Source organism: Dama dama, chromosome 18 (assembly GCF_033118175.1).
Source record: "Dama dama isolate Ldn47 chromosome 18, ASM3311817v1, whole genome shotgun sequence".
Taxonomy (NCBI): domain Eukaryota; kingdom Metazoa; phylum Chordata; class Mammalia; order Artiodactyla; family Cervidae; genus Dama; species Dama dama.
Window position 1 is genome coordinate 106,784,618 of NC_083698.1, and position 58,122 is coordinate 106,842,739.

At 47.6% G+C, this 58,122-nt stretch overlaps 1 protein-coding gene and 5 non-coding genes across 9 annotated transcripts; 5 read left to right on the forward strand and 1 right to left on the reverse strand.

The window, feature by feature from the left end:
- Positions 1 to 9,278: 9,278 nt before the first annotated feature.
- ZNF746 (zinc finger protein 746) lies at positions 9,279 to 30,676 on the reverse strand. Of its 4 annotated transcripts, none has more exons than XM_061166029.1 (7): positions 30,612 to 30,676; positions 27,308 to 27,607; positions 27,103 to 27,184; positions 25,461 to 25,574; positions 14,220 to 14,411; positions 13,305 to 13,430; positions 9,279 to 11,949 (listed from the first exon to the last, which is right to left on the reverse strand). In XM_061166029.1, exons 1-7 carry the CDS (start codon positions 30,633 to 30,635, stop codon positions 10,898 to 10,900), a joined length of 1,890 nt encoding a protein of 629 aa, XP_061022012.1. In that variant the 5' UTR covers positions 30,636 to 30,676; the 3' UTR covers positions 9,279 to 10,897. The 4 variants fall into 4 exon arrangements, with proteins under 4 accessions (XP_061022012.1, XP_061022011.1, XP_061022010.1 ...); XM_061166028.1 differs by having other exon boundaries at positions 9,279 to 11,952; XM_061166027.1 differs by having other exon boundaries at positions 27,103 to 27,223.
- Positions 30,677 to 39,859: 9,183 nt separating this feature from the next.
- TRNAC-GCA (transfer RNA cysteine (anticodon GCA)) lies at positions 39,860 to 39,931 on the forward strand. The gene has a single exon. It is a non-coding gene; the product is annotated as a tRNA-Cys (tRNA).
- Positions 39,932 to 42,073: 2,142 nt separating this feature from the next.
- TRNAC-GCA (transfer RNA cysteine (anticodon GCA)) lies at positions 42,074 to 42,145 on the forward strand. The gene has a single exon. It is a non-coding gene; the product is annotated as a tRNA-Cys (tRNA).
- Positions 42,146 to 43,476: 1,331 nt separating this feature from the next.
- Positions 43,477 to 43,548, forward strand: TRNAC-GCA (transfer RNA cysteine (anticodon GCA)). Its single transcript has one exon. It is a non-coding gene; the product is annotated as a tRNA-Cys (tRNA).
- Positions 43,549 to 51,615: 8,067 nt separating this feature from the next.
- Positions 51,616 to 51,687, forward strand: TRNAC-GCA (transfer RNA cysteine (anticodon GCA)). Its single transcript has one exon. It is a non-coding gene; the product is annotated as a tRNA-Cys (tRNA).
- A 4,112-nt stretch (positions 51,688 to 55,799) lies between these two features.
- TRNAC-ACA (transfer RNA cysteine (anticodon ACA)) lies at positions 55,800 to 55,871 on the forward strand. The gene has a single exon. It is a non-coding gene; the product is annotated as a tRNA-Cys (tRNA).
- Positions 55,872 to 58,122: the final 2,251 nt, after the last annotated feature.

Genomic DNA, 58,122 nt, shown 5'->3' on the forward strand with positions numbered 1-58,122 from the left:
AAAGCATCAATTCTTTGGTGCTCAGCTTTCTTTATAGTCCAGCTCTCACATCCATACATGACTACTGGAAAAATCATAGCTTTGACTAGACAGACCTTTGTTGGCAAAGTAATGTCTCTGCTTTTTAATAACTGTCGAGGTTGGTCATAGCTTTTCTTCCAAGAAGTAAGCGTCTTTTAATTTCATGGCTGCAGTCACCATCTACAGTGATTTTAGGAGCCCAAAAAAATAAAGTCTGCCACTATTTCAAAATATAGTGACCTTTTTATTCTAGTACTGGTTTTTGCCTTAAAGCTTGTTTTATCCAGTTGTATTGCTATGCCAGCTTTCTTTTGATCAGTGTTTGAGGATGTGCCTTTTTTCCTTCTCAGTTCTTTACTCTGCACAATACTGTGTCCTTAAGTTTTAGGTATTTAGTCACATGCTGTTTACAGAATGTCAAGTGTGTTTTTACCTTTTTCTGGGAATCGAGGCTAAGGCCCAGAGCTGAGGACAAAAGGCATTAAACCACCCCACATTTTGATTTCGTGCAGCCCAAAGGCATGGGGACAGTCACCTACCTACAGAGCTTGTGAGGAGGCACCACTTTCGAACTGACACTGTCCCTCCTGCCTCCCCGCCCCCCCCGCCCCCCGAGCATAAACAGGACAACAAGAGAAGGGGTTTATGGGCCATCCCTCCCCTTCCACCATGTAAGAGAGATCTGGGTCCACTTTTGTGGAGCCCAGGAGTGTGGCTCAGGGCTCACTTCCATTACAGGGAAGAAGAGGAGGGTACATGATACATGTTTCCTGAAGTCTGTGGGAATGGTGGAACGTGGAAGCAGACAGTTTTTAATGTAGCAGCTTCTGAAGGTTTTAAACATCACCAGGAAAACATGAGGCTACTCCCACCCCATTCAAGTTTCCCTCAATCCCTGATGGTGCACTGTAAGACCCAAGCAGCTTCCTCGCCTTCTTGTAGAGCACAGAGGTTAGACAGGGTGGGACAGGGACCCTGCCACTGTCCACATCCGCACGGGGCCACAGGCCAACCTGTGGCCTGGGAATTCTTCCCGCACCCACCCCTGGGAAGAATTAGGGGCAAATGTTTCTAGTTACCCCTCTGGGAGTGAGTCTCAGTGCAAGAGAAGGATGGGGTGAAGCTGAGCCCTGCCCCAAGATAACCTCACCTATCGCCTCCCAAGAAACCACCACAGCAGCAGAGGTCTGTGGCCTCCAGGTGGAACCCAGAGGAGGGAAGGCTCCGGTCAGCACACACAACCACATCCTCCTTCAGCTCCCTTCCGAATGCTCCATGCCTTGGCCCAAAGTGAGGCTTTGCAAAGGTCTAAGCTAGAGTGTGGGCTTCCCAGGTGGCGCTCGTGGTAAAGGTCAATGCAGGAGATGTAAGAGATTTGGGTTCAATCCCTGAGTCGGAAGGATCCTCTGGAGGAGAGGATGGCAACCCAGTATTCCCCACTCCAGTATTCTTGCCTGGGGAATCCCTCGGATGAGGAGTCTGGCGGGCTACAGTCCATGAGGTCACACAGAATCACAGATAGCTGAAACGACTTGTCATGCACACACGCAACCTAGAGTGTGGGTAAAGGAAGCTGGGAATACGGGACAGAGAAAGGAGGAAGGGTTTGATGAGCAGACCATGTGCTCTCCTCACTTCAAGTCACTAGTGCCCCAGACAGATCTGGCCTGAACTGGAGTAGTAGGGGCCCAACTCTGACTGAGTTCAAACATGGTTCAGACTGGAGGCTGGAATGAGACTTTCTGACAACAGAAAGTTTCGGAAACATTTTGGAATCTCAAAAAGATGTCATTATTGTACTGAATAACCAGTAAGAAAAGAAGGGTCAACATAACACAATTAAGGGGCAGTCATTGGAAAAAAGGAAACTATTTTATGTTTATGCCCCCAATGAATTAATATTTCTCATAAAACTTCATAGAGCTGGATTTTTGCATAGTTTTATAATCTGATAATATGTCTCGATATGTATTTGGCTGCACCAGGTCTTAGATTTGGCACATGGGACCTTTGATCTTCATTGCAGCACGCGGGATCTTTAGTTGCAGCATGTGAACTGTTAGTTGTGGCATTGAACTCTTTAGTTGTGGCTTGTGGGATATAGTTCCCTGACCAGTAATGGAACCCAGGTCCCCTGCATTAGGGATATAGTTCCCTGACCAGTAATGGAACCCAGGTCCCCTGCATTAGGAGTGTGGAATTCTAGTCACTGTACCACTAGGGAAGTCCCTGACAATTTGTCTTTAAATGAAGAGCTTATTTTCTTTATAGTGAATATAGATATATTTGGATTTTTTTCTGTCATCTTATTTTGTGATCTTTATTTTACTGTAACTTTGCTTCTTTCCCCCTTTCTCTACCTTCTGTTAGACTAATCGGATTTTCTTTAGTCACCTCTTCTCTCTCTGCTATGAGCCATTCTACCTCTTTCTTTTAGCAGCTATTATGAACATAATAAATATGTATGTTTGACTTACAAAGTCTAAATGTAGTCTCTCTCTCTGCCCTTCTCGTGAGATCACCAGGGCTATGGAAGGCTTTCACTGAAGTTATGCTCCATCCTTCTTACATGTTGTGTGGTATTATAGTTCCATTTGTTTTGTATCTCCTAAACTTGTCTTTATTGTTGTCTTATGAAGTCAATGCATGTTGAGATTTACCCATGATTACTAAATTTCTTTTGCTCATCAGTTTCCTTATGTTCTTCTTACTGCATTCAAGTTTCCACTTCTCAAAGTATAGTCCTCAGTAGTTTTTCAGTGAGGTTTTATAAATGGTATATTTCCAATTTTTATCTTCTGAAAATGTCTTTATTTGGCTTTGTTTTTATGTGATAAATTGATCAGGGTGTGAAATCTAGGTTGACAGTTATTTTTCCTCACCACTCTGTAGGTGTTTGTCCACTGTCTTCTGACCTCCACTTTTGTCATAGAAGAGTCTATTGTCAATCTAAAGGTTCTTTCTTTGATGTCAATCTGCCTTTTTCTCTGGTTGCTTTTAGGATTTCTGCTTTGCTTTTGGCACTCTAATTTCACCACAGTGTTTATACATGTGGATTTACATTTGTGTCTCTTAGATTTGAGGATTTATGTCTTTCATTAATCCTTGAAGAATGTTAGTTATTCTTTCAAAAATATTTATTTTCTTCTAATTTCCTAATTATCTCTTTCTAGATAAGAAAATCTGACTTGATAGATGTATGGTAGGTGTTCCTAGTCTATGTTCTCAGCATACGATGTGTTTCCGTCCATCATTATATCTGTCTTTCATTCTGGGTATTTTCTTCATCTATCTTTCATTTAAGTAATTCTTCCCATCTGTGTCTAGATGTGCTGCTTAACCTTAACAAGTCCATTGATTTTTCAATTTTCAGTGGCTCTATTTTCTTCTCTTGTTTTCTTTTTAAAAATGTTTGTTTTTTAATAGTATCTTGATTTTTCTTAAGGTTTGTTGATTTCTATTAACCTTGCTTTTTCTATGCTGCTTCCTTTTTGCCCCCCCACCTTTTTAATAACAATGTATGAAGTTTACTTACTTTTAGTTGCACAGATTTCGGGATCTTATTTTCCCAGTTAGGGTTTGAACCTGCATCCTCTGCAGTGAAAGTGCAGAGTCCTAACCACTGGCTGGCCAGGGAATTCCCTGTCCTTAGTTTTTATAAAGTATAAAAATATTCACATTCTAGTCTATTTTGAATTGTTTTACCTAAATGCAAGTTCTTGGATACTTAACGTTGCTGTTTTGTTTCCTTTGGATTTTGCAATTTCTGATTGTGAGCTTATATTGAGCTGGGTTTGTGGTCTGGATTGTGGGATAGTTCCTCCTGTTTTTGTTTCCTTCAGCCAGAAACCTCAAGTACTTTCATTGGCCTAGGTCCAATTTTAATGTCAATTTATCAGCCCTGAGGGTAATATAAACTTGAATCCCAGTCTCCGTAAGGTACTAGCTGTGGTTTTGGATTCTCAAGGAAGATATTACCCCATCCGTTACCATCACTCAGAGCTTCAGTTCAGTTCAGTTCAGTCGCTCAGTCGTGTCCCACTCTTTGTGACCCCATGGACTGCAGCACGCCAGGCCTCCCTGTCCATCACCAACTCCCTGAGTTTACTCAAACTCATGTCCATTGAGTTGGTGATGCCATCCAACCATCAGCTAAGTTCAGAGCTTAGCTTGAGATAGAAAGCCTTTTGTCATCTGTGGCAGCCATGGAGTCATGCCACTGAGATCTCTGTTCAAGAGCTTACCATTCAGCTACAAGAAGTGCAGTTAACTGACCAGTTACTAATGTTGTTCAGTCACTCAGTCATGGCTCATGGCCTGCAGCATGGCAGGCTTCCCTGCCCTTCACCATCTTCCAGAGTTTGCTCAAACTTATGTCCATTGAATCGATGATGCCATCCAACCATCTTGTCCTCTGTTGTCCCCTTCTCCTGCCTTCAATCTTCCCCAGCATCAAGGTGTTTTCCGATGAGTTGGCTCCTGGCAACAGGTAGTCAAAGTATTGGAGTTTCAGCTTCAGCATCAGTCCTTCCAATGAATATTCAGGACTGATTTCCTTTAGGATTGACTGGTTTTATCTTTTTGCCATCCAGGGGACTCTCAAGAATCTTCTCCAACATCACAGTTCGAAAGCATCATTTCTGCCCAACACAGGACTCCTCTAATGGGCAATATTTGCTCTAGAATCCTTTGTTCAGTTGGCTGAAACTTTGTCAAGGCTGCATCATGGTCTATTCCTGCTGGCCAAACCTGCTTCTTCTCCTCTTTCCTTTCACAGATGCTGGTTCTGTGTCCTGGTCTGAGATGTTGCCTGCAAAACCCCGTTTCCTCCTCCTTTTACCTTTATAGGCATCATTCTCCAATAATCCTCTTGTACTTCAAACTATGTCTCAGCACCCACTTCTCAAAGCCCCAAGTAATATGTTGTCTTTTTGTGTTAGGATGCATTTTTTCTGAACCATACATTTTCTGAAGATGAGGCCTTGCAGGGACTTTATCTGGAGGTGTTAGTTCCAACTTCTCACCTTGACGGGCCCAAGGCCTATATACTCTTCTCTCCACCCCAACTCTAGGTACGTACGGCCGCTACTCTCAGGCTTCCAACGTGGCTGCTCTCTTTTATCTTCATTTCTGGCACAATATGATTTCCCTTTATTCCTTTTTATATTAGCTCTCTATTTGAAATTACATTTATTATATCCCATCTGGAATTTCTAGGTATTTGTATCAGGAGTGTGCTCAGTATTTTATATTTATTACTTTTTGACCAAAAACTTTAAGACATACATTATTTAAGTGTATATACTTAATGTCTAAATTATGCTTTTAAGATTTTTAAATAATCACGTATAAATTGTACAATACTCAGGGTGAAGAGAAACTTGATACACAAATCAGGAACTTTGTTTTTACAACTGTCAGGGAATAAAGTTATCCCTATGACTTATAAGTCTATTGCTTCTTTTTTATTTTAATTGAAGTATAGTTGATTTACAGTATTGTGTTAGTTTCAGGTGACAGCAAAGTGATTCAGATATTTTTCCATTATGGGTTATGACAAGATATTGAATATAGTTCCCTTTGCTATATAGTAAATCTTTTGCTCATCTGTATTATGTATAGTAGCCTGCATCTGTTAACCCCATACTCCTACTTTCTGTCTTTTCACCTCTTCCCCTTTGGTAACAGTTTGTTTTGTATGTCTGTGACTCCTGTTTTGTAAATAAATTCATTGGTATCATTTTTTTAGATTCCACATATAAGTGATATCATACAGTATATGTCTTTCCCTGATTAGTATGATAATCTCTAGGTCCATCCATGTTGCTGCAAATGGCAGTGTTTCCTTATTTTTTATTGTTGTTGTTTAATCGCTAAGTCATGTTTCTTTGTGACCCCGTGAACTGCAGCATTCCAGGCTTCCCTGTCTTTCATTGTCTCCCAGAGTTTGCTCAAACTCATGTCCATTGAGTCGGTGGTGCCATCCAGCTATCTCATCCTCTGTTGCCCCCTTCTCCTCCTGCTGAGTAATATTTCATTGTATATCTTTATACATTTTTAAACCAATCATCTGTTTATGGGCATCTGGGTTGTCTCCATGTCTTGGCTATTATAAATAGTGCTGCTGTGAACATTGGAGTGCATGTATCTTTTCAAATTAGACTTTTTGCATTTTCTGGATATATGCTCAGGAATGGGATTGCTGAATCATATGGTAAGCCTATTTTTAGTTTTTTTAAGGAACTTCCGTACTCTTTTCCATAGTGACTGACCAGTTTGTATTCCCACCAACAGCATAGGAGGGTTCTTTTTTCTCCAGACTGTTTCCAAAATTTATTATTTGTAGACTTTTTGATGAGGGCCATTTTGACCGGTATGAGGTAGTACCTCATTACAGTTCTGATTTGCATTCTCTAATGATTAGTGATGTTGAGCATCTTTTCGTGTGATTGTTGGCCATCTGTATGTCTTCTTTGGAGAAATGTCTACTTATGTCTTCTGCCCATTTTCTGATTCTTTTTTTTTTCTTTATTGAACTGTATGAGCTGCTTGCATAGTTTGGAAATTACCCCCTTGTTGGTTGCATCATTTTATTGCTTCATTTTTACACATATGCCTTTATACTGTTTCCAGGAACACATGATATGGAGAGCGTCCAATGAGATGACAGATGGTGTCTGAGCAAGTGTCTATGGAAAACAGGGGAGGCATTAATCCCACCTGCAGAGACTGGGGAAGGCTGGGTGACACCATGATCTGAGGGGTAAGAAGGGATACACCAGGTGGATGAGGGCAGTGGGGCAAAGGGAGGCAGGATGTGGTCTGCAGTGGGAACAGCACTTGCAGAGATGAGGAACAGCATGATGCTCTGGGAAGGGCAGGTGGGTTTGGTTCACCTACAAGGTCAGATGCAATGGGAGCTGCAGGAGATGGGGCAGGGAAGGAGCCAGCTGAGTTGCCGCACTGAAGTTTAGATTCTCAGTGCAGGTGATGGAGTCCCTGGAGCACTTTAAACTGGGAATGAGAGGGATCACATCTCCCAGTTAGAAAGGTCACTCTGGGTCTATGTGAGGGAAGCAGCCGTGCAGGATGGGGTCAGTATCACAGACTTGCCCAGAAGGACTTCTGGCAAGCCTTTGCTGATGTGGAAGAAGGACTGATAAACAGAGAAAAAGAGACAAGGTGACAGGAACATTAGAAGGGGACATCTTCCCCAGGAGGGAGACATAAAAGAGTAATGGCTACACGCAGCCAGCAGAGTCTCCATGGGTCTTGGTGCTGTTGAAGTGGTTAAGGTGCAGCTGACCCACCTTGTCCTCAGTCTGCCTGTAAACATGACAATGATGTAGCACTACTGCTTAACAATGGAGAGTTGGAAGCGATGGGGACCATTTTTGGAAGCCTAGGAATGAGAACAAAGTTGTAGAAGGATGAAGGTAAAGAAAGATGTCAACAGGAGGCAGGCAGCAGATGGGTACCTTTTGATGGGGAACAGAGGGTGGCCAGGATGAAAGAATGACTGGGGATGATGAATCTCAAATGTTCTCACTTTGGCACGTTATTTCAGTGCCAGAAGACACCTGAGCATCCCAGGAGGATTTGGCCTGGCCTTGGAGAGGTGCTGAGGGCTGTCCTGAGATCTGGGAAGCTGTCCACACCGTAATTCCCAGAACCTGTGGCTGTGTGACCTTACAGTATGCAAAAGGGACTTTGCAGATGTAATTAAATTAGGATCTTTGGATGGAGAGCTCATTTCTGATTATCTGGGCAGGCCCAAGGAAATTGCAAGAGGCTTTATGAGAGGGAGGCAAGAGGATTCAAGTCAAAAAGAAATGTGATGACAGAAGCAGAAGTTGGAGTGATTATCTCTGAAGATGAAGAGGCCACAAGCCAAGGAATGCAGGTAGCCTCTAGCAGCTGGACAAGGTGAGGAAATGGATTCTCCTCTAGTCTCCAGAAGGAATGCAGCCCTTGACTTTAGCTCCATGGGACTCATTTTGAAATTCTGACCGCCAGTAATGGTTTAAGCCATTTAAGTTAGCTCAAGCCACGAAGTCTGCGGTAATTTGTTAAAGCAGCAGTGGGAAACTAATACAAAGGACCACTGTGCTTGGGCCTCAGTGGGATTCCTAGAGTAGCAGCAGAGAAGGGTTCCCAGGAATCCTTTGGGAGTCATGCTGGGGGCCCCATTCCACAGTGCCTGTCTGGTCTCCCTAACTGACTGAGCGCCCCCTTCTGGAAGTCTTGAGACTGAACTAACTCCATCTCCCCTCCCCTCTCTCTACCTAAACCCTTTCCTCCCATGCCCTCTGTCTAGAGACCGCACCCAAGCCAGAACGTAGGAGTTGTCCATTCATGAGCCATGGGGTTCTAGCCTAACAGGCATGCAGCATGTAGGTCAGGGGATATGAGGACCCCGTGGGGATGGGTGAGGGTGTGGTGGTGGAAGAGAAGGCACCACGAGCTGGGCAGACACCAGAAGTGTCCCGGTTGACTTCCAAGCACTAGAGACAAGGCCAGTGGGGGCCAGGGTGGGCCATAAGCACAGGAGACAGGTCAGAGCTGCTGAGGAGGAAAGAGATGTCATGGCCTGTTCCCACCATCTCACCATGGGTCTAGATGACTTCCACTCCTCTTCCTTCTCTGCCTCCCATGCCCTCAGTGACAAACGAGTGGATTTTTTTTATTTTATATTTTCGTTTTCTTAAAAAAACCAATGATCAAAACAAGAGAGTGTAACCAAAACATGAGATAGGATTGCTAACAACTGTCAACTCTGGTTGGTGGGAATACGGGTGTCAGCCAGCCTGGTTCAAGTCCATCAGGTAGACTTCACTCCAAGATCAGGGTTACAGCCACTACAGGCACCCAGGATCCTTTCCTGGCCTCTGCCCAGCCAAGAAAAGACGCAAAGAGAAAACATCCGGCTTGAGTTTTTCTTTTTGATATTCTGCAATTTTTTTTCTTCCCATCTTCATGTACATGGTATCATATTATATTAAACTCAATGACAAAAACCATGACTATATCCTGAAGCAAAGGGACTGGATGTGGCTTTACTTTCTCTCGGATGTCAGTTTTATCTCCATAAAGCCAAACTTCTCTGGATTCTCCCATCCCAGCTCTCAGGAACAGTTGCCTCCCTGGGCCCACTGACCCTGAGCAGAAGGACGGTACAGAAGAAGTTGACCGCGGGAGATGCATGCAGAGGCACCAGCGTCAAAGACCAGGTTTAAGAATGGAACCCACCAAACCGCCTCGGTGCTGGTTAGGTTTTATTTTTAACAGGATGTCTCCTCTTCATTTTTTTTTTTTTCAAAATATCAGTTATATCAATATTAGAAGTGTAAACAGGTACAAAATATACAGTACATAGAAACAATTTTCTTAACTAGTCTATTGCCTAATAAAAGTACACACAAGGGAGCTGAAAGAACAGGAGCCGTGGTCTCCCCGTCCTCACTGGGAAAGGAGATCCTGGTGGGGTCAAGGAACCAGCGTCTGCCTCAACAAAACCGGAATGGATACTCGTGTGGCAGGGACAGGGTTGGGGTGGGATCAAGAAACCTGAGCCCATTTCTAACTCCACCTTCTTTTAAGATGCCAGCCAGCCAGGGGGCAAGCAAGCCCTGCCTCGGTCCCTGGGGTGGGAGGGGAAGGAAGAGCAACCACCGGTCACAGAGGCTGCAGCTCAGCTGAAGTGTGAGGCCTGACCACTTCTGGCTCGGGCAGTTAGGGGGCAAATCTTTTAAGAGGGCAGCGCGAAAAGCTGTCCTCCCCCAGACTGCTGGTCCAGGATGAACCGCGCGCCGAGGCTGACCCGAGGCTCGTGCCAGCTGTCTGCACTCACTGTGCACACGGAGGCAGGGCGCGAGAGGCTGAGCTGAGTCCCCCCTCGGAGTTAACTTTCTGCCTCCTCTCTTACGGGAAAGGATGCTCCTCTGGGTGCTTCACTAGGTCACAGGAACGATCAAATGAGATTCGGAGCAGAAGCGTTTGGACCGGGAGAAGACACCACACGAGGAGAAAAGGAAGCATCCGGCTGGAGCGGAGGACGGCAGCCCCCATGGGGGGCTCGACAGGCCAGGCTCTGTGGCCGGCTCTGCTCCCGCCACCCTCCACCCCGTACCCCCCGCCTCACCTCTGCAGCCCTACCGCTGTCTTCAAACAGCCCTCCATCACGAGGCCCCGAGTCACGTGCGCCCCAGGGCCATGGGGCGGCAGGTGCCCACGGCAGGGCCGGCACTTGGGCGGAGGGCCTTTACAGGTGCTGGGAGACGCCGGGCCACTCCGGCTCAGTCGTCCTTGCGCCCGAGCTGCGACTGGACGTCCACGGCGCCCTGCTGGCCCCAGGCAGAGCCGGGTCTCCACTCCCCTGGGGCTGTGTGCGCGCTGAGACCGGCCCGTCCCCCAGGGGTCACTGGGGCCAGGGAGGTCCGAGTGCCTCCTCGCCCACATCCCCGGCCAGCCAAGCTCCCGGCGGCTCTGTCAAGACTCCGTAAGGACACAGCCCACAACACACACGCAATCCAGAAACCAAAGGTACACTGTTAAAAGTTTAAACTGGTGCTACTACTATTTTCCAGCTTTGTCTTCCAAGAATTTAAAAAAAAAAAAGTTTCGTAATTAAATTACTTAAGATTCTATGCTGCTCAGTTTCACAATCAGAGAATTCTACTTTGTTTAGAGGTGGAAGCTGGGCCGTCTGGGAGTTTCTCCTGCTCCAGTGAGCAGTTCGGCAAATCGGAATCTGGTGTCCCCTCCAGGCGCTGTCTGTCCGGCTTCGAGGCTTTGCGCACGCCGCCCGGCCATCTGGAGAGGCGACTCTTTACACGGGGGCCTGCTGGGGCCTGAGGGCTGGGCGGCCGCGCGGGGCTCAGAGGTCCCCACCGTCGGTAGGCCCCAGGACACTCAGGCCACAAGTCCAGTCGGTCACGAGGTCCGTGGGGGCCAAGGGTCCTTTGGCGGCGGGGCTCTTGAAGGGGTCGGGGGGCGCGGGGGGCAGCGGCGGCAGTGGCTGGCCGCGGGCCGGCTTGGCGCCGGCGGTGTGGTTGCGCTGGTGCTTGCGGAGGTGGTCCTTGCGGATGAAGCTCTTGCCGCACACGGCGCAGGCGAAGGGCCGCACGCCCGTGTGCGTGCGGTAGTGGTCGATGAGCTTGGAGCGCTCGGTGAACCGCTTCTCGCACTCGGTGCAAGGGAAGGGCCGCTCGCCCGTGTGCAGCATACGGTGCCGGATGAGGTGCGCGGGCCGCGTGAAGCAGCGGCCGCACTCGCCGCAGCGGAGGCCGCTGCCGTCCCGTGCGCCGCCTGCCGCCCCGGGCACCCCGTCGGGCTGGCCCCCGCAGCTGCGCTGGTGCGCGCTCAGGCTGACCTGCAACTGGAAGCTCTTCCCGCACGCGGCGCACGTGAACGGCCGCCCCCCTGGGGGCGCCGCCGGGTGCTTCTTCAGGCCTGGCTTGTGGCCGAAGCCTTTGGTCCGGCCAGGGTATTTACAGGGGTCGTTGAAGGGTCTCGGGGCCTGGCCGGGGTCCAGCACGGCCTCTCCGTTGTCGGAGGAGGAGAAGGGCAGCCCCTCGGGCCCGCTCCTCGGGTTGAGGCCCGCGGGAGGCTTACACCTGAAATTCCAGCCCCACCGGACCCCCCCGAAGAGCCAGTCTCCTGGAGGGGTCTCGTCCTGGGTCACTGCGGGGCTGGGATCACCCAGGTCGCGCTCGGGCCGGGTAGGCTCTCTCAGCCCCAGCACAGGGTCCTGGCTGGGGAACGAGCTGCCCTGGCTCTCCCAGGCTCCCTCCTGGACAGGACTGGGGAAGAACCTTGTGGCCTGGCCTGGTCCAAACAGTGTCCCGTGGGCTTCTAGGTCAGTAGGGTGCACTGGTGTGGCCACCACCTCTTCTTCCTGGACTTCTGTTTTTATCACAATTTTTACATCTGCTGAAAAAGACAGAAAGACCAGGTATCATTCTGTCCCCCTTCCTGCTTCGAAAGGGAAGATCTGATACTTTCATCTGGATATTCAGCCCCACTACGGCCACTCTGAGCCCTAATCTTCAAGCCTCAGGATCCAGTTCAGCAGAGGTGCCCCAGGTGGTCAGGCAACTGCCTCAAACTGTGGGTGAGGACATCGTGTTCCAGAACTTTCTCTACAGGTAAAGCAACCATCATATCTGCTTACCTTGTTCTAGAGCCTCCACCACAGGTAAGGAACCATTGCATCTCCTCATTACATCCCATTATCACTTTGGCCAGTAAGGCTAATCATGAAGCTATTCCAAGGAACTGAGACCACTGGTGGGAATGCACAGAGCTGGGCTCAGGCACATCTGAGACTGGACCCTGGCTCCCCAAAGAGCAGCTGCAACTCCTCTGTGAATACCCTTTTCCACAGGGTTGCATGAAGATTAAACCAGGCGGCACATGTGAAAGCACTGAGCATGTTGTTTTCCATGCAGCAAGCATTCAGTAAATGTAGCCAGCTAGCTAATGATAAAAATATTCATGAAACAGTAATGTTTGGTTTTACTTAAATGTACTTGAGTTTCACACTTTCAAGTTTTATATCCGAGATCTAGGCTTTCAGCACAATTTTGGGGTGTTAAAATATGATAGAAATTATTGAAGTAACAGCTAACTAGTTTTCAAAACAGAACAGAAAATTAATACATAAATATGGCAGTTCTTTTGAAAAGACTCATTTGAAAAGACCCTGATGCTAGGAAAGATTGAGGGCAGGAGGAGAAGGGGACGACAGAGGATGAGTGGGTTGGATGGTATCACCTACTGGATGGACATAAGTTTGAGTAAGCTCCGGGAGTTGGTGATGGACAGGGAAGCCTGGTGTGCTGCAGTCCATGGGGTTGCAGAGTCAGACACGACTGCGAGACTGAACTGAACTGATGGCAGTTCTTTCCAATTTGAGCTGGTGGACCTCTGTCTTTGGTAGTGCTAATACCTAAGAATTGGTTCCGGTTGGGTTTGGCTTTTCCAGGCCAGAGAGGGGCCAGGATTGCTGAGTGTGGGCAAGAGGTATATATTCTCTCAAGGGATCAGCCTGTCAGGACTGACTGGTTAATAATACAAGAAAGGAACTGTGGGAAACATGGACATTCTCAAGAAAGGCTGTTCAAGTCTAAGAACTTGGAAGGAGAGAAGGGCCAGACTGCACAGAGTTCTCGGATCACTGGCCTCTAAATGCCTCCTGGCTGGCGGGTCGGGCGCCTCAGAGGCAGAGGCGAGCACTTCCGGCTCTCCACGAGCACTTCCGGTCCTCCCGCCATACCCCGTACCTTCTGTGGAGGCGGCCGTGCTGAGTTTCAGCGTCCCATCTGAGCAGGCGGAGGAGGGGTGGTGGGGAGGGAGGTCGGCCTGCCAGGAGGTGGGCGGGATAGTGGTTGAGAAGTTGGCGTGGACGCCTGCAGTGAAGAGAGAGCAGGCGGGCAGGCGGGTGGGTCAGGGAAAGAGCGGAGAGGCAGGTGCCCGGGGACCCCAGCCGCGGCAGCTTTCCCGCCCGAGCATCATGGCCCCGCCTCTCCTGAACCAGCTTTTGCCCCCTTCTCTGAGGCACCAGGAAACGCAGATGTCACTGACTCCTGTCATACAGCACCCCCACCCTTTTTTTTTCTTTAATTTTTTTTGGAGTATAGTTACTTTACCATGTTGTGTTAGTTCTGCTGTGTTAGCAGTGAGTCAGTTATACGTGTACACATACTCTGTCTTTTTCGGATTTCCTTCCCATTTAGGTCACCACAGATCACTGAGTAGAATTCCCTGTGCTGCACAGTACGTTCTCATTAGTTGTCTATTATACATAGTGTATACACGTCATTCCCAGTCTCCCAGTTCATACCACCTCCCCGTCCCTACCCCCTTGGTAACCCTATTTGTTCTCTACCTCCATATAGCCCCTCTTAGGAGGCAGCTGGTGATTTAAATGCTCAGTGCTGGGGCAAGAAGAACAGGGGTGTGGCTGGTGAGAGTGAAGCAGAAAAATACCAGGACAAGAGCATCTCGGAGCCAAGAGGGACTCGCGAGATGTCATCTGCAGCAACCCCTGCCATGAGGTGGGGAACCTAAACTAGTCAGGCTAGATGTTCCAGAGCCCGCAGTCCTGCCGTGGTGCTTCCAGGAACTCCTCCTCCCAGACCTTGCCCTCAGTCTCTACATCTGGTTCCCGTTGTCTGCTCACAGCCTCAGCCACTCACCAGAGGCAGCGTCGGTAGAGACGTCTCCTGCTCCGGAGTCGAGCTGGCTGAGGCCCCATGGCTCCTCCCCGATATCTGGCTGTCCGGCTGCCCATGCCTCCACACCCAGAGCCTGCTGCTCCTGGAGCTGGAGCTCACCTTCTTGCTTGATCTGCATTAAGAGGTCAGGGGCAGGAACTGGGGGCCCTGAGCCTGAGAAAACAGAGGATGCGTGAGCGACAGCATCAGCAGCCCTGGGGTGGACACACTTCCAGCCCAGGAAAGGCACACAGGGCCTTGCAAAGGTCAAAGAGCCTGGTGGGAAGGGAAGGCAGGAGCTCAGAGGAGCTGCGGGGCCTTCTAGGCAAAGCACGAGGTCACATGGTAGGGAGCGCATGGGTCAGGCAGGGAGACAGAACACATGCTCAGGGCTGGATCTCTGGTCCATGAGCAAGGCTGAACTGCACCAGGGAGGTCCTGTTCTCATTTTAAACACACATAAAATCTACCCCCTGTCCCCACAACCTTACCCATACACATGTATGGGCGAGCACAAGAGAAAGAGTCCAGATATACAAGAGTCAAAGGAAGAACACAAAGTCAAACAAAGAGTTTGAGTGAGAAGCCAACTAGAGTTGCTGAAACAGGATGCAGGCCTTAGGGGCTGGGCTTTGATGTCCAAGTGAGGAGACAGCAGGGCTGAGCGGCCTGCATCATCTGGCAGCCATGAGGCTCTGTCCTGTTGGGGAGATGGGGACTAAGACCATCTATGAGGAAAGGCAGGCTATGAGGAAGCTGCCTCTTGTCCAGGGCCATGGGTAGGAAAGCCATCCAGAAGAAATTTTAAAAAATTAGAAACTTCATACTACCCATACGGTGCAGAAGCCCTAAGTTGAGAAATTCACAGAAAAGTTGGCTAAAAACCATGGCAACCCAAGAGAAATCCAAACCAAGGCAAATGCAAACCTGCCCATCAGGGCATCCCCAACAAGGCAGGCCTTCCGGGGCCCCTACTAAAAGACTAAACCTACAAACCAGAAGTGGAGCCAACTGGCACGAGAGCCACAGAGAGAGTGAGCAGAACTCACTCCCACAAACTACAGGAAGAAAAGAATAGATAGAAGGATACAATAGCATATGTATGTTTAAAACAGTCAAAGAAATGAAGGAAGACTCTCTAAGGCAAGGACAGGAAATTATTTTTAAAAAGGCAGATTTGAAAGAGAACCATACAGACATTCCAGAAATGACAAAAGCAGTCACGGGTATGAAAAACTCAATGACTGGCTTAACAACAAAATGAACACAGTTGCAGAGAAACTTAGTGTCTCAGAAGATGGAACTGGGGAAACAGTCCAGAGCACAACACTGAGAGATAAAGAGATAATATCTTCTGTAAGAAGAAAATATCTTCAAAGTGCTAAGGGAAAATCGCTTTCAACTCATTTTATGAGGCTAGTATAATTTTCATGGCACAATTTATACTAGAGAAACAATTTATAAAATCATTTATGAACAGATACGTAAAGATCCTAAATGAAAGAATTACAAATCAAGCCCAGTGATATGTTTTCTTTCTTTTTTTTTTTTTAAAACCTCCCACCCCAAGTCCAGTGATATGTTTTCAAAAAATAAGACAATACATTACGAACAAACTGGATTTATCCTGAGAACTCAAGGAGAAGCTACTCCTGAAAAATGCAGTAACACAACTCACAAACCGATTAATGGAGAAAACCATACAGTCATTTCAACGGACACAGAGGCAACACTCACCTCTAATGTTTCTGTATGACTGGTTAGCTGTGCAGAGGAACTCTTCTCAGTATGCAATATCAAAAATGATGGGTAAAGTGTAAAACCCCCAAAGTTTTTAAGCATGGATGACCTCTAAGAAAGCCTAGATCAACCATGGTAAATTACCAGGCGTTTCCCACTCTCTGCTGGGCTGTGATGGACTGGGCCAACCTGTGAGAAGCCTGGGGCTCAAACAGGATGGGAAGTTGGGCTGGAGACCCCTCACCACCACCACACACATAAACCTGGGCCCAAAGGCAACATCCCCAGTGCACTAAAAAAGGTGAAAACCTGCCCTGTGGAAGGAGCCTGCCCATTCTGGCCTTTGGTCTTGGCTGAATGGAAAGAACAGCCTCCCCGGGGGTTGACACAGCCCAGGTCGGTGCTCAAGGGTTTCTGGTGCCGGGCCTCACACAACAGCGTGACAGCGTGGCCCCAGAACCTCGAGGTCAAGACTGTAGTGACCTGATGACCAGCTGAGGCAAAGATTCTGAGGACAGCATTTTAAATAGCTCTCAGGCATTAAAGAACCCCCAAATATAAACCACCACCTCAACAGGAAAACCAGTCACCTCAGCCCATCAGAAATCATTAGCTGCAGAATACAAACCACAAAGACTGGACATGAAAAACCTCATACACAGAATCTGAAGTTTAATACACTCACAGAAATAAATAGGGGGAGCGAGAGCATAATGAATAAGGGATGGATAAACAGCTGTAACATAAAATAATTGAGATTTATAAACCCAACCTGGAGGTTAAACAACAGAACGGAAATGATTGGATAGAGCGAGGTGAACCAACTAGAAGAAAAGATCAGAAGAGATGTTTCAGAGCTCAGTGAAGGGACAGAGAGGAAGATGGGAAGAGGTCAAAGTTATGAACCAATGTGAACGGTTCCAGAATAGGAAGGCAGAGGAAATGGGGCCAGGCAGTATTCACAAAGACAGTGCTGCAAAACTTCCCAACTGTTGAAAAATATCAGTGATTGGAGCAGGATAAAGAAAGAGAAATTCACAGATAGATACTTTAGTGAAACTGCAGATCACCAAGACTGATATCCAAAAGGCAGGGGAAAAAAGATTACCTGCAAGAATATTGGCTAGCAAATCATCTTCAAAGGGCTAAGAGAAGCTAACAGTCAAACTAGAATTACGTCCTTAAAATGTAGAAATGGAAGAAGGACATTTTCAGGCACATATAAACACGTATACAAACCCACACAACAGTTTTTATCATCACCAGATCCACACACACTCACAAATAACAAGTGTGTATTTTAGAAGATAAACATCTCCAGATTATTTCTAAAAGAATAGAAACAATACATAACTTCCAAACTAATTAAAAATAATAGAAGGTCCTATAACTATTAAAGAATTTATATAGATAAAAATCTCCCCTAGAAAGAAAAACATTCAAAGAATAGATAACTCCAATATTACACAAACTCTATGAGCAAATTAAAAAAAGAGGGAATGCATCATAACTTTTATCTTTAATATCAAAACCAGACAAAGCCAGTCCGAGAAAGGAAAAGTATAGGCCAGGCTCACTCATGAAGAAAGATTCCAAAATTCTAAACAAAATACTTAGCATACTAAGTCTAGCACTGTTTATAGAGGATCATGAGTAACTTAGACTTTTCCCCAAGGTTGCAAGGTTGGTTCAACATTAGAAAAATAATGTAATTTACCATTCTAGGAGGTTAAAGAAGAAGAATCATATAATTGTCTCTCTTTGCAACCCCATGGATTGTAGCCTGTCAGGCTCTTCTGTCCATGGAATTCTCTAGGCAAGAGTACTGGAGTGGGTAGCCATTCCCTTCTCCAAGGGATCTTCCCAACCCAGGGATCGAACCCAGGTCTCTTGCATTGCAGGCAGATTTTTTACCATCTGAGCCACTAGGGAAGCCTATAATCATCTCAATAGATACCAAAACAGCATTCCATAAAAAATCAGCAGCTATTCTTGTTAGAAATATCTAGTCAACCAGAAATAGAGAAAACTCTTTTAGCCTGATAAATGACACTGATCAACAAAACCTTTAACAAATATTAGACTCAGTGTGAAAAGTCAAAAAGCATCTTCTTTAACATCATGAACCAAATGGACACCTGTTGTCATCACTTCTGTATAAGAATTTTCTGGGAGTTCTCAGCCAGCACAAAAAAACAAGAGAAAACTAAACATAAGGGTTTGAAAACAAACAAAAAATTCATATTACTCATAGGGGATATGATGATCTTTTTGGAAAACCTGAAAATCATCAGACAATTATTAGAAAAGTTATTAGGACTAATGAGAATTTAAGCAAAGTTCTTAGAAATATCAATAAAAGACAACTGCATTTTCGTTTACTCCTAGGGTTTTAAGGGAGCACAGCAATCACCATTTTTCTTCCCTGTCATGGATCTTAACAATCAGAGAACTAAAACCCAAGAGGAAGCTGGTGAGGATAAACTCTTCTTATAACTGATAAACAGGGATGCAGCTTTTATCTGTGGCAAGAGGGGTCCTCAGTACTGGCCCTGGATCAGGAAGTCACTTCCTGGACCATGGTGAAGGAGGCTTTCCCCAGTACAGCAGCATGTCCCTGGGGGCGGCCTGCTGCCCAAGGGAAAAAGGGTGGGCAGGGACTGTGCATGTCCAAGCCCTGCTCCCAAACTCCCGACAAGGTGCGTCCCTGGTGGGATGCCTAACTGTGTGGGAGACACTGAAATGTTACATAACCGAGCCCTGTCAGAGGAGAAAAAGCACTGGGAGAGGGTGCTCCCTTACCCCATGACCCCAGCACACACCAGCAACAAACAGAAAATGCACCTTAAAAAAAGGCACCACCAACAAAGTCGATTCAAAACATGCAAAGAATGGAGGAATAGGAGATATAACGAAAAACGTTACAAAACTTCGCTGAGACGTTACAGACGAGATGCATGGAGGGACTTAACGACCTTCACAAATAAAACCCTTGATGTAGTAAAAAGGTCAGTTCTCTCCAAAATGATTAATAGAATGAGTGCAGTTCCAAACACAATCCCAACTGGATTTTTCATGGAATTTGAAAAAGCAATAGGACATTTACCTGAAAGGACAAAGGAAGCCCAGAGTGCCAGTGAAAAAGTACCAGGGTTCCAACCTCCTGTGGCCATAAAAGTCTGTTCTGGATGGATTAAGAACTTGACCATGAAAGGCAACATTTTAGAAGAAAAATAAGATGGTGTATTATGACCATGAGGTAGGGGAAATTTTCTTAAGACATAAAAAGGACAAACCGTAAAGGTTAAAAATCAGAAAGTCCAGGTATGTTAAAATAAAAAGCATCTGTTCTTTAAAGTGAAAGTGAACTCTCTGAGTTGTGTCTGACTCTGTGACCCCATGGACTGTAGCCTACCATGCTCCTCTGTTCATGGGATTTTCCAGGCAAGAATACTGGAGTGGGTTGCCATTTCCTTCTCCAGAGGACCTTCCTGATCCAGGGATCGAACCCGGGTCTCCCACATTGTAGGCAGATGCTTTACCATCTGAGCCACCCGGGGAAGTCTACTGTAAATGGAGAAGATATATATATATATATATATATATATATATATACAGCAAAAAAATTAATATTCAGAACAGTAAAGAACTCTTATAAATCAATATGGAAGGGGAAAACAAAAGTGCACAGAAGGCATAGGGCATTTTATGGAAGAGGAAAGATAAGTGGCCCATAAACAGAGGATATAGTGTTCAATCTCATTAATTAGGAAAATACACATTTGAAACTATAAATTTTAAACCATTTCACTGCCACCAGATGGGCAGAAATTAAAATGGACGGCATAACGGGGTGCACTACTGCTTCAGAGCACAATGAGACGTTACCGGAAGAGCCGAGTGTGCACTTTCCTACAACCCAGCAGTTCTGCTGCCCAGTCTCTACCTTGAGAAACTCTTACACATGCGTAAGACTTTCCACCACAGCATTGTTCCTGAAAGCAAGAAAGTTAGAAACAGCACAAACACCCATCAACAGCAGAAGGAAAAGACGCATTGTGTGCTATATTCAAAAATACAAACTATAAAGTGGTGGAAATCATGAAAAGGAATGAACTACAGCTATACTACATCAACGTGGATGACTCTCAAAAACATAAAAGTCAAATGAAAAAAGCAAGCTAAAGAAAAAAAAAAATATATATGTATATATATATATATAGAGAGAGAGTATGATCTCATTCATAGAAAGTTCAAAAACAGGTTAAACAATGTTGCTGCTGCTGCTAAGTCACTTCAGTCGTGTCCGACTCTGTGCGACCCCATAGACGGCAGCCCACCAGGCTCCCCCGCCCCTGGGATTCTCCAGGCAAGAACACTGGAGTGGGTTGCCATTTCCTTCTCCAGAGCATGAAGTGAAAAGTGAAAGTGAAGTTGCTCAGTCATGCCCGACTCAGCGACCCCATGGACTACAGCCCACCAGGCTCCTCCATCCATGGGATTTTCCAGGCAAGATTACTGGAGTGTGTTGCCATTGCCTTCTTCTAAACAATGTCACTTAGGAATATATACACAGGTAATAAAAAGGCAAAGAAAAGCAAGGGACTGATCTCAGAGGTCTGCATTTCTGTTTATCTGTGAAGCGTAAGGGAGGATGTGGCATCTGGGAGGGACAGTGGGTACCGGAAGGTTGGAAGATTCTGGTTATGATCTATTTCTTATGCTAGAGGTTGGGAATATGGGGGATGTTGACTAATTGTTCTCTCAACTTATGTATTTTATGTTATGTATATTTATTCTGTATGTGTTTTTTATGTTATATAATACACAGTAACAATGTATGAAAGAAATAAAACAATATTTAAAAAAGAAGCATTTGGTATAATATGACAAATTTGTTCAGGATTAAAAACCGTAGCTAGAAGTGGAAGGAAACATCTTTAATAGTTATCTTGAAAAGTCTACGGCCATTCTGACTCGTGCAAGGTGATACCTCATTGTAGTTCTAATTTGCATTTCTCTAGTAATGAGCGATGTTGAGTCAGTCCTAATGAGGTGGATGAACCTAGAGCCTATTATACAGAGTGAGTCAGAAAGAGAAAGACAAATACTGTATATTAACGCATGCGTATGGAATCTAGAAAGATGGTACTGATGAACCTATTTGCAGGGCAGCAATGCAAACGCAGACATAAGAGAAGAGACCTGTGGACACAGTGGGGGAAGGAGAGGGAGGGACAAGTTGAGAGAGAAGCATGGAGACATACGTGGGGGTTCGCTGTGTGACACAGGAGCTCAACCTGGTGCTCTGAGACAACCTAGAGGGGTGGGGTGGCGAGGGTGATGGGAGGGGGTTCAGGAGGGAGGGGACATATATATGCTCGTGGCTGATTCATGTTGATGTATGGCAGAAACCAATACGATATTATAAAGCAATTATCCACCAATTAAAAAATAAACAAAAAGCCTATGGCAAAAAAATGACCCTAAATGCTGAAACTCGACAGACAAGGATGCCAGCTATCATGGCTGCTATTAATATTTAACCATGTCCTATACCCACTGAAAAACCAGAAAAATAAAATTAAGAAATTTGCAAAAGAAGAGGTAACTTTTGTGCTATCCATGGATGGCACAACTGTCTATATAAAAAAACCTGAGAATCTAAATTGACAAGTCATTAGACGTAATGAGAGGTTGAGAAAATGTTTTCTTTCACTAAACAGAGTCAACGGCATAAGTGCACACCTGCAACAACTATTTAAAACATGTAATTAATTTAAAAATCTCATCCACAATAGAAACAACGATCAGGAGAAAAGCGTTAAAGCCTTATGCCGGCGCACGCAGAAGGCGACAATAAACAAGTCTTCCTGTGGATAAGGGGACTCCGTATTGCAATGACAGGAGTTCTCCAGGAGTGAAATTATAGTGGAAATGCAATTCCAATCAAAATTCCAAGAGGATTTCTGAGAACTTGACATAAAGATTCTGAAATTCATATAGAAGAACAAAGGTTCAGGAATAGCCAAGAAAAGTTTAGAAGAACAAGTAGGGAACATGTAGTCTACTAGATTTCAAGGTTTATTATGAAACTAAAAACAGTGAGAACTGGTACAGAGATAGAGACAGAAGAAATGAGTAAAGACACAAACGGTGCGTGCATATATGGAAATCTGGTTCATGATGGAACAGACATTACACATGGAGAAAAGGAAGAATATCCAGTGAACTGTGCTGGAAAATCAGATGTCTTATGGGGAAACTTCTAAAAAATTCTCCCTTCCAATCTACACAAATATGAATTCTAGTTGGATTAAAGACTTTAAAGGGAAAAGCAAAACTAGAGGGAGGCAGGAAAGGATATTTTAAGGCAGAAAAAGCACAGATCGTAAAGGCAAAGACTGGCATTAATGACTCTGCCAAAAATTAAAACTCCTACCCAAGGACTACAAAGTTAAAAGACCTGCTACGCCTGGGAGACGATAATCCATAATGCAAATAACAGATAAAGGGTTCATATCCAAAACTATATAAACAGGTCCTGAATCAGTAAGATAATGAAAAACAGAAAAAGATAATTCACTGGAGAAGAAACCAAATAACCATCTGAAGAAGGGGCTCAGCTCTACTCACAGCTGGGGAAATGCAAATTAAAACAAGATACCATTTCACTTCCATCAGACTGGCAAACATCTAACTCTGAAACGTGGGCAAGGAAGTAAGAAGACAGGCACCCGCAAGTGCTGGGGAGCACGGACGCCCACGTAACCACAGGGTGGGTGATCTGTGGTTGAGGGCAAGGCAGAGGTGCGGGCCGGCATGCCCTTCCTGCTCTGCTCCCTAGAGGAACACCAGCACCGGACACAGAGATGCCTTTGAATGTCCACTCGACTACAACTTGTGACGGTGAGAAATTAGAAACCACTCACGCGCAACTCAGGGGAGGGATGGATAATAAGTTGAGATATAGTTGCTTTTGGAATACTGAGCATCCATTTTAAATGAATGAACTTGATTTATATGCATCAACAGAGATAAGTATGAAATACAGAGTACTGATAGATATAATGACATTTATGTGATGTTTTCAAGATACACAAAACCATATTCTGTATTGTTTATGGCTACATATATACATAATAGAAGTTTTAAAATGTGGATAGAGAGGAGAGACATCGACTTTTGGAGAACTGGTTACCCTGGGGAGGAATGAGACTGAGAGATCTGAAAAGGAATTTAGATTATATCAGAAATATATTATTTCACACACACATACAAATGATGAAACATGGTACACGTTCAACAAATATTAAATTCCTACTCTGTGCTATATATATATACTCTGTGCAGTATTCTAGGAGCCCAGAATGATTATATGAACAAAATCAATAGAAGTTCTTATCCTCTTGAGATTTATATCCTAACGAAGGTGGGGGTGGTTACCAGACAAACAAATCTATAAATATGAAACATGTATCTTCTATAAATACGAAATATATTGTATTTCTACATACGTAATAGTATCTTTGTCCCCATAAAATCCGTGAATATAAAATAGTATCTGGAGAGCACGCCTGGCGGAAGGCAGGTCCAGGTGCAAGGCTCAGAGCCTGGGCAAGTATGGCGCTCTGGGAGAACAGCACGGAGGCTGGGGCAGGGAGCGGGGGCCTGCGGGAAGAGCCTGAGGGTGCGAGTCGGTGGAAAGCCAGCAAGGCTGTCTGCCGTAACACGGGAGAGCAGACCCTGGAGGGCCAGGAAGATGGGCAGGAAGTACCTGCCATAGGCTACGCAGGAAACCAGGGGCCTGAGAATCTCAGGCAGTGCTAGCAGGGTTTCCCCGACGGGGCGGACGGGTGTGGATGAGGGTCAGAGATGACCCTGGGTTTGGGGCTGCAGCGGAGGATGGAGGCTGCTTGCTGCCGGAGGGAGCGCCTGGGAAGAGCGGGTTTTGATGGCGGACAAGGAGCTTGGCGAGGCACGTGTTCCAAACAGGACGTCCGTCAGCTGTCCACGGGGACACGGACCCCACAGAGTTCAGGGGAGAGGTCTCAGTGAGAGCACCCGCTGGGATGACAGGGTGTAGATGCTGGGGGGGGGCGCACTAAGGGCACCCCAATGATGATAGGTCAGAAAAGGGGGGGGCCCGGCAATAGCAAAGGAGAGGCAGAAGGAAAAGCAGGAGAAGCACCCCTGGTGCCCAGTGGAGGGGAAAGGTGCTTGCTGGGGACTGAGTTCCACAGAGCACCACCATGGGAGGACTTCACGGTTGCAGAGAAGTGGAGAGGAGGTCTGTCGAGGGGCTGCACCAAGCCCAGAGACGGGGAGGGTGAGCCAGGGACCAGGCTGGGAGGGGATGAGGGGCCACCTGGCAGGGGTGCCCGCAGACGAAGGTGAGTGCCCAGAGGGGGTGTGATGGGGGGGGTCTCGCCGGAAGCCGCCGCCATTTCCAGGCCCCTATCTCACTCTCTCAGCATGCTGGAGAGGCCAGGGAAGCCTTCCCACGGAGGTCGTCAATGCAATAAAACAGACCTACAGGGACGCTCCCACCCTGGGGGGCAGCTGGCTGCCCATGTGTCCTCACTGTCTTCCCCACCCAGGCAGCACTCTGCTCTTCGTCAAGGTCTCGCTTTCAGCACGGTCCCCGGCACCTGGGAGATTCTCAAAACATGTTTATTGACCTAGGCTGGTGAATGCCTTCTGGGCACAGCCTGCCCCTGGGAAAGGGCAAATCGAATTGTGATAACGGCACACGTGGAAGGCACATTTCATAAATCGCCAACTAAACACATAAGACTGTTTACTAAGACAGGTGTTCAGACAAGAAGGAAAGCCCCAGGCAGGTGGTCCAGACAGACGAGGGGTCTTGGGAGGAGGCCGGCTTGAGGCTGCAGGGGTGGGAGGGTCTCCCTGCTTAAGGACAGACTGTCCCAGACCCCCGGCCCAGCAAGGTCTTCCCGTCAGCCGTTTGGCTTTTCTCATGTGTCCACCTGTCCTTCCCTTAACTTTCAAAGGTGCTGACTGGCCCAGGAAAACCTGAGACCGTGGTGTCGGGTATCCAGATTCACCTGAAATAAATCGGTGGCTCTGGTCGGACTGAAACATGACTAATGGGTCAATGTTCTGTGACTGCTAATGGGTTTCAGTGAAATCTGGTTCTCAGGTGGAGGCAAGGCTGACTCTTTGAAAAGCTATGAATGAACTAAATCCTGTCTTCATGACCTTCTACCTTCCTGTCTGTGTCCTGCTCCCTCTTCCCCTGATCCCAAGCCACGTGCACCATCTCTTTCCTAAATACTAGGTTTGCTACCTGTTTCCTTACTGGGAAGCTGAACGTGCTAAAGGTCATAAGAAAACTCGGGTTTAAAGCATTGCTGTTTTTCCTCGGCTCTCCCTGGAAAGAAGGTCATGCCTGCCCTGGCTGTGTCCTCCCCTGGGTCCATCTGACCTCCTGCTGTCTCCCCAGCCATCCCCACCCCTCACCTGGACTCGGGTCCACGGGAACATCTGGAACCTTGGGGCCAGCGCGACGCCAGCTGCACGGCTCCTTCCCTTGTTCGATCTGGGAGAGGACCTCGGGCTTGGAGATGGCATAGTCTGAGGAAGGACAGAAGGGTTAGCTTTGGCCACGTTCCACTCAAGAGGTGGGGACAGGCAGCCCGGGAAACCAAGGTGGCCTAGAAACCACACCTCTTGATTGGTATAGGCGGCGGCTCTCAAGCACAGGTGAGTCTGTCTCCCAGGGGAAACTGGTCAAAGTCGGAGATGTTTTTTTTTTTCTGAGACTGGGACGGGGCAGCAGCGCCACTGGCATCTGCCAGCAAGAGGCTGATGGCGTCCTACAAGGCCCAGGAAGGTCCCCAAAACAAAGCCTCATCTGGCCCAAGACACGGTGCTGAGCATAAGACACGTTGATATAGGATCTCCGGGTTAAGAAGCAGTTGTTGTTGTTTAGTTGCTAAGCCGTCTGACTCTTTGCAACCCCGTGGACTGTAGCCCTCCAGGCTCCTCTGTCCATCGGATTCTCCAGGCAAGAAGACTGGAGTGGGTTGCCACTTCTTTCTCTGGGGATCTTCCTGACCCAGGGATCAAACCTGCATCTCCTACACCGGCAGGTGGGTTCTCTACCACGGAGCCACCAGAGAAGCCCCTAAGAAGCAGTGCCTTCTGAAAACCAGAACATAACCTCACCCTGTTCCTGCTCCCACCTCACAAGCATGCCTTGTTGCCTTCAGACCTGCGGTCACACAGACACCATCTGAAGAGGTACTAAGTCCAGAAGAAACAGTCCAGGCCCTCTTGGGGGGTATTGCATGAGGGCAGCGGCGGCAGCCCCAGGGTCGGGGAAGCCTCCAGGTACAAAGGCAGCACTGTTTGTGAGAAGTCTGGTCTGCTTGTCTGCTCCTCGATCAAGGCCTCACGTCTCAGTAAAAGACAGCGAGAGCAAAAGCCTCCTCAGACAGGGACTGATCGTACAAGATCTGAGAGTCGGAGGGGCCTTCTCCGCTCCAGGTCTCAGCAAGAGACAGAAATGGCTGTGCTCTCGGCCTGGTTAGGAGAGGGGCTGCCATGCCTCTCTGTTTGGCAACCCGTGAACTTCACCAGGCAAAAGACAGCCTTTGACTCAGTCACCCCGGGCTCAACTTCAGTAAGAGGAGGGAGATAACTGTCCATGGTCGAGGGTCCCAGTGATTTACGTTCCTTGTGATAAAAAACCACCAGCAGGAAGAAAGAGGGTGAGATCTCCCTGTGCTGCCTGTGCTTAGTCGCTCAGTGGTGTCCGGCTCTTTGCGACCCCATGGACTGTAGCCCGCCAGGCTCCTCTGCCCATGGGGATTCTCCAGGCAAGAAAACCGGAGTGGGTGGCCGTGCCCTCCTCCAGGGGATCTTCCTGACCCAGGGATCAAACCCAGGTCTCCCGCATTGCAGGTGGATTCTTTACTGTCCAGGAAGCCCAGGAATACCGGAGTGGGTAGCCTAGCCCTTCTCCAGAGCATCTTCCCGACCCATGAATCAAACTGGGGTCTCCTGCATTGCAGGCGGATTCTTTACCAGCTGCACTACCAGGGAAGCCCTGAGATCTCCTTAAATCACATTTAACCAAGAAATGAATCGCATGCCTTACCCAGGGAGACCAGCGTCTCGTAGTTGCCCCTCATCACGTGCTTGTATAGCTCCTTCTGCCACTCGTCCAGCTTGCCCCACTCCTGCTCAGAGAAATACACGGCCACGTCATCAAAGGGCACCTGGAACCACAGGGTCACGCAGGCTCACCCCACGCCGACGGGCAGGGGCCGCAGGCTGTCCCACCCCCGGTGCCCAGGGCTTACCTTGGGGGCCTCGCTCTTGCTGCCGGGGGGCAGCCGCAGGATCCAGAAGTTCCTGTTCCTCAGCAGGTTCTCCACGTTCTCCAGCCGCCTCTGCAGCAGCCCGTACTCCTGGAGCAGGGTCCCCAGCACGGCCCACTTGCCCTCCAGCTGGTTCCCGAACTCCACGGCTGTCTTCTCACAGTCGGCCAGCTTCTTCTCGGCCATGCCCGTTCGGCCTTCTAGGGAAAGCAAGCGGGCGGCCTGCGATTCGATCTTCCTCTCCATGGCCTGAATCGTGGCTGCCATTGTCCAGGGAGAAATCTTTCGGAAACAGAGAAGAGACCACCATCAATCATTCCACCTGCTGTGTTCCGTGAGCAACCTCTCCCCGAGGCGTCAGGGAGCTGGGCTGGGAAGGGGTAGTAGCGCGCATGGCGGGATGTGGGGGTGTCCAGGCCGGACCTCCGCCTGGGGGGTCAGCTCCTCTGGGTGGGTACCCTCCAGGCCTCTGCAGCCCACCTGTGGAGACCCCAGTCACGGCACTCAGCACCCTGTACAGTTACCTCCTGCCTCCGCCTCTGAAGGCAGTGCTGTGTCTGCTCACAGCACACTGAGGCGCCCACGGAAGGCGCGTGGTGCAAACTGTGCTAGATAAATAGTGACTGCGAGCTACTGGTGTGTTTTAGTGGAGAAATAGTAAACTGCAGGTTTACTAGCGCCCAGCCAGCACCTCCCATCATAACCGCACAGGATCTCTCTATTGACGATGACCTAGCAAAAAACAAAACAGCTGGTTCACTGAAACGACACAAACACGAGCATTGCTCAACTGCTCTTTTAAAAAAGCATCTCGTGTCTCTTTAATAAACACAGAAATCCAGTGACCAATTCCTCTCCACCCTAGGACAATCTAATTTTGTCCCTTTCCCAATCACTACCCCCCTCAAACTAAAAATCATCATGACTGCAAATCTCCCCCCTCCACCCCCAGCCAAGAGTTAAGACTCCGATCCAACACGAGTGCCCTGCCCTGGTGAGACTGACTTTTCCCCTCTGTGTTCCACCCCTCCCAAGGGGAGAATCAGTTTCAGATGTTTTTGGTGCTGCCCCAGGATCAGTGACACACCTTACAGACAGGTGAGGAAGGTAAAACATTCGCCATCAGGTTAGACTTTATATCTGCTGCAACCATCGTAAAGACACGGAGACTCCCCAGTGACCTGCCGGTCACAGTGACCTGCCTGGCACATTTTGCTTTGGGTGGGCTGGACCACTAGACACCCCCTACACACACACACACACACACACACACACACACACACACACACACACACACATCTGAAGGTAGGACCCATGGGTCAGGGAGGAAGACCTGATATTTATACCTTCTGGCAGTGTCTGAGGATCAATGGTACCTTACAACACTCTGAAAATCATTGCTAACCAAATGTCTGGTGACTATCTGCAAAGTTAAAAAGTGACTCATAGGAACCAGTGAGGATTCATTTAGACAGTTGCTGAGAACCAGGACATGGGTGGACACCTCAGAAAACAGTGACAAGACAGTTTGAAAACAGGTTGGAAAAACTGTCCAGAACAGAGCATCCAGGATCCTGGGGTTGTCTGGAAGGCTGCTGGACCGATGACCTCTGACCTGAAGAAGGAAGACTGATCTCAAAGGATGGGGAGGAGCGGGACTGGCAGAGAAACAACTGGATGTGGGCGGGTCTCTTGCTCAAGAGATAGGTGGTTCTGCCCTGAGGCTGTGGGGACCGCGCAAGTGGGCCTGGCACCTTGGGCTGGCTCAGCCCTGCCTCTGAGAGCCAGGCGCCCCTGGGCGCGGGGCCAGGTTTCTTCCCTTCCCCTCGGTCCTCCTCTGGTGACCCGTCGCCGACATAGGGCCCCAACTGCTAACAAGTGTCTTCACTTTATGGCCCAGCTCAGTATCCCCTAAAATCCTACATAACCTTCTCCAAGAGCATCCGACTGCCATTATCATTATCTTCGTGTTGCAAGAAAAGGGCCTTTGCATAAACACTGACCTTATAAACAAAAGCACCGCCCAGTTTTCTGACATTTTAACGGGGGCCCAGGGAGCCTCCTGGAAGGCTTCCACACTATTTGGTGGGAGGAGGCCACTGCTCAAGGCCCTCTCCTCACTGAGGGGTGAGCGGACGACATGGGGCTGGCCTCAAGGCTCCTGATAGGGCAGCGGAAACTCTCCATCTGGGAGCCGATGGGAAGAGAACGGCCAAAGCCGTCAGTGGCTCCCCACCCGGGATGGTGCAGTCCAGGCCCTCACACCCCTTCCAACTCTCCCTGCGGCCTCTTCTCCCCCTGCCTCCCTACCGAAACCGCCTTTTCCAGGCAAACGGACTCCTCCTCGAACACGCCGGCCGGGGCCCGCCTCTCCGTGTCCAAGCCTCCTTCCTATCGGAAAAGCTCCACCGAGTCCGCGTACAGGCTGATGAAACCCGAGCCTTCGCCTGCAAGCCCCGCTCGCATCTCAGCAGCCCAGGCCCGGACGGTGCCCTCCCCTGCCTCTTTCGCCTTTTCCTTCGCCATCACCAAGAGTACCTGTCTGCCTGCCCCGAGGCGCCGAGTGTCCCGGCACACAGAGAGACCCTCTCTTCCCACGCACTTGCCGGCTGTGCGATCCTGGGCAAGTTAACTTCTCTAGGCCTCGGGTTTTTTCATGACAGTGAGGACCTACTCCCCCTCCCCCGCCCCCAGGTTTGCTGCGAGGACAAAATCACGCCTAACGGCTGGTGCCGCGCCTGCCTCTACGAAACCGGGGGGAGCAGCTGTCTTGCCGCCCCGAACCTCCCCCCCACCTCGGGAGCTGGGCGCGCAGAGGGGGACTCGGTGCCTGCGGAGTCGCGGCCGCTCCGGACACCTCCCAGGTGCCACCAGGCCGCTGGGGGGAGCTGGGGGGTAGCGAGCGGTGGGCAGAGAAAGGAGACGCGGGGTGGTGGTGGGGGGCGCGCGCGGAGATGGGGTGGGGGTGGGGGCAGCGGATGGGGCGGGGGCAGGAAGCCCTGGAGGATAGCAGGAACTCGGCGAGGGGCGGCCTGCGGTGCGGGGACGGCCGGTTCCGCCCGGCTCAGGCTCGGCCCGGAACGGGGTGTGTGGGGGGAGCGCCCAGCCGGCGGGCGGGCGCCGTAGGCCCCGGCGGACCCCGCGTCCCGCTCTCCCGGAGCCCCAGGCCCGGCGGCCCGGTCCGGTCCCCGGAGTCCCTCCCTAGGGCCTGCGGCGCCGTGTGCTGGGCCCCGGCCACCCCGGGGGCCCCCGAGTCCGCGCGTCCGTGCGCGCGGGCCGCCCTTACCGGAGCCGCGGCCGCCTCGGCCATGGCCCTGCGCTGTCCGGCCCGGCCCGGAGGAAGTCGCCGCCGCCGCCGCCGCCGCCGCGCGCGGCCCCACGCAGGCCGGCCCCCGGCCTCTCCGCAGGCGGCGCCTGCCCGGCCCCGCCGTCCCCGCCCGCGTCGCTGCGCTCCTCGCTGGCCGGCCCGCGCCCCTCCGCCCGCAGACGCGCCGCCGCCGTCAGCGCCCGGCCGGTCCACACTGCATCCTGGGAGCCGGCGCAGGCCCGTGAGGCTTCCTGGAGGCAGCGCGGCCGCACAGCCCCACCTGCAGCCCGGAGAGGCGAACGGCAGGCGCGGCGCCCGCCCCGCCCCGCCCCGCCCCGCGGCCCGCCTGCCCGCCGAGCCCCCGGACGCTGCCCGGCCAGCCGGCCCAGCGAGTCCCCGACTCCCCCAACCCCCGCCCCGCCGACTTGCCCACACTCCCCCTCACTCCGACCCCCGGCCCCTGCCAACCCACCTACTCACCGGCCACCTGATCCACCGGCCCGCCGATTCCCCGGCTCCCTCGATCTACCGGCCAACTGGCCCGCCACCCCGATCCCCAGATTCCCCGACGCCCGGACCCACCGGCCGCGGCCGGGCGCGCGCACAGAGCCGCCGCCTGGACGCAGCGTCCGACCTGCCCGCGGGGCCGCGAGCGTCTCGGGCTTCGGTCCCCCTGCGCCCCGAGGGGCTCGGCGACCGAAAAGAATCTCCCCGCTGCGGGGACCAGCCGGGCCGCCCTCCCGGTGACCGAGGCGACGGCAGCCGCCCCGGTCTCCCGCCCCATGCCAGCCCCGGGAGGCCCGCGCCGTCTCCCCAGGGGCCGCAGCCACGTCGCCTCTGGGGCTTTGGGTCCTGGCCCCCGCACTCGGGGCTTCTGCGTGGTCACTTCCTCGGCCAGCCGTCCCTCCTGTTCACCTTCGAGTTGAAATGAAAAACGTCCTTCCAGCGATAGGAATATAGCTCACTATATCCCGGTAGGCAGCGCTTGCAACTTTCTCTAACGTCCGGGTGACCTATAAAAATGTTTTTTAATGCAGTGGACAACAGAACACAACACCAATACCTGAAATTATTTCGCTCAAGAAGTTGGTAAGGGAAGATGTTCCTGACATTTTAAGAGAAGTCTGTCAAGGATGGTTATATAAGTTTATATATAATATATATTGGGTATATCATGATTACATAATCATTGGAAGGTTTGGAAGCATATGGTCTTAAGTAGTTCTCTAACAATCAGACCACAAGCCATTTTAATGCATTTTCTAACTTAAATGCTTTACGTTTTGTAGTAACGACAGTAATGTTTTAAAAATATTTTGTAATGACAAGAATTGTATTTTTAAAACAAGGAGAGAAAAATAAGTCGCACAACTCCTCTAAAGGCGAACGGGAGCGGGTGGGCGGAAAGCGCCTTTGACTGACGCCCCCGTGTGGCCGTGCAGATGCATTGCTGCCCAGCATTTCCTCTAAACCGGACTCTGGGCGGAGAGGGACCTGCGCACCACGTGCTCGGTACTCCGCAGGGCTGCGGCTCTGGTCGCCCCGGGCCTTAAGGCGCCCTTTGTTTTCTCACCTTCACCTGGAGCTGAACAGACCGCAAGGGGTCATCCCGCATGCGTGCTTTGTGTATGAAGGTGGACTCTCCCCAGGAGGAGCGGGGGTGGGGAGGTGACACTTTACTCACAGGGTTGCCTTTGCGGGAAGTCTTTTCGGGTGCCTGACTTTTTCTCACTGATGCTGGCCCAGCTGGTTTCTGATGTGCGACCCCCCACCCCCAACCCTGCCTGTCAAATGTGGGAGTGTGATAGGGGATAGGGGTTTCCCGATTGGAGCCCCTGCACCCTTTGGCCTTTTGGAGGAAATTCCTGAGCAGGCAAAGTCGACCCAACTCACTGCAGGAGAATGTTCTGGAATCTGCCCCGGAGTCCTTTACCTTTTTTTTTTTTTTTCCTTTTCCTTTTAGCTTTTCTTCCATATCATCTTTCCTTCCCAAATAACCCATCCGCTGTACCAAGGGTGCACCCCTGAAGCTTGTATAATTGGGGAATATGAAGAAAAAAATCTTCACAAAATTCCAAGTTTTAAAAAGTCAGTACACAGCTGACATAAGGGATGCTGTCTGAAGCTTCCTTAGCTTCACTTAAAAAAAAAAAAAAAAAGCCATCAGAACCTAGCCAAGTCTTGTCTAGGTTGGGCCTTGTGCAATGGGGCTACTGTGGGGAGAACCCGGGTTCCAGGACCTGGAAGTTCTATTATTTGCTGGTCGAGGTCCTTGGGCCCATCTGCCAGCCCCTCGGGGGCTCTCCTTGCTCATATGTAAACCCAGATTAGATCAGGCTATGCTGCAAACCTTCCTGGGTCTGACCTTTCTTTTATCACTCATTTGCTTTGACACTGGACCCAGTTGAACACTGCTGGGTCTACTCCTCTCACTGTGGCCTCTTTGGTGGTGACTCATGTACTACCGTGGGCTTCCCAGGTGGCACTAGGGGTAAAGAACCGCCTACCAATGCAGGAGATGTCGGAGACTCAGGTTTGGTCTCTGGGTTGGGAAGATCCCCTGGAGGAGGGCAGGGCAATCCACTCCAGTATTCTTGCCTGGAGAATCCCATGGATAGAGGAGCCTGGCGGGCTACAGTCCATAGGGTTGCAAAGAGTTGGACACAACTGAAGTGACTTAACACACACGTACTAGCTTGCTTATGTTCTCATGACACCATGTATCAATCAGCTGTATCAATCAACTCCCAGATTACCTTGGAGAAGGGGCTTCTTCATTCTCAAGGAAACAGAGGTGTCACCTCCATGGTGATGTGTCCCCTCATGGTCCCAGTGCTTCTAAGTTGGGACCCATTACCTGCCTCATGGAGGAGGAGAACTGCACGGGGGCAGATGCAGCCTGGCCTTCAGTGACATCTGTGTGTCCCTCGAATGAATTCTTCCCAGGAAAGAGGATCTGATTGGGTGGGTTCTTTCATCTAATAGGCAGTGACCCTTTTAAGCTGAGACGAAAGCCAAGGCCCCCAAAGCTGGTTGGAGGCCAGAAGAGCACTGCTAGGTCTACATTTTGTACTTGGAAAAATTGCCAGCAGCTTTATGTAGGGAGCTCTACCAGAGGTTCCTCCAAAGGAAGTTGTGGGCATGAAAAGCCTATCGAGTTTGTGAGCCTTGTCCAGTGTCAGTCCTCGTCTCCTACTCTGGCCCTTTGCGCTGGTACATCTCTGGGCAAGGACAGTGACTTACTCCCTTTGTATTCCCCAAGACTGGTAAACAGCCTTGCACACAACTGGTAAGAAACTGTGTGTGTGTGCATGTATACACGCATGTGCACACACATACACTAAATATATATATTTTTTCTTTTTTCTTCGGAGTCAACCTTGTAAAGTAGATAATGTTTGAACTGGATCTTGAAGGATGTTAATAATCAGAGAATGTTTCAGACCAGATGATGGTAGCAGAGATGTGAGCTGGGGAACAGCATAGAAAAAAGGGGAGCCAGAGGGTACAAACGCATTTTGGAGAAAGAACGTGATCAGTTAGGACTTTGAGTCACAAAGGAAAATAGACTGAGTCGTATTGTGACAAGCTTTACAGACTTTATTCTGGGGGTGGGGGTGCTGGGTTGGATAACTGTGGTTGAGCAGGGAATAAGCCAGTCACGGTGCTGACACGGAGACGTCCCTGAAGGTGACGGGCAGGAGGGGTAAAGAGGGACCCAAGACTGGTGAAGCGGCTGCTGCTGCAAGAGTCCAAGCGTGAGGTGAGGTCAGTTCTGACCAAACGTAGCAGGAGTGGGATACCATGGAATGAACAGACTGGAGACCAGCACTTCACAAACATTTGACACCATGGTGCTCAAGGCCGGACACAAGACTGTGTGGGTCCTATGGGTCTGGACACTGCCTGAAAAGCCCTCAGCAAACCGGAAGTTGTATTGAGTGGCCATGCTTTAATGATCCAACCTAGATAGCATATTAAAAAGCAGAGACATTACTCTGCCAACAAAGGTCCGTCTAGCCAAGGCTATGGTTTTTCCAGTAGTTATGTATGGATGTGAGAGTTGGACTATAATTAAAGCTGAGCGCCCAAGAATTGATGCTTTTGAACTGTGGTGTTGGAGAAGACTCTTGAGAGTGCTTTAGACTGTAAGGAGATCCAACCAGTCCATCCCAAAGGAGACCAGTCCTGAATATTCATTGGAAGGACTGATGCTGAAGCTGAAACTCCAATGCTTTGGCCACCTGATGCGAAGAACTGACTCCTTGGAAAAGACCCTGATGCTGGGCAAGATTGAAGGCAGGAGGAGAAGGGGACGACAGAGGATGAGATGGTTGGATGGCATCACCGACTCAGTGGACATGGGTTTGAGTAAACTTCAGGCATTGGTGATGGACGGGGAGGCCTGGTGTGCTGCAGTCCATGGGGTCACAAAGAGCTGGACACGACTAAGCTACTGAATTGAACTGATAAATCTTGTAGTCACTCTGCAACACTCCTATGATTATTTGAATTTTTAAACATTGTTTGCCACATGAACCACTGAAAGGCTGGTGATTCGCTGCTTCCAGTGGCTCCCTCGCTGCTTCCCACCTTCACTCTGGGCCTCTCCCCGCCTCAGTCTGAGCAGCACAGCTCCAGGGAGGCCCAGTTTCCCCCGTGATGGCATCACTCTCAGCCAACCTGGAGGGAGTTCCTGGTGTGGTTTTAGAGAGCTGGTTTAGTGAGCATGCAGCAGATGTGTGGGGAAGCTTCAGTGCCCTGGCATCCATGATTGCCCGTCATACTTTCTAGAACCTTCCATGGCCTCAGTTATTCCAATATGCCGGTGTCAGAGCTTGCCTACACTGAGGATGTCAGTGCCTGACAAGAGCTTTGACACTGACTCATCCCAGGGCTCCTGCATCTTCCCTAGGATCAGAGCTATGAGCCTCAAGAATGAAGAATCAAACCCCACGGGATTCCAGGCTCTCTCGACAGAGGAAAAGCCTCTAGGCCTGGATCTCCCCAGAGCAGACGTGAGGTCGCCTTCAGCCAGTAAAGATGAGACACACAGCAGAAGAATTTAAGTGGGTCTCGCCTGTGTGCTCAGTTGTGTCCAACTCTTTTGAGATCCCATGGACTGCAGCCCGCCAAGCTCCTCTGTGCATGGGATTCTCCAGGCAAGAATACTGGAGTTGGTTGCCATGCCCTCCTCCCGGGGATCTTCCCGACCCAGGGATCGAACCCTCATCTCTTGCATCTTGCACGCAGATTCTTTACCACTAAGCCATTGAGGAAGCCCCTTTAAGCAAACCCCAGATGTGGAAAAAATCCAGACATATTTTCATACAGGCATCAGAGTTTGTTTTTAGGTTTATTTTAAAGAATGACTAAGGTTATTGAATTTCCCCATAACTAAATTCCCCACAGCTTTTGGGAATAGTGTTTCAGTTAAAAAGAAAACAAACATTTCTCACCCTGTACATTCAGTAACACTTACTGTGCAGACCATGGCCTACCCCAGCAATGACATTATTAATCATAAGAGAAACAAGCTTATTACTCAGATTATGACTCAATTTACAAGAGACATTGAAGTTTTATAAGGCTGACCCTTGAGTCAGCCGTTTTTGATGACCTCGTGATGAGAATAATGCCGCCTCTGGCTTTGAAGATGAAGCCTGTCACATCAAAGGCTAGTCAGATGAAGTTAGGAGTATTTTATAGGGACACCAAGTCCTTTCTAGCGTGGCGAGGGACAAAACTTACTCAGTAGCACTTAGTCAACAAGCCCAAACTAAGTACCTGCAGGTCGTCAGCCTGGAGAGTATATAATCAAGGTGACCACATTTTGTAAACAAAACTCCCAGGTTTTCAGTATAACAAAGAGTTTTTATGTCACTTTCTGGTGCTAAGAGATCATCTGGGTAATGTAATTTTGGGCCCTCAAAGTAGAAAAACCTGGGACACTTCATGGATTCATCTGGATAAAAGAGAATATTTGAAATGATCATTGTTCCAGAAAAAAAGCACGCAAGGCGGTTTGATCCACTGACGCTGCTCAGGGTGAAGCTCCGTGATGGACGTGAAAACAACATTCAGTCTCATGCAGGAGGTGTGCTAGGTCCTTCCTGCAAGGGCAGGGTGGTTTCTTAGAGAATAAAGTGTCAGTAGGAATTTGCTAAGCAGACAAGGGGTGGGGGGCAAGGAACATTCCAGATAGGAATCAGAAAGTCTGAAGCATGGGGAATGGTAAATTATGACCCTCTTCTCAAGAGCTCACAGAAATTAGAAAATACTTTGAAACGAATGATGATAAACATAGAACAGATGTAAAATTTGTGTGTTACACCTCAAGTCACACTTAGATGGACTTAAAATTTTTTATTTATTTTTGGCCGCACTGGGTCTTCATTGCTACACACAAGCTTTCTCTAGTTGCTGTGAGTGTGGTTTTCTCTTCATTGTCGTGCACGGGTTTTCCATTTCAGTGGCTTCTCTTGTTGCAGAGCATGGGTTTTAGGTGTGCAGGCTCAGCAGATGTGGAGCACTGGCTTAGTTGCTCCGAGGCTTGTGGGATCTTCCCGGACCAGGGATTGAACCTGTGTCCCCTGCATTGGCTGGTGGATTCTTAACTACTGGACCACCAGGGAAGTTCCCTCATTATTTAAGGTTCAATATTTTAGCAAAATGACCACACAAGTGATATTATGTCTTTTGTGCCTCACATCAAGAGGAAATGATGAAAAACAAATTTTAATTAAAAAAAGGAAATGATGTTAGTTTGTTACATTATTGATGAAGTTGACTTTGAATAATGAAGTGGTGTTTGGCAGATTTTTCTGTATCCTATTCCCTGATAATTTTCATCTAACAAATTAAGCATCCATTAATGATTCTTATCTAAGTTTTTACAATGATGGTCATAAACTGTGATGATTTTATATTTTGACCCTTCTTTTTCCATTTAATTGACTTGGTAAAGATTTTGTAAAGCTTTCCTTTCTCTACCTAAAAAAAATTTAAAAACCTTAGTAACTTGGATTTATGGATTCTTTAATGAGTTATAACATTTGTGTGTGTGTGCTAAGTCACTACAGTCATATCCAACTCTTTGCGACCCTGTGGACTGCTGCCTGCCAGGCTCCTCTGTCCATGGAATTTTCCAGGCAAGAATACTGGAGTGGGTCGCCATGCCTTCCTCAGGGGATCTTCCCAACCCAGGGTTCAAACCCACATCTCTATGTCTCCTGCATTGGCAGACATGTTCTTTACCACTAGCAATGGCTGGGAAGCCCCAGAGAACTATAACACATTCCTCTATTTGTTTTGATGCTCAACTTGTCCCAAATTTAACTAGTGGTGAGCCTCTTCAAGCTGGCCCGTGCTCTGTTGACGTGTTCCCATCAGTTCTGGGGCATTTTCCTACTTCCTAGCACGAAATGTTCCATAGTTCAGCTTTTAGGTTTTTTGCCCAGCCGTGGAATCAGCCAGATTTCCAAGTTTCTGGCTCTTTTTAATGGTATTTAATAACTACAATATGGGCATCAGGAGTGCTCACTGCAGCTGAGATGTTTCTAGTGCTTTTCAGAAGGCAGAGTTAAGAAGAGTACGTGTGTACTTGTATATGTGCGTGCATGCACTGTGTGCATGTGTATTCACATAGCTATTTACAATTCCAGTCCAGCTCCACAGTTCTTCCTTGCCTGTCTCCATTCCATATTTATATCTCCTGTCTCAGGATTAGAACCCTGGTTCCCCCAAATATAAAAAATTTATTCATTTGCTCAAAAACATAGGTTTTGTAAGTTATACCAAAACAACTTTCAGTTCAGTCACTCAGTCGTGTCCAACTGTTTGTGACCCCATGGACCGCAGCACGCCAGACCTCCCTGTCCGTCACCAACTTCCGAAACTTGCTCAAACTATGTCCATCAAGTCAGTGATGCCATCCAACTATCTCATCCTCTGTCATCCCCTTCTCCTCCTGCCTTCAATCTTTCCCAGCATCAGGGTCTTTTCCAATGAGTGAGCTGTTCACATCAGGTGGCCAAAGTGTTGGAGTTTCAGGTTCAGCATCAGTCCTTCCAATGAATATTTAGGACTGATTTCCTCTAGGATGGACTGGTTGGATCTCCTTGCAGTCCAGGGGACTCTCAAGAGTCTTCTCCAACACTACAGTCGAAAGCATCAATTCTTCAGCACTCAGCTTTCTTTGTAGTCCAACTCTCATATCAAGTAAAGTAAAACAACTTTACTTCTAAGTAAAGTTCAGTATCTCTTTTTCCCCTTAGTATATATACCACTGAACGTACTTTCTTCTTTGTGGTCAAATTATCAGTGTGACATACCCTTGGGTTTATGGGTTTTTGTTTATATTTTCAGGTTTGTCTTTCCATACTTGAGGTTTTTTTTTGGAAATGTAATAAAACATTTAAATGATTCAAATTTGAGGCTATATAAAAGTGTGCACTCAGGAAGGACTCTTCTCTACTCCAGTCCTTACATCTCATTTCCATTCTCCCCAAGTCATGTTCTATTTCTTGATATGGATGTGAGATTACATGGGTGTATTTTTTATTATTATTCATAAAGCGGAATGCCTTTGATTTATGCATTTTCTGTACATTTTACACACAAATGAAAAAGTGAAAAAAATAAACCCAGTGAGATGTGCCAGTCAGTATTCATCCGAGAAGCAATATCACCCTAAGTATTATTGAACAAGGGAATTATAGAGCCTTACGCAATTTATCCTGAAGTAAAAATCCAGAAGGGGGAGTTGGAGGATCAAAGAACAGTGAAGATCCTGCCAAAAGTCAAGATGTAGCTGCGATGAGAGGAAAGAAGAGGGGAAAGGCTGAGACGGGCAACAGAGCCCCTTATCTACCCCTCAGGACAGGGATGAAGGTGGGGAAGGTGGGGGCAAGTTGGTAGATGGAGCTGCTGAGGAAAGGGAGGAAGGCAAAGGAGGTCCAGCGCTTAGCAGTGATTTTTCCAGCTGGTGCCTTCACGGTGGTACCAAGAAAAATGAGACTGCGAGATTGTGAGCAGAGATTTCTGGGGGCTAAAATTGGGAGGGAGATCTATGTGGAAGAGGAGGGCCAAAAGGTGCGAATTTTCTGTAAGGCAAAATTTCCATACCTTCGGAACTTTCTGAGAATCAGTAGAAATTTCAGTGCACAGTGGGTGTGGGCATTTCAACACAGGCGAGAAAGTATTAATTAGCTACCACTCATAAGCAAGGGGGTATAGCTCAGGGGTAGAGCATTTGACTGCAGATCAAGAGGTCCCTGGTTTAAGTCCAGGTGCCCCCTCAAGTAAGTCTTGTTTTAGTATCTACACCGAATTACACCTTCAGGCAGGCTCTTCTTGGTGGGCAGACTGGGGGGTGCAACAGTTGGCAAAGGAGATGATAGTAAAGGAGTTGGTAAAGTAGAAAGGAAGGTGTCTAGCTCATCTCCTGAGCTGGGGCAATGGAAAGTCCCAGAACCAGAAGGATGGTTCTAGCCTAGACCATGGGGACTCAAGGCTCATCTGAGCACTAGAACTACCCGGAAACGTGGGAATATAAACATATACATCCCCCTCCGGGCCTGTTTCCAGAGATTCGGGTTTTGTTTGGCTGTTTTCAACAGCACCCTTCCTTCCTTTCATCCACTCACATCACAGAAACATGAGATGATTTTTTTGTTCTGGGGCCACATTTAGCAGCTCCTCTGCTGGATCATCCTGAAAGCCCTTCTAGGAGAACAGCGGTTGCTTTAGAGGACTTGGCATGAATTGAAGGGTGGGGAGAAGCTTCAGGACCGCCGGGTGGGAGGGGGTCCAGGCTCGGGGGAAGGAGAAGAAATGGGTTTAGTTCACAGTGGAGTTGTCCTCATCGGGCTGACGGAAAATTTTAAAAAAAGGTGCTGCTGAGATTACAGTTGTAACAAGGGAGGGGCCTGCATGGTTGAACAACAGGGACCCCATTTTGTTAGCTCCATCTCAGGCCGGCAGTCTTATTCCCTCCCCTCCTTTAACTCACTTATACAGAATGTGTCCAAGACAGATAAATTCTCCATCAGCTTTTACCCTTGCCTCCATCTGAGATAAACCATAGAAGAGTGCCTTTTGCTGATCCAGTGGTTACTGGTCACGAGATCCCCACGGGGGAGGAAAAACCCTGGTTCCCATCGGTGTGGATGTCTCCCTCCCGTAGTGGTCAGAGTCTGTCTTTAGCTTTGGCCCCTTTAAATCCCCTGGTACCCCATCAGGGTGCCACTCTGAATGATGCTGGATCGTTGTCCGCCAGGTTCTACCTGTCATCTGCAATAAACTTTCGTATTTGTACTTTAACGAGTTGTCTGCTTCTTTTTCCATTCTTGAAGTTCCTTCTCGGTTCAGAGGATGTGATTCAATCTCTCCACCTTCCAACAACTCCCTTTCAGTTAGTTTTCTGTGATTGAAAAAAAAATGCCTTTTTTTAGCCTCTGGTTCCATAGAATTGAGTCTTCGTAGGATGGAGGAGAGGTCGGATTGTTTAGGTCTTTGCCAGAAAGCCTCTCTAGCTTCTTGCAGCGCCAGGGGAACTTCTCCAGGGCTGACTGGACGCCCATGCCCATTAACACTTATCTAAGAGGCTTGCAGATGTCACCTTTCCCGCAGGTTCATCCCCCCTTCACCACGCACACGCACCGCTGTGGAGGGGAACTGGGAGCTTTGATGCCTGTCCTATGCTCCCCCCATAACCAAGCACAGCGGGGTGCTTGCAGGAGGCCCCCGGGGCTCTGGTTGCTCCATCCTGAGCTGCTTAGGCAGGGTCTGCACAGAGCAAAGAGACTAAAGAAAGGGCAGTGGTGGCGGTGGTGGGCACTATTAAGGGAGCATGCGGACGGTGACTGGCGGCTACACAGTAGGGGCTGCAATCCACTTTCAGTCATGCGATCCAGTGCCGCGCCCGGGGCTACTTTTCCACTGGAACCTCAGTCACCCGCCTTGAACAGGGACCCTGGAAATGTACTGTGGATGTCAGCTGTCAGCCCGAGCAGCAGAGACTCACAGGGCCCGTGGAGGGTGAGAGGGCTGCAACGTGTTTTCTCAGGAAGATGATCTAGGTGACTGCTTCAGTTTTGAGTTTGTTTAGGAATAGGTTGCCAGTCTTACCAGCTCTCCAGAAATTAAGTAGAAACTTTTAGTGTGTTACAAGTGTCCTGGGTGTGACCATGAAGGAGAAAGGTGGTTGTGTGGGTGATAAGTCACTTTAGTCCTGTGACCCTGTGGACTGTAGCCCACCAGGCTCCTCTGTCCATGGGATTCTCCAGGCAAGAATACTGGAGCGGGTTGCCATGCTCTCCTCCAGGGGATCTTCCCCACCCCGTGATCAAACCCACATCTCCTGCATTGCAGGTGGATTCTTTATTGCTGAGCCACTGGGGAGGCATGAAAGGTGGTTATTAGACACCCATAATAAGTAAGGGGGTATAGCTCAGGGGTAGAGCATTTGACTGCAGATCAAGAGGTCCCTGGTTCAAATCCAGGTGCCCCCTACCACACTGGACTTTTTGTGGAATATTGGAGGAAAGCTGGCAAAGGCAGTGGTTTCCATTCTGTTCTAATGGATGCTCAGTTATTCACGGTGGCAACTTGTAGATGGCGGGCCAGTTGTCTCCCGAGGAAGCTGTTGCATGCATGCACGCTAAGTTGCTTCGGTCGTGTCTGACTTTTGTGACCCTGTGGACTGTAGCCACCAGGCTCCTCTGTTCTTGGGATTCTCCAGGCAAGAATACTGGAGTGGGTTGCCATGCCCTCCTCCAGGGGATCTTCCTGTTATTTCAGGTCAATAAACTTACATCACGACCACATGGGGGCGCATCTAGCTAGTTCACAGACGTTACTGCCCTGTTTATTCCACTTGAAATTCTTATTTCGTGTGTCCGGATCCTCTCACTCAACTCTTCCTCTCCATTTCTTCATCAATAATTTGTTGTTCCGTTGCTCAGTTGTGTCCAACTCTTTGCGACCCCATGGACAGCAGCACAATAGTTAAAAGCGAAAATCATACTCTCTGGCAGGTTTTCTCCTCCAAAGTGAGGAAATAATAATAACCACTAATAATATAATTGTGGGCTTCCCTGGTGGCTCAGATAGTAAAGAATCCACCTGCAATGGAGGAGACCTGGGTTTGATCCTTGGGTCATGAAGATCCCCAAGAGGAGGGCATGGAAGCCCACTCCAGTATTCTTCCCTGGAGAATCCCATGGACAGAGGAGCCTGGCTGGCTACAGTTCATGAGGTCCCAAAAAGTCAGACCCAACTGAGCGACTAACAGTAATATAATTGTAGCTGCAAATTGCTTAGTTATATCAGATATTTGCCTAAGAGACATGAGGTTACCACTAACTTCAGGAAAATAAAAAAGATCCAGTTTGGGGACTAAGAAGTTCACCAACCTCCCCAGCATCCCCACCAGCATCCCCAGGTTTAATGCACAGATACGAAGGCTGAAGAGACACCTTCTGGTGTAGGTACTGTATGTGTCTCCCAAGAGATTGACAGGATCTCTTCAACTTGCTGTTTTGTAGTGCAGAACAAGAGAAAGACAAATTCTAAAGGCCCTTCCAGCAATAGATGTCCATGCTTCTCCGGGCTGCTGCTCTCACCACCCATGGAGAAGGGGGAGATGCAGGCATGTGAGGGGGTAGGACTGTGGGACTCCAAGGCCTGGGCGGGGGAGACCTCTATGGGCTGAGCTTGTGGAGGAATAAGCTGCTGGTTTTACCAGCTTGCTAGAAACCAATAGAAACTTCCAGTATGTTACAGGAGTCCTGGGTGTGACTATGAAGGTGAAAGGTGATTATTAGACACCTGTAGCAAGTTAGGGGGTATAGCTCAGGGGTAGAGCATTTGACTGCAGATCAAGAGGTCCCTGGTTCAAATCCAGGTGCCCCCTGCCATGTTGAGTTTTTCATTCATGGAGGCTGTTACTCATTCCATTTTCCTTCATTTTTCCACCAGTTCGGATCTTCCTTGAATCAGGAAGCTCCAGGTCAGTGCTAGCAGAGGAGCAGCCTGGGTGGCCGGCCTCTTCCCACGTCTTCCTGCACTAACACTCCAGGTGTCCCGCCTCCTTGTGGCACCTGCGTTTCCTTCTTCTGGGTGTTCCTCATTTCTCCAGCTCTGTTGGATCCTCAAAGAGAAGGCAAGGCCCCTAGTACAGACTGATGGGTGTTTTTAGGGCAGGCTAGAAAGTTGTAGATACAGCTGACTTCCCAGGAACAGACAATAAATGGTAACCCTAAATTACCACCCTCATCCAAAACAGTTTGGCACAGCGGAGAGGGGGTGCGGGTGGGGTCGGACCTATGGGAACAAAGGGCCGGGAGCCCAGGTAGGGGAGTGTGGGCAGTTATGGAGACCTTTGGGCAGCTCTTGGGCTAAGCCAAGGCGATCGGAAGTGGGTTGGGGGTTCATCAGGCAACTTCTCTCCCTTTCTCCTTGTTGATGACCCAACACACCGACTGAGGCCTGGAAAGTTGTAGACTGGACGGAAGATGTCTTACCAGGAGCCAGGTCTGGCAGCTTCCAGAAAGTCAGTCCTGGAGGAGATCTATAACTTAATTTTGCAGAGTTTAGTGTCACCACACAGATGAAAGGTGTTCATTAGACTATGCTGGTGTTCCTGGGGGTATAGCTCAGGGATAGAGCATTTGGCTGCAGATCAAGAGGTCCCTGGTTCTGGGACTGGCACAAAGGCGGTCAACAAAGGCACAAAGGGAGATCAATGCAACAGGATAGAGAGCCCAGAAATAAACTCAGGCGTCTACAGTCAATTACTCAACAACAAAGGAGGCAAGAGTGTACAATGGGGAAAAGACAGTCTCTTCAATAAGTGGTGCTGGGAAAACTGGACAGCTACATGAAGAAGAATAAAATTAGAACATTCTCTCACACTACATACAAAAATAAACTATAAATGGATTAAAGACCTAAACGCAAAACCAAATACTATAAAACTCCTAAAGGAAAACAGGCAGAACACTCCTTGACATAAATTGCAGACATATTGTTTTGGACTGGTCTCCTAGAGTAATAGACATAAAAACAAAAATAAAACAAATGAAACCTAATTAAACTTAAAAGCTTTTGTACAGCAAAGGTTTATTATGAAACCATAATAAACAAAATGAAAAGACAACCAACAGAATGGCAGAAAATGTTTGCAAAAGATGCAATAGACAAGAGATTAATTTCCAAAGTATACAAACAACTCATACAGCCTAATATTAAAAAAAAAAAAACTCAATCAAAAAAATGGGTGAAGATCTACATAGACATTTCTCCAAAGAAGACAACAGGCACAGGGAAAGATGTTCAATGTCACTAATTATTAGAAAAAGGTAAATCAAAACTAAAAAGAGAGTTACCAGACAATCCTACTATCCTGCTCTTGGGCATGTATCCTGAGAAAACTCTAATTCAAAATAATACATGCAATCACAACATTATTAATCAGCTATATCCCAATACAACATAAAAAGTTTTTTTTAAAAAGATGCCCCTCAATGTTGATTGTTCACTGCAGCACTATTTACAGTAGGTAAGACAGGGAAGGAAACTAAATGTCCATCAACAGATGAATGGTACATATATTTGTTGTTGTTCAGTCACTAACTGACTCTGCGACCCTGTGGACTGTAGCACTCCAGGCTCCTCTGTCCTTCACTATCTTTAAAGTGTGCTCAGATTCATGTCCATTGAGTCAGTGGTGCTATCTAACCATCTCATCCTCTGCCCGCCCCTTCTCCTTTTGCCTTCAATCTTCCCAGCATCAGACACGTGCAGCATAAGTGGCAGCTTGCAGCAAGAAGTGTGAGCAGTAGTTGGAAGCAGCGTCTTAGTTTCCCAGACTGGGAGTCCTAAAACTGGACCAGAAGAGCCAGCAGTTAGGGCTAAGGTCCCGAGTAGTGTCTGCCTAGTCAAGAACGAATTCAGGCAAGAAGGCAGAAGGAAACGAGTAAAGTAAAAATTTTACTGAAAAGTACATGCTGAAAGGCGAAGGGCAAGCTCAGAGAGAGTCACGCCTTTGGGAAGTTTAAATCCTTTATAAGGGGGCAGTTCTACGGGTCTTTGATTTCCCTTGCCTTATTCCCCCTGGTTAATTTGTCTCAGGACCTTCCTCTTGGGTGTGCACACCTTAGCCAAGATGGATCTCAAAGTGAAGGCTTCTGGGAGGAGCAAGACTCATTCTGGCCTGGAATTATCCTCTGACTTTTGACCCCAAGTCTCTCTGAGCATGTAGAGTGTCCCCTTATCTTTTACTCAGACAGGAATTTTTTCTTCTCTTTGTCCTTGCCACAATTATTCCCTTGAGGTGTTTACAAGAGACTAAGACTGGCTACTTACCAGTCAACAGGGGGCTGATTGTAAATTCCTCAACTGAAGCCCACCTATCTCTTATCTCAGGAAATGCAAAGAGGAGGCTGGCTGATGGTAAATGTCCAACGTGGAGCCAATCTATCTCCTAACCTCAAGAGGAGGGGAAGTAGCTGCTGGCGTGTCAAGGCCCCTAGGGGGAAGCTGATGGGTGAGAGGGAGAGATTCCAAAAGTGGGAGAGACAGTTTGCAGAAAACAGTGTTTACCCGCTCCTTGGCGTGGAGATGGAGGGTGCTAATTAAAGTGAGTTCATCTGACGCCTTTGCCCACAGATCACAGAGCCTTTGGTAGAATGTGGATCTTCTCCAGCAGCATTTCTTGGTCTTAGATTTATGTTAGCTTAGGTCCATTCATGATCTAGGGGATTCCTAAATCTACTCAGCCACCTTACATTACGTTACATTCAGTCGCTCAGTCGTGTCTGACTCTTTGCGACCCCATGGACTGCAGCATGCCAGGCCTTCCTATCCATTACCAACTCCCGGAGCTTGCTCCAACTGATGATCTTCGAGTAAGTGACACCATCCAGCCATCTCATCCTCTGTCGTCCCTTTCTCCTCCTACCTTTAGTCTTTCCCAGCATCAGGGTTCTTCCCATCAGGTGGCCAAAGTATTGGAGTTTCAGCTTAAGCATCAGTCCTTCCAATGAATATTCAGGACTGATTTCCTTTAGGATTCACTGGTTTTCTCTCCTTGCAGTCCAAGGGACTCTCAGCAGTCTTCTCCAATACCACAGTTCAAAAGCATCAACTCTTCAGTGCTCATTTTTCTTTATGGTCCAACTCTCACATCCATACCTGACTACTGGAAAAACTATAGTTTTGACCACATGGACCTTTGTTGGCAAAATAACATCTCTGCTTTTCAATACGCTGTCTAGATTTATCATAGCTTATCTTCCAAGGAGCAAGTGTCTTTTAATTTCATGGCTGCAGTCACCATCTGCAGTGGTTTTGGAGCCCTACAAAATAAAGTCTGTCACTCTTTCCACTGTTTCCCCATCTATTTGCCCTGAAGTGATGGGACCAGATGCCATGATCTTAGTTTTCTGAATGTTGAGTTTTAAGCCAACTTTTTCACTCTCCTCTTTCACTTTCATCAAGATGTTCTTTAGTTCTTTGCTTTCTGCCATAAGTGTGGTGTCATCTGCATATCTGAGCTTATTGATATTTCTCCTGGCAATCTTGACTCCAGCTTTTGCTTCATCCAGCCCAGCATTTCCCATGATGTACTTTGCATAGAAATTAAATAAGCAGGATGACAATATACAGCCTTGACATACTCCTTTCCCAACTTGGAACCAGTCTGTTGTTTCATGTCAAGTTCTAACTGTTGCTTCTTGACCTGCATACAGATTTCTCAGGAGACAGGTAAGGTGGTCTGGGATTCCCATCTCTTGAAGAATTTTACACAGTTTGTTGTGATCCACTTGCAAACCATTTCAGTATTCTTGCCTTGAGAACTCCATGAACAGTATGAAAAGGCAAAAATATAGGACACTGAAAGATGAACTGCCAGGTTGGTAGTTGCCCAATATGCTACTGGAGATGAATAGAGAAATAACTCCATAAAGAATGAAGAGACAGAGCCAAAGCAAAAACAATGCCCAGTTGTGGATGTGACTGGTGATGGAAATAAAGTCCAATGCTGTAAAGAACAATATTGCATAGGAACCTGGAATGTTAGGTCCATGAATCAAGGTAAAATGGAAGTGGTCAAACAGGAGATGACAAGAGAGAACAGATACATTTTAGGAATCAGAGAACTAAAATGGACTGGAATGGGTGAATTTAGCTCAGATGACCATTATATTTACTACTGTGGGCAAGAATCCCTTAGAAGAAATGGAATAGCCCTTATAGTCAAGAAAATAGTCTGAAATGCAGTACTTGGGTGCAATCTCAAAAATGACAGAATGATCTCTGTTTATTGCCAAGGCAAACAATTCAATATCATTGTAATCCAAGTCTATGCCACGACCATCAATGCTGAAGAAGCTGAATGGTTCTATGAAGACTTGCAAGACCTTCTACAACTAAAACCCAAAAAAGATGTCCTTTTCATTATAGAGGACTGGAATGCAAAAGTAGAAAGTCAAGAGATGCTTGGAGTAACAGGCAAATTTGGTCTTGGTGTATGGAATGAAACAGGGCAAAGGATAACAGAGTTTTGTCAACAGAACACACTGGTCATAGAAATCACTCTCTTTCAACAACATAACAGAAGACTCTACACATGGACATCACCAGATGGTCAATACCGAAATCAGATTGATTATATCCTTTTCAGCCAAAGATGGAGAAGCTCTATACAGTCAGCAAAAACAAGACCAGGAGCTGACTGTGGCTCAGATCATGAACTCCTTATTGCAAAATTCAGACTTAAATTAAAGAAAGTAGGGAATACTACTAAACCATTCAGATATGACCTAAATAAAATTTCTTACAATTATACAGTGGAAGTAGCAAATAGATTCAAGGGATTAAATCTGATAGACATAGAGCCTGAAGAACTATGGACGGAGGTTCATGATATTGTACAGGATGCAGTAATGAAGACCATCCCCAAGAAAAAGAAGTGCCAAAAGGCAAAATGATGGTCTGAGGAGGCCTTACAAATAGCTGAGAAAAGAAAAGTGAAAGGAAATGGAGAAAAGGAAAGATAGACCCATTTGAATGCAGAGTACCAAAGAATAGCAAGGAGAGATAAGAAAGCCTTCATAAGTGATCAATGCAAAGAAATAGAGGAAAACAGTAGAATGGGAAAGACTAAAGATCTCTTCAAGAAAATTAGAGATATCAAGGGAACTTTTCATGCAAAGATGGGCACAATAAAGGACAGAAATGGTATGGACCTAACAGAAGCAGAAGATATTAAGAAGAGGTGGCAGGAATACACAGAAGAGCTATACAAAAAAGATCTTCATAACCCAGATAACCACAATGGTGTGATCACTCACCTAGAGCCAGACATCCTGGAAAGTGAAGTCGAGTGGACCTTAGGAAGCATTGCTATGAACAAAGCTAGTATGGAATTCCAGTTGAGCTATTTCAAATCCTAAAAGATGATGCTGTGGAATTGCTGCACTCAATATGCCAGCAAGTTTGGAAAACTCGGCAGTGGCCACAAGACTGGAAAAGGTCAGTTTTCATTCCAATCCCAAAGAAAGGCAAAGCCAAAGAATATTCAAACTATCACACAATTGCACTCATCTAACACACTAGCAAAGCATTGCTAAAAATTCTCCAAGCTAGGCTTCAACAGTACATGGAACCGTGAACTTCCAGATGTTCAAGCTGGATTTAGAAAAGGCAGAGGAACCAGAGATCAAATTGCCAACAACCATTGGATCATAGCAAAAGCTAGAGAGTTCCATAAAAACATCTACTTCTGCTTTATTGACTACGCCAAAGTCTTTGACTGTGTAGATCACAGCACACTGTGTAAAATTCTTCAAGAGATGGGAATCCCAGACCACCTTACCTGTCTCCTGAGAAATCTGTATGCAGGTCAAGAAGCAACAGTTAGAACTGGACATGGAATAACGACTGGTTCCAATTGGGAAAGGAGTACGTCAAGGCTGTATATTGTCACCCTGCTTATTTAACTTATATTCAGAGTACATCATGGGAAATGCTGGGCTGGATGAAGCACAAACTGGAATCAAGATTGCCAAGAGACATATCCATAACCTCAGATATGCAGATGACACCACCCTTATGGCAGAAAGCGAAGAGGAACTAAAGAGCCTCTTGATGAAAGTGAAAGGGGAGAATGAAAAAGCTGGCTTGAAACTCAACATTCAGAAAACTAAGATCATGGCATCTGGTCCCATCACTTCATGGCAAATAGATGGGGGAACAGTGGAAACAGTGACAGACTTTATTTTGTAGGGCTCCAAAATCACTGTAGATGGTGACTGCAGCCATGAAATTAAAAGACACTTGCTCCTTGGAAGAAAAGTTATGACCAGCCTAGACAACATATTGAAAAGCAGAGACATTACTTTGCCAACAAAGGTCCATCTAGTCAAAGCTATGGTTTTTCCAGTAGTCAGGTATGGATGTGAGAGTTGGACCACAAAGAAAGCTGAGCACTGAAGAGTTGATGCTTTTGAACTGTGGTATTGGAGAAGACTGTTGAGAGTCCCTTGGACTGCAAGGAGATCCAACCAGGCCATCCTAAAGGAGATCAGTCCTGGGTGTTCATTGGAAGGACTGATGCTGAAGCTGAAACTCCAATACATTGGCCACCTGATGCGAAGAACTGACTCAGTAGAAAAGACACTGATGCTGGGAAAGATTGAAGTCAGGAGGAGAAGGGGATGACAGAGGATGAGATGGTTGGATGATATCGGTAACTTTAAGGACATGAGTTTGAGCAAGCTCTGGGAGCTGGTGATGGACAGGGAGGCCTGGTGTGCTGCAGTCCATGAGGTCACAAAGAGGCGGACATGACAGAGACTGAACTGAACTCAGCTGTTGTGATCCACAAAGTCAAAGGCTTTAGCATAATCAATGAAGCACATGTGGATGTTTTTCTGGAATTCTCTGGCTTTTGCTGTGATCCAAGGGATGTTGGCAATTCAGTCTCTGGTTCCTCTGCCTTTTCTAAATCCAGCTTGAACATATGGAAGTTCTTGGTTCATGTACTGTTAAAGCCTAGCTTGGAGAACTTTTAGCCATGCTTTGCTAGCATGTGAGATGAGTGCAATTGTGCGGTAGTTTGAACGTTCTTTGGCATTGCCTTTCTTTGGGATTGGAATGAAAACTGACCTTTTCCAGTCTTGTGGCCACTGCCGAGTTTTCCAAACTTGCTGGCATATTGAGTGCAGCAATTCTACAACATCATCTTTTAGGATTTGAAATAGCTCAGCTGAATTCCATCACCTCCACTAGCTTTGTTCATAGAGATGCTTCCTAAGGCCCAATTGACTTTGCACTCCAGGATGTCTGGCTCTAGGTGAGTGATCACACCATCGTGGTTATCTAGGTCATTAAGATCTTTCCATAGCTTTGCCTTTTTCAGAATGTCATATAGTTGGAAACAGACAGGATGTATCCTTTTCAGATTGGCTTCTTTCACCTACTTCTGCCTGTTCCTAGGGGTGGTGACTCTCCGTGGTCACATCTCTATTAACTGAAGAAACAGAGGTTGGTACGGTCATTTGTGTGCTTGACTGAGTTTACTAGAAAGTTCCCTGAACTGAGTGTCAGCCCCTGAGGGTTAGACCCTCATGAAGTGAATTTGGACAGACACTTCCATCGCCTCCAGTTTCTGTTCTTCAGTTGCCCACCACGATGGGCACAGTCATCTGACTCTGAAGGCCATTCTGCAATGTCTAGGCTTCTCCAGGCTGCTGCCCACACCCTGAGGCTATAGGCTGGGGGCAGGGCTGGGTGAGACGGGGACACAGGCTGTGTGGTTTTTGAGGAGGGAGCTGGCTGCCTTTTCTGTAGCAGGTTGATGAGTTTTCAAGCAGCAGATCTATCAGTTTCCAAGAGAGGTCCATCCTGAAGTGGTGTACATGTAGTCTGGGTGTGGCTGGATAGACAACATTAATTAAGTAGTACCATCACAGAAGGGGGTATAGCTCAGGGGTAGAGCATTTGACTGCAGATCAAGAGGTCCCCAGTTCAAATCTGGGTGCCCCCTACTTATTCTTAACTTTTCCCTTTTGGTACTGCATTTCAGCTTCTTCCTTATTAGACGTCAATGTAAAGTTTTTTGTTTTTGTTTTTTTTAGAACCAGAAAATTGTGAAGCTTTACTATGGTAGTTGGCAGTTCTTAACTTTGAGTGTAAATTAGAATCCCTTAAAGAGTCTATAAAAGTACCATTTCCCAGGCCCCACCCCAGACCAATTAAATCAGTGTATTTGAGGTGGAGCCCAGGTAAGGTAAACTCTCCCCAGAGCTCCTAGTCTGCAGCTAAGTTGAAACCACCTTTAGTAGAGATTTTAGAAGCCTTCTCAGAGTGGTTCCTTCATCCCAGCTCTGTCTGTTACTAAGTCCAAGTGAATCTGAGAGAAGAGGTGTTGAGGCAAGGAATATTTTATTTGGAAAGTGGCTGACTGAGAAGATGGCAGACTAGTGTCACAGAGTAACCATCTTGTTGGGGTCTGGATGCCAGGTTCTTTTATAGAGTCAGAGGGAGAGAAGCAATGAGGAACTAAAGTCAAAAGGCAGAATAGAGAGGGAGAGGCAGTGGAGAAGTAAAGTGAAAGGGTCTTCAGCCTTTCAGTTTTCAAAAACATCTCTGGGAATGGCCAGCCTTTGGAAGGGGTGCGTCAATCTCTTCTTTTTCTTGTAGCTATTCACAAGGTGGTCAGGGTCAGATTATCACTCTAGGAGCTGAGCAAAGGCACTTTAGTTTACAGAGAGGCAGAGGGGCATGGTTCTCTGAGGCAGGCTATTATGTGTGACTGCAGGCGGCACTAGTGGTAAAGACCCCGCCTGCCAATGCAGGGGACGGAAAAGTTTCGATTCCTGGGTCGGGAAGATCCCCTGGAGGAAGTCATGGTAATCCACTCCAGTATTCTTGCCTGGAGAATCCCATAGACAGAAGAGCCTGGTGAGCTACAGTTCATAGGGTCGCAGAGTCGGATGTGACTGAAGCGACCTAACACACACACACACACACACACACAATAACAAAAGCAACCAAAAGCAAGCCAAAGAAATAGTTTCCAACATGGAGTCAGAAGTAGCTTCTTCTCTGCAATACATCTGCCCAGCATCTTGTGTTCTGGCTCTCCTCCATTCTTAAGGATATTGTTTGTCACTTGACCTTAAAGTCATCCTCCAGGAACAACTGCTGTTCCAGCATTTCTTGGTTTCCTTCATTTTTCCCTGTCTCAGTCCAGTCATTCTCTGTGGGACAAGGTGGAACTGATCTATTTCCAAGCCAAACCACCAGGACACATCACCCCCTGAGAGAGCCCTCCCTGCGAGGGGCTCAGAGAGTGTACAGAGGATGTGAAACACATGTGAAAGTGTAAGTTTGGGTTGTGTAATTATTAAAGACAATTTTATGTCTTGTTCAAGCTTTAAAAGTAAACTTCTGCAGAAGGACCAGTAAATAATATCAACTATCTCAAAACTAAAGAACTCTGACTTTCTGGCTTGGAGAACAAACGTTTTGGTCTATGATCTAAGAATTCATTGTGGGTTCAGAGTTTAGCATGTAATTCAGAAGTATATTTCATGGGAATTTTATCATTTGAATTTTATCAATTGAATTTTATCATCCCCAACACTAACCAGCTTTTATGACCTTTCTTACAACTACCTGAAATGCATTTCATGATGTTTCAGGTTATATAAACAGCAAAAGTCTATATGGGTTAAAAATAGCCTCTCATAATAAAACTGTTTGACTGCAAGAAAGTTTTAATCTCTTTCTATTGAATGGCCGGAAAACACAATACAGAGAAATGGCCATTTAAGACAGAGCATGGCCAACTCTAGTTTTCCTTGAGACTTTGTCTAACTTGATAAGTTGGCAAATAGCTCTTTGTCTAACTTCCTGTGTTGCAACTATTCTGTTCCCTCCGATTTGTCTTATCAACATATACATACGTGCCTGTACAAACAAAACTTCTTTAATTTTCAGGGCTGTGCTTTAATTCCTCATCATTAAAGCACATTGATTTTATTAACAAGAGACTTGAATTTTTAAATTAGTGTTTTTTTCCTCAGGGAGGTGGCGATTGTTATTCCAGGTTCATAAGCACTGGGACTTCTGGCTTAGAATCTGGTTGCTGGTCCCTTTCCTGTCCTTGCCCTCCCTGGATGCCTCCTGATAGTGAAGGTTATCTCACTGATGGCAGCCTCCGTCTTGCCTCCTCTTTGCCCCTTTTGGTCCTGCAACCTGGCCCATCAGCCCTGAAATCAGTCTGGAACCCCATTGACCGGGGTGATTCCTTCCTTCCTAACCTTTCCCATAATGTAATGGGCTGTGTGCTCAGTCGTGTCCGATTCTGCGGCCCCTTGGACTGTAGCCTGTCAGGCTCTTTTGCCCATGGAATCTTCCAGGCAAGAATACTGGAGCGGATTGCCATTACCTCCTCCAGGGTATCTTCTTGACCCACAGATTGAACCCAAATCTCCTGAGTCTCCCACATTGGCAGGCAGATTTTTTTTTTTTTAACCACCAAGCCATCAGAGTCGGACAGGACTGACCATGCAGGCTCTAGATGGGAGGCAGTAACATCCGCCTGTCTCTTGCCCTTCAGCAGGCTCCCTGGGGCCCACCCCACCCCCAGCTGTCTCCCTCTGGCTGGGGGGAGGCCTTGTCAGTTGTGTATATAATTTCATCACTTAGCTGGGGCCTGGCCCTTCCTTGAATACCTTGCTCCAAGAATGAATATAAAAAACTTTCTCTGCCTTTGAAAACGCTGCCATCCACATTTCGATTTACAGTAAGTCCCCTACATACAAATGAGTTCCGTTCAGAGAGTGTGTTCATAAATCCAATTTGTTCCTGATTCCAGCTAAGTTAGCCTGGGGACCCAACTAATACAATCGACTATCTAGTACTACCTAGTACATTGTAATAGGCTTATGATACTTTTCACACATGTAATATGTACATAAAAAAACAAAAAATAAAACATTTTAATTTTGTAGCACAGTACCTTGAAAAGTACAGTAGGGCACTGCAACAGCTGATATATCAGGGCTGGCATGCATGTTCTCATCTTTGAAAGTTCAAAACTTGAAGGTTTGTATGTAGGGGGCTTACTGTACTGCAAGGCTCAACTAGCCTCAGAGTCGAGGTTTCCTCTAATTATTCTCAGACATTTACACGGGGATGGAGGCAGGAGTTCTGTTTCCTGACCGAGGATCAGACTCGAACCTGAACCTGTGTCTCCTGCACTGGGAGTGTGGAGTCTTACCCACTGGACCACTAGGGAAGTCCCCACAGTAGCTTTTTAAAAGCCCAAATAAACTTACAGCATACATGCATTTGTCATGCAATTTGCTTTTTTTCACTTAATGGTATTGTTAAGCATCTTTCCATGACACAACTCTGGACCAATTTTATCTTCTCTTGTTGCATCATATTCCTATGACTGTATCTAATGTTTATAGCCAGTCCCCTTTCAATGGATATTTAGGTGGTTTCCAGTTCACTGCTAATACATAAAAAGGTTGCAGTGGGTCTCTACCACTCGCTGTGCATTCATGAGTATTTCTGAAGGATACATTCCTACAAGTGGCACTCTTCTAGAGTATCATTTTTCCTAAGTAACATTTTTATTTTTACAATGGCAGCATGCTCAATATAGAAAAGTTGAAAGAGAAAAACACACAAAAAGTTGAAATCACCTATAATTCTCAGACACACTTTCGTTAACTGCCTTTTCACTTGATGAACTCTCATAAACATTATTCTATGTCTTTAAATAACTCTTAGGCATAGGCTGTGAACTTCTTTCAAGTGGGAGAAGACAAAGTCACCATGTCACAGTTACGTTGTCATCCCAGCCTGCCTGACACACAGTAGATGCTCAGTGACTATTAATACCCAAGAGGATTATCTGGATCATTTGAAATGTCTCCCCACCTGTAAAGGTCAACCATGCTACCAGGGGGTCTCCAGCCAGATGCATATAGAAGTGATGGGGGAACAAAGGCTGGTCCCTGGCACCTAGGAGGCCAGGGTTCAAAAAAGCAGAACTGACCAGGACATCCCAACGAGCAAGATGGAATACTGGTATGTCAACACAGTAAAAGGTGTTAATTATACCACTCTATAAGGTTAGGGGGTATAGCTCAGGGGTAGAGCATTTGACTACACATCAAGAGGTCCCTGGTTCAAATCCAGGTGCCCCCTCCCTTTTTCTCACTTTCAATCCCAAAGTGGGTCTGACATTACCTGTCCACACCCCTCTTCCCCAGATCAGGACACCTGGAGAAGAAAGACAAAGCTGTTTGAACCCTTTGACTCACAACTCTTGGGAAAGACTCGAACTGAATTTAAAGGTGCTCCTTTGGGTGACTTGTATGAAAACGGAAGTGTACAAGGCACAGATCCCTCCCTCTTTCAGCCCCTCTGGCTCTGCCTCAGCTCCAGCCAGAGATTTCAACCTTCCACAGATCTGCACATTCTCCACAGAGATGGCTGGTGTGTCTCCATCACACCCGACATGGGTTACGATGCAGAAGTAGTTGAACCGACAGAAGCCTCTGAATTATCTTCCTGAGCCCCTCGTGCTGGGCTGCAGGTCAGAGGTCCTGGACTGAGGGTCCATGTCCCCAGGTCCTAAAGCTCCCACTGGGTCTGCTCTGACTCTCAGACCCACACAGAGCAGGGCCTGGGGAAGAACAGGATCAGCCGATCCTTCTCGGCTGTGGGATTAAAGCCAAGGAATGAGGGGGTGGCGGGAGGCCTGGCCTGATCCTCCTTGCCTCTTTTCTCTCTCTCCTCTGTGCCGCATCATTGGCTCTGGCCAGGGAAAGGAAGCTGGAATCACATTCCAAAATTAGCGACAATGTAAAAATAAGAACAGGGAAGATGCAGCTGTCCTCAAAAGCTCATCTCTTTGTTCCGGCCAAACGGAGACCCCTGGCCTCTGTGGTTGTATCCAGCACTCCTCCAGACACTGAACTGCCCTGTGTCTAGTGAGCCCAGGAGCCCTGCTCTATTGCACCCGGAAGGCATCCCCACTCGCCATCCCCTTCCACACCATCCTCTGCTCCTGGCCAGCCATCCAGGGCCAAACCATCAGTAGAAGTCCATGGCTGCATCATGGAGGGCCTCTGGACTAAACTAAGGCCACAGTGCCCCAACTGGGATGCCTGTCGCACACGGGCCTGTGAGGTAGGAAAGCAGGATGTGCTTTCATGGACATGAAGTTCAAGGCTCTAGGTCAGACCTCCTGAATCAGAAGGGTTGGCCGTGAAATTAAAGAACTCCATTTTCTAAAAAAATATTTATTTATGGCCACTCTGGGTCTTTGTTGCTGCACATGCTTTCTCTAGTTGTGGCAAGTGGGGGCTACTCTGTAATTTCGGTGTGTGGCCTTCTCACTGCGGTGGCTTCTCTTGTTGGCGAGCACGGGCTCCAGGGCTTGTGGGCTTCAGTTGTTGACATACTGGGGCTTAGTTGCTCTGTGGCATGTGAAATCTTCCTGGACCAGGGATCAAACTCGGGTTCCCTGCATTGGCAGATGGATTCTTAACCACTGGACCACCAGAGAAGTCCTCGACATTTTTAAATACAATTTTTGGGGCAAGATCATTTCTTTTGAATTTTTAAAAAAATTTATTTGGCGGCACCAGGTCACAGTTGTGCCATGTGGGTTCTAGTTCCCTGACTAGGAATTGAACTTGGGCCCCCTGCCTTGGGAACAGAGTCTTAGCCACTGGACCAGCAGGAAAGTCCCCAAAGACTATTTTTAACAAACTCTGGAGAAGAGCCCCAAAGAAAGGGAGAATTGGGAATCACCAATTTAGTTTTGTGTTCCATATTATAGGCTTGAAAAGAAGCCATAATTAAGAGACGCGCCTGTGCACACACGCCTGATTAATAATAGGGTTGGGACCAGATCCACATGGTTGGTTCTCAGGCTCTTCCTGCCCTCCCACGCAACCCCCCCACCCCAGGGCAGGGCACAAGCTCGCCGACTGCCTTCATCCGCTGCCCACTCCTGTGGTCGATCCCTGACCGGGTAGGGTGAGATAGACCTCCCCCAGAGATGACCCGAAATGTTTCCACTTGATGTGCACGTGTGTGTGTGTGTGTGTGTGTGTGTGTGTGTGTGTGTGTGTGTGTTCAGTTGTTCAGTCATGTCTGACTCTTTGTGAACCTGTGGGCTGTAGCCTGCCAGGCTCCTCTGTCCGTGGGATTTCCCAGGGATCTTCCTGACCCAGAGATCGAACCTGTGTCTCTTACGTCTCCTGCATTGCAGGTGGATTCTTTACCACTGAGTCACCTGGGAAGCCCTCCACCCGATGTCTGGTACTAAATGAAATAAGCTTGCAGGGGCTTGAAAATCCAACCCTCTTAATCTGCAGTCAGAGGCCCCTCCCCTGAGCCAGGAGCCCACTTCCGACCCTTTCCTATGTGACACTGTTTCGTGACT

Coding starts and splice junctions, on each gene's coding strand:
- ZNF746 (XM_061166026.1), bottom strand. CDS start 30,635: ATGGCCGAGGCGGCCGCGGCTCCG. Junction 27,608..30,611: donor CCGAGGCGGCCGCGGCTCCG/GTAAGGGCGGCC, acceptor TGTTTCCGAAAG/ATTTCTCCCTGGACAATGGC. Junction 13,431..14,219: donor CTCTACCGACGCTGCCTCTG/GTGAGTGGCTGA, acceptor TCTTCACTGCAG/GCGTCCACGCCAACTTCTCA.